This window comes from Musa acuminata, chromosome BXJ2-10 (genome assembly GCF_036884655.1).
Source record: "Musa acuminata AAA Group cultivar baxijiao chromosome BXJ2-10, Cavendish_Baxijiao_AAA, whole genome shotgun sequence".
NCBI classification, from domain to species: domain Eukaryota; kingdom Viridiplantae; phylum Streptophyta; class Magnoliopsida; order Zingiberales; family Musaceae; genus Musa; species Musa acuminata.
In genome coordinates this window covers 20,814,382-20,886,470 of record NC_088347.1, presented here as the reverse complement: position 1 = coordinate 20,886,470, position 72,089 = coordinate 20,814,382, and the positions used below count along the sequence as shown (strand labels likewise).

General features: G+C 39.9%; 4 protein-coding genes across 4 annotated transcripts in view; 2 read left to right on the top strand and 2 right to left on the bottom strand.

Moving 5' to 3' along the window:
- Positions 1 to 42,926: 42,926 nt before the first annotated feature.
- Positions 42,927 to 50,350, top strand: LOC135624433 (MA3 DOMAIN-CONTAINING TRANSLATION REGULATORY FACTOR 1-like). Its single transcript, XM_065128038.1, has 4 exons — positions 42,927 to 43,178; positions 43,256 to 43,508; positions 47,921 to 48,015; positions 48,235 to 50,350. Exons 2-4 carry the CDS (start codon positions 43,283 to 43,285, stop codon positions 50,008 to 50,010), a joined length of 2,097 nt encoding a protein of 698 aa, XP_064984110.1. The 5' UTR covers positions 42,927 to 43,178; positions 43,256 to 43,282; the 3' UTR covers positions 50,011 to 50,350.
- A 130-nt stretch (positions 50,351 to 50,480) lies between these two features.
- LOC135624432 (protein STICHEL-like 2) lies at positions 50,481 to 58,150 on the bottom strand. Its single transcript, XM_065128037.1, has 8 exons — positions 57,682 to 58,150; positions 55,755 to 57,342; positions 55,437 to 55,629; positions 54,640 to 54,831; positions 54,235 to 54,447; positions 52,330 to 53,068; positions 51,194 to 51,260; positions 50,481 to 50,809 (listed from the first exon to the last, which is right to left on the bottom strand). Exons 2-8 carry the CDS (start codon positions 57,264 to 57,266, stop codon positions 50,669 to 50,671), a joined length of 3,057 nt encoding a protein of 1,018 aa, XP_064984109.1. The 5' UTR covers positions 57,267 to 57,342; positions 57,682 to 58,150; the 3' UTR covers positions 50,481 to 50,668.
- Positions 58,151 to 65,574: 7,424 nt separating this feature from the next.
- LOC135625885 (zinc finger protein CONSTANS-LIKE 3-like) lies at positions 65,575 to 67,517 on the top strand. Its single transcript, XM_065131006.1, has 3 exons — positions 65,575 to 66,315; positions 66,402 to 66,611; positions 67,204 to 67,517. The coding sequence occupies exons 1-3, from the start codon at positions 65,650 to 65,652 to the stop codon at positions 67,255 to 67,257; spliced, it is 930 nt and encodes a 309-aa protein (XP_064987078.1). The 5' UTR covers positions 65,575 to 65,649; the 3' UTR covers positions 67,258 to 67,517.
- Positions 67,518 to 69,514: 1,997 nt separating this feature from the next.
- LOC135625994 (very-long-chain 3-oxoacyl-CoA reductase 1-like) overlaps positions 69,515 to 72,089 on the bottom strand; it is a 2,960-nt gene continuing 385 nt past the window's right edge. The window contains exons 1-3 of the mRNA XM_065131186.1: positions 71,792 to 72,089; positions 70,261 to 70,330; positions 69,515 to 69,924 (exon numbers count right to left, since the gene is read on the bottom strand). The exon at positions 71,792 to 72,089 is cut by the window's right edge and continues 385 nt beyond it. Coding sequence (XP_064987258.1) covers positions 69,679 to 69,924; positions 70,261 to 70,330; positions 71,792 to 72,089 — 614 coding nt within the window. The 3' untranslated portion in view covers positions 69,515 to 69,678. The remainder of the gene's footprint in view (positions 69,925 to 70,260; positions 70,331 to 71,791) is intronic.

Genomic DNA, 72,089 nt, shown 5'->3' with positions numbered 1-72,089 from the left:
GACCGCCGAAAGTTCGTCGGAAGCTCGCCGGAAGAAGTCTTGACTTTTGGATTTTGTAATAGCTTATAAAATGTCTTTAAATTCGTAGTTAGCATGTTAATTAGGGTTAGGATTAGGTATTAATCCTATAACCCAAGTATGGGCCAATTGGGCTTGAGTTCGGACTAGTTTGGGCCAAGATTGAAGCCCAACTAGTGGGCTGAAAACACTGTAGTTAGGCTGAAAACACTGTAGGCGGTAGCACCGCTTGGGCTGGGCGGTGGCACCGCCTAGCACTGTCAACGTCTGACAGTAGCAGGCGGTGGCACCGCCACTGACAGGCGGTGGCACCGCCAGCATCGGGAACTCCACGAGAATTCAAATTTAGAGCTCAAATTTGAATCCTCTTGAGGCCTATAAATATCCCTCAAATCTCAGCTGAGATCACAACTTTTTGAGCAGCAAGTGTTTGAGAGAAAGGCCCTAGAAAAGTCTTAGATAGTCTTTCTTTCAATTTGCTAGTGTTCACCTCATTCATTCTCGAAAATATGTAAGAGAGTGAACCGCTTGTAAAGAGTTGTAAGAGGGGTATTTACCCTTCCATTTCAAGAGATTTGCTAGTGGAAGGTGGGAGCCTCAACTAAGAGGGGCCTCGCAAGTGGATGTAGGTCATTTGACCGAACCACTGTAAAATCGGCGTAATCTCTGGTTTGCATTTACTTATTGTCATTTATATTAATGCAAACCATTTGCACTTTAATGCTATATTGCTTTGTCTCCATCTTACGTATCTCTTCAAGTTAAAACGCAATCGAAACGGTTTTAAACGAAAACGTTGCTTTTATCGAACGAAGTGTCCGAAAAGTGTTTAAATCGTGAAAAGTTTATCGCACTTCACCGCTGCACTAATTCACCCCCCCCCCTCTTAGTGTTGCTCCGATCCTAACAACTGGAAGAGTTCCAAGCAAGATACCACTGCTGACTCGACCATAGAGGCGGAGTACATTGCTGCATTAGATGTAGCAAAGGAGGGAGTCTGGGTGAAGAAGTTCATCATAGATTTGAGAGTCGTGCCGGGTAGCGAGGAGCCGATCTCCTTATATTGCGATAATAACGGGGCGATTACTCAAATAAGGGAACCCGGGTCTCATCAGAAATGTTCTGAGGAGGTTCCAACTTATCAGAGAGATCGTAACCCGAGGATATGTAGCAGTGGAAAGAGTTTCATCCGAAGATAACATTGCAGATCCACTCACAAAGCCGTTGTCTCATTTTGTCTTTGAGCGTCACAAGGGTCTGATGGGGATCAGACACATAGGTGATTGGCTTTAGGTCAAGTGGGAGATTGCTAGTCATAGGTGCCCAGCAAGCCAATCACGTGAGTGATGGCACGTGTGACTTGATACAGAATCTTTTTGCTTATTATATTTTGGCGTATATCACTTTATAACTATTGCATAAATGCATACATATATTGTGATGTCCTTGGATTTGTGCAATGTGAATCAGATCGTGATGATATAACGATAATGAGATCGATTCACCTTTAAACACATATCCTAAATAATCCCGGTCATAGGTTACTCGAGAGGGACATCGTGATAACCGGATAGACTGGTGTGGTGTATACTCATCCATATGATGGATGCAGCTGGTCTCATAGCTGCTCGTGTAGGGACATTAGAGATACAGTACAAGTGCTCATTAGAGAATGAGTTCACTGATTGATCCGTTTATGGAATGCTGGATGGTTGATGATGCCTTATTGTCAGACAGTGATTCCGTAGTCCTAGTGGTGTATCTGATCCTTAGACTTGAGACACCAAGGATGTCCTGTATAAGTGCTCCACTCTTTGATACCAGACTTATAGGTTTGGCTGTCCCAGATCTAGTACTGCTGGTCATTGGGAGTGGTAGTCGACCTTACGAGGGCTATTGAGTGTTGATAGAGGATCATCCACTCTCGGCGTCATGAGAGGAATATCCTATGTGTTCTTGCTCAGACAAATCCCTAGCCAGGGTCATTCGGGTTGAGAGAGAAAGATTTCTCCGGGAGAATCTGATTAGAGTGAGACTCGAGTAGAAACCGTATGGGTCTGACAACACCATGCTCGATATACAATCTCTGGGATATTAGATGGATGAGGGATTATAGGTACACAGTAACTGAGGATAGATAGGTCCAATGGATTGGATTCCCCTGTATCGTCTGGGGACTACGGCGTAGTGGCCTAGTACTTCCGTAGTCGATGAGTTAAGTGAATTATTACAGAGATAATAATTCACTGAGTTAGAAGGAGTTCTGACGGGTATGACTCACGATCAGCTCGATATTGGGCCTAGAGGGTCACACACATATGATAGGTATTGCGATGAGTAGAGGTTCGGATATGAGATATCCGACGGAGCCCTTGTCTTATTGGATGCAGATCCAATACCCACTAGGGGAGGACCCATTAGGGTTTAACAGGGGACCTCTATAAATAGGAGGGATTCAGAGCCTCATAGGCTAGAGTCTTTGCTTGCCTTTCCTATTCTCCTCTCCCTCTCCACCTCAGAGCAGGCCTGGAGTTTTGAGGAGCGTCGTCGCAACCCTACTGTGTGGATCACTGCTAGAGAGGAGGAGCTTGACCTCCTTTACCCTCTCCTAAGGATCTGCAAGGAAACAGGGATATATGATCTCCCTAGGTAACACAATCTACTCTATACGCAGTTTTAAGTTTCACGGATTTTGCGCACCAATCTTCGTACGACGACGAACATCTTTTTGGGAATCGGGGATTTTGTTTTCTTGTTCTTCCGCTGCGCATATGATGTCGCCCCCATGATTTCCCAACATGATCCCCATCAGACCCCTGTGACGCTCAAAGACAATCTAAGACAACGGCTTTGTCAGTGGATCTGCAATGTTATCTTCGGATGGAACTCTTTCCACTGCTACATCTCCTCGGGTTACGATCTCTCTGATAAGCTGGAACCTCCTCAGAACACTTCTGATAAGACCAGGGTTCCCTTATTTGAGTAATCGTCTCATAGTTGTCGCAATATAAGGAAATCGGCTCATCGCTACCCGGCACGACTCCCAAATCTGTAATGAATTTCTTCACCCAAACTCCCTCCTTTGCTACATCTAATGCAGCAATGTACTCCGCCTCTGTGGTCGAGTCAACAGTGGTATCTTGCTTAGAACTCTTCCAACATACTGCTCCTCAATTCAAGATGTACACATACCTTAAATTCGACTTGCTATCATCAACATCAGACTGAAAACTTGAGTTTGTGTAGCCTTCAACCTTAAGGCTATTACCTCCATATATTAGTAAAAGATCCTTAGTCCTTCTCAAGTACTTAAGGATACACTTTACTGCTTTCCAGTGCTCCAAGCCTGGATCCGCCTGATACCTGCTCGTGACACTCAGACCATGCGCTATATCAGGCCTAGTACATAGCATGACATACATGATAGACCCTATTGCTGAGGCATAAGGTATCATATTCATGTTTGCCCTTTCTTCTGGAGTCTTTGGGGACATACTCGTAGAAAGCGATATCCCATGTCTCATCGGTATGAGACCTCTCTTGGAATTTTCCATGCCAAACCTTTTGACAATGGTTTCTATGTACCTGGACTGGGACAAGCCAAGTATCCTTTTGGATCTATCTCTATAGATTCTAATCCCCAAGATATAGGATGCTTCCCCTAAGTCCTTCAAGGAGAAGTGTCTAGATAACCAAGCCTTTATTGTGGATAGCATTTCTACATCATTCCCAATGATGAGGATGTCATCCATATATAACACCAAAAAGGTGATAGCGCTCCCACTTACCTTTCTGTATACACAAAGCTCATCTTCGTTCTTAACGAAGTCATAAGATCTGATTGCCTCATCAAATCTTATGTTCCAACTTCGGGAAGCTTGCTTTAGTCCATAAATGAATCTAAGCAACCTACACTCCTTATCTGGGCAGTTCTTGGACACGTATCCCTCAGGTTGCATCATATACACCTCATCCTCGAGGTTCCCATTAAGGAATGCAGTTTTCGCATCCATCTGTCATATCTCATAATCATAGTGTGCTGCAATAGCCAATAGAATTATGATGGATTTTAGCATTGCTACGGGTGAGAAGGTTTCGTCGTAGTCAATACATTGCATTTGACGATACCCCTTAGCCACTAGCCTTGCTTTGTAGGTCTCTACCTTTCCATCTACTCCGATCTTTTTCTTAAAGATCCATTTGCAACCGATGGATACAATACCTTCGGGCGCATCAACTAGGTTCCAAACCTTATTGGAGTACATAGAATCCATCTCAGAATTCATGGCTTCTTGCCACTTCCTGGAGTCTATACTCATAATAGCCTCCTCGTAGGTCTGAGGATCAATATCCTCAACATCCTCTCCTCTAATATGTCCCACATATCTCTCAGGACGATGAGATACTCTATCAGACCTGCGTAAAGTTAAAAATTGTGTATTAGGTATCTGAACAGACTCAGGCTGTAGAGTGGTGCTTGAGCTTGGTTCTCCAACCTCGCTCAATTCTATCATTCTCCCACTGTCTCCGCCAAGAATGTGTTCCTTCTCAAGGAACACTGCTCTCTTAGCTACAAAGATCTTTTGGTCCTCGAGATGATATAAATAATACCCACAAGTTTCCTTGGGGTATCCCACAAATTTGCATCGTTCTGTCCTTGATTCTAACTTATCGGGGTTGTGTCTTTTAATGTGGGCAGGGCAACCCCAAATCTTAACAACCTTAAGATCATGCTTCTTCCCTTTCCATATCTCATATGGTGTAGACACTACCGACTTAGTTGGAACTCTGTTCAGAAGGTAAGCTGCGGTTTCTAGGGCATATCCCCAGAATGAGATGGGTAGGTCAGGGAAACTCATCATGGACCGTACCATATCTAATAACGTACAATTTCTCTTTTCAGAGACACCATTGAGCTGAGGTGTGTAAGGAGGTGTCCATTGGGATAATATCCCATGGTCCTTGAGGAACTAGGTAAACTCTGTACTTAAGTACTCACCTCCTCGATCTGATCGAAGAGTTTTGATACTCTTTTCAGTCTGGTTCTCCACCTCATTCTTATACTCTCTGAATTTCTCAAAAGCCTCGGACTTGTACTTCATTAAGTACACATATCCATACCTTGAGAAATCATCAGTAAATGTAATGAAGTAGGAGTAACCTCCAATGACATGAGTTGACATGGGTCCACATACATCACTATGTATGAGTTCCAACAACTCAGTGGCTCTCTCTCCAATTCCACTAAACGGAGAGTTGGTCAATTTTCCACGAATGCAAAGTTCACAAGTTGCATATGACCTAGCCTACAATGCCATAGGTATGCACTGTTCACTTCATCTCGTTTCCTCTTAGACACATTTACATTCATGATATGTGGAGTAGTGTCTTGCATAAACAAACCTTTATGCAATATTCCTCTCGTCAATCTCCTATTGGCTTTGCTAGAATTTACAATAAATTGTAGATATGATAAGCAATATTGGTATCCAATACCAATGCATTATCACAAAAATCTGCCAATTGGAGATTGATCATGAATATACCTGAAGCTTCTCCAAGCTTCTATTTCGCCCTTTCTACAAGGTACTCTTTGTAGTTTCTCTTCCAGTACCCATCTTTACCATAGTGGAAACATTGGCCTTTGTCCTTTAGTGGGTCTTTCTTAGCAACTTTTGCTTTACCTAGTCTGCCCTTGCCCTTTCCCTTCTTAAGGGACCTTTCTACTTTCCTTTTCTTTCTGGTCTCACCAGTGTAGAGAACTGGCTTCTCTTTCTTACTAGTACTCTCTGTCTCCCTCAACATATTGAGGAGCTTTGGGAGAGTCACCTCAAGCTTGTTCATATTAAAATTCATTATGAACTGTGAAAAGGAATCTGGTAGGGACTGAAGCACAATGTCCACACACAAGTTATCCTCTATGACTATTCCTAGACCTGTGAGTTTCTCTATCCACTCAATCATCTTTAGGACATGGTTCTGAACCGGTGTCCCCTAAGTCATCCTAGCGCGGAAAAGGCTCTTGGATATCTCATATCGTTGAGTTCTTCCCTGTTCCTCAAACAATTTGTGAACATGTAGGTGAATGGATTTGGCATCCATCTTTTCATGTTGTCTCTGTAACTCAGGAGTCATAGAGCCCAACATATAGCACTGAGCAAGAGTGGAGTCATCAATGTACTTCATATAGTGAGCGATCTCATCCTCGTTTGCTCCTTCTTCGGGCGTAGGAATCACTGTATCAAGGACGTACACGATTTTCTCCGCTGTGAGAACAATTCTCAAGTTACGGAGCCAATCCGTATAATTTGGACCAGTGAGGCGGTTGACATCAAGTATGCCACGTAAGGGATTTGAAAGCGACATTTTCCGAAAATAAAGATGCAGCAAAAATGAATAACATGCAGATTTTGCAAGAAATAAACTATCAAGATATGGAGTTCTATCTTAATATGCTCCTACTATTTTATTAACGAGTCATGCGACACCCTCAGCACGTGAAACGGAAGTCTCCGGTAGACTTCTAGTGGGGATCAGGATCCAATCAGCGTCTTAGTGTAACCTCGAGGGACTCGACCAATCACACTAAGCCTAAAAGGTAGACAACTCTTGCCGATCACAACTCCTTGTGATTTCCGTCCTGTTCGGCCTCCGAATCACTATGGCCTCGAGGGACTCGACCAACCATGATGCTCGGTTAAGTCAACACATTCGTTACAAGATGAGTCTGATTTGATGATATACCCTCGAGGGACTCGACCAAGTATACCATGCCCTCAGGTCACCGGTGACATCTCTATGTCATAAGCAAGATAGCGAATTACGATATAGGTGAGTCTCGAGGGACTCGACCAACTCAACCTACACTGGAAATCGGTTCCTACTTATAACGATGGAAGGCCACGTGGGTCAATCTAATTGCCTCACGTTTACCGACTTACTATTATCGAGAGATGTTTCTAAGATTTGGTCTCCTAATATGACATGTCACACATATACATATTTAATATATATCTACATCGTATGCAAATATATATACTTATCTAGTATGTGTATAAGCAATCACACCAAATGATCATGGACCACAACCTAATATGATTAGGCCCGAGCCAGTAGGCCTAATCACTCACATCAAGATCTATGTGTGCAACGGTGCATCTCCATGCCCTGTGATCGTCCATCTCGTCCTCATCGGTTCCGTCGACATCTTGATGCATCTTCATACATCGCAATCGTCCGTCTCGTGGGTCCCGTTATCGCATCCACGCTCCCGCTACGCCTCCTCATGTGATTACAACTTAATCATAGGCACGCAGGCCCGATAATAAACGAGAAATATAATGGAGGCTCGCAAACCTCAATAATAATAATCACAAGTACATACATCACACGGTCCATGATCATCTGTCCACACATTATACATCACATGTATAAATAATCATCATAATGTAGGACTACTAGATAATAATAAAAATAATAATCAACTAAACCTTTTAATTAATTAATATTTTCTGAAATCAGGGACATGTAGGGAATTTCTAAATTTATAGGGGTATTTTCATAATTTGGACAAAAGACAAAAAATTGGAATTTCTCAAATTCTGAGGGGTAAAATTGTCTTTTGCCCAGAAAACCCTAATGCCCTTTCCCCCTTACGCTACTGCCGCCGCCGCCACCCTGCCGGCGGCTGCCTGTGCGGCGAGGCGAGGGCACTGCCCTCACTTGCTGGCGGCGCTGCCGCTGCGGGTGGGTGCCGCTACCTCCGAAGGAGGTGCTGTCCCGCCGGTCGGCCGCCCCTGTGGGGGGGGTTTCGCCCGCGGGAGCAGCGGCGGCAGGCGTCGCTGCCCTGCGGTGGCAGGCGCCGCTTCCTTGCGGCGGCAGACGCCGTTGCCCTGCGGCGGCAGGCGCCGCTTCCTTGCGGTGGTAAGCGCCGCTGCCCTACGGCGCCTCTGCCCGTGGGCTGCCAGCCCCGCCGGCAGCAAGCCTGCTGCAAGCAGGCCGCCTGCCGGCTGCTGCAGGCACAGCGCTTGCGCATGCGCCGACGCTGTGCTGCCTGCCTTCGGTTGCGCTGCACGCACGCAGATCGAGGGTAGCAACTGTTGTTGCCCTTGTTTTTGCGTCAACGATTTTGACGTCAAAATTCTTCCTAAACACAACACACGCAGTTCAAAACCAATCATTCGCACAAACAACCTGGCTCTGATACCACTGTTGGGAAATCATGTGGGGGCGACATCACATGCGCAGCGGAAGAACAAGAAAACAAAATCCCCGATTCCCAAAAAGATGTTGGTCGTCGTGCGAAGATTGGTGCGCAAAAGTCCGCGAAACATGAAACTGCGTATAGAGTAGATTGTGTTACCTAGGGAGATCGTATATCCCTATTTCCTTGTAGATCCTTAGGAGAGGGTAAAGGAGGTCAAGCGTCCTCCTCTCTAGCGGTGATCCACACAGCAGGGTTGCGACGATGCTCCTCAAAAACTCCAGGTGGAGAGGAAGAGGAGAATAGGAAAAGCAAGCAAAGGCTCTAGCCTATGAGGCTCTAAATCCCTCTTATTTATATAGGTCCCCTGTCAAACCCTAATGGGTCCTCCCCTAGTGGGTATTGGATCTGCATCCAATAAGACAAGGGCTCCATCGGATATCTCATATCTGAACCTCTACTCATCGCAATGCCTACCATATGTGTGTGACCCTCTAGGCCCAATATCGAGCTGGCCGTGAGTCATACTTGTCAGAACTCCTTCTAACTCAGTGAATTATTATCTCTGTAATAATTCACTTGACTCATCGACTACGGACGTACTAGGCCACTACGCCGTAGTCCCCAGACGATACAAGGGAATCCAATCCATTGGACCTGTCTGTCCTCAGTTACCGTGTACCTATAGTCCCTCATCCATCTAATATCCCAGATACCGTATATCGAGCATGGTGCTGTCAGACCCATACGGTTTCTACTCGAGTCTCTCTCTAATCGGATTCTCTCGGAAAACTCTTTCTCTCTCAACCCGAATGACCCTGGCCAGGGATTTGTCTAAGCAAGAACACATGGGATATTCCTCTCATGACGCCGAGAGTGGATGATCCTCTATCGACACTCAATAGCCCTCGTAAGGTCGACTACCACTCCCAATGACCAGTTGTACTAGATCTGGGACAGCCAAACCTATAAGTCTGGTATCAAAGAGTAGAGCACTCATACAGGACATCCTTGGTGTCTCAAGTCTAAGGACCAGATACACCACTAGGACTACGGAATCGCTGTCTAACAATAAGGCATCATTAACCATCCAGCATTCCGTAAGCGGATCAATCAGTGAACTCATTCTCCAATGAGCACTTGTACTGTATCCCTAGTGTCCCTACACAAGCAGCTATGAGATCGGCTGCATCCATCATATGGATGGGTATACAGCACACCAGTCTATCCGGTTATCACGATGTCTCTCTCGAGTAACCTATGACCGGGATCATTTAGGATATGTGTTTAAAGGTGAATCGATCTCATTATCGTGATCTCATCACGATCCGATTCCCATTGCACAAATCCAAGGACATCACAATATATGTATGCATTTATGCAATAGTTATAAAGTGATATACGCCAAAATATAATAAGCAAAAAGATTCTGTATCAAGTCACACGTGCCATCACTCACGTGATTGGCTTGCTTGGCACCTATGACTAGCAGTTTGGAGAGGGTGGTGAATTAGTACAGCGATAAAAACGTCGGTTTAAAAAACCTTCGTACGATAAAATCTGATTTCGATAAAAACCATTTCGATTCAATCCGTTTCATGAGAAATTGAATTTGAAAGCTTTCGTAAAAGTGCAAAGAGAAGATTAAGGAGGTTTACAATTATGTAAATTGCACAAATAAAAAGCAAACCGATTTATAATAGTTTGGTCGTCGTGACCTACATCCACTCTACCGATTCCTCTTCCATCGAGGCCACTAGCATTCACTAACGGTCTTCCTTCAATAAGCGAAGACTAACCTTCTTCTTACAACTCTATTCTCCTTTTACAGGCTTAGGAGAGAACCCTTACAAGTCTCACACCTCTCTTGAATGATCTCAAAACTTAGAAAGGGAGGAGGACTCTTAACACTTTTATAATCCTATAACTCAAGATTATATTTATCCTTTTTTGTTCCCTTTCATGTAGAAAAGGGTGGGGTTTTTATAGGCCCCAATGGCTTCAAAATTGGAGCCAAAAGTGTCACATCCCCAGATTTCAGGATATTGGCGGTACTATCATTGTTACTGGGCGGTACTACCACTGTTGGTCTGACACTGGGTGCTACCACCGCCTAACGATGGGGTACCACCATTGGCAGCATTCACTACCGGTGGTACCACCGCTCAGACAACCCAAGACTCTGTCTCCTAGGCGGTGCCACCACCGGTTGGGCTTTCAGGTGCTGAATAGGCTATTCAATCCTGCCCAATTCAGTTCTATTAAGGGCCTAGTTAGCCCTTGATTAAGTTAGTGAGTTACTTCCCAATCCTAACTCCAATTATGTGCTAATTATGAAATTTAAGATATTTACTAAGCTAAATAAGTCCGTAATTCTAGGTTTCTTCCGGCGAACTTCTGATGATCTCTCAGTAATGTTCTGGTGGACTCCCGACAAGCTTTTGGACTTCATGACAATATACTTGGCAAGTTCCGATGAGCTTCTTTGGCAAGCTCCAGAACTTCTCGATCAATTCCGACAGAACTTCTAAGGAACTCTCGAACTCCCAACGAAATCGCGTCCTCGACTTTGGGACTTCATTTTGCTTTATACCTTGCTATCGTAGTTAATCTTATAACATAAAAACCAACTTTGATCCAGAAAATTATTACAAAGCTTGAATTATGTTGTCCAGCATATCATTGGTTCATCGATGCTTCGTCCAATTCTTCGGCGCAGCGTCCTCTCTTGCGGCCTATTGCCCAATCGGCCAATTGACCTCTGCAACTCTAATATCCTTAGCGCAATATCCACTCTTGTTGGTCCGATGCTCGAATTCAAGGCCCGAAGCCTTCTGTCGATACATCGACTAATCCTCCGACCCGACGTCTAATCTCTTAACATGTTTGCTCCGACCCAACATGATTCTTCTTACTTCAATTGTCTCTCTTTGATCGAAGCTTCCTATGTCGCTCAAAACACATGTCAAATCATAAACACTTGTTAGGATCGAGAGCACTAAGAGGGGGGGGGTGAATTAGTGCAGCGGAAATCTTATAATAATTTAAAAACCAAAAGCTGCGTTCGTTCAAAAACTATTGTGATGCAAAAGCAAATTCTCAGTTTGTATCTAAGTGCAGTTTGCGTCTAAGTGCAGATTGCGTTTAAGCGCAGTTTTGCGTCTAAGCGCAGTTTTGCGTTTAAACTCAGATTTACGTCTAAATGCAGATTTACGTCTAAACACAGATTTACGTCTAAACGCAGTTTTATGTCTAAACGCAGTTTTACGTCTAAACGCAGTTTTACGTCTAAACGTAGATTTACGTCCAAACGCAGTTTTACGTCTAAACGCAGATTTACGTCTAAACGCAGTTTTACGTCTAGACGCAGATTTACGTCTAAACTTTGAAACTCGTTTGTATACTCACAGAAGGCAGTATGCAGTTGAAATCAAGACGTAAACGTGAACTGAAATCTGATGATTGAGCGAGGAAAGCCGATTTACGTCTGAATGCAGTTTTACGTCTAAATGTTGAAACTCGTTCTTAAAATCGTAGAGGACAGATTGCAGTTATTAATAGGATTAAAATGTAAGCGTAAACTGCAAGGAAGCTCGTTCGTAAAAGCGCGGAAAACAGTTCTGCAGAATCAAACGTAAACGTAAGCTGTAATGTATGAAAATATGAAGTTACGTCTGAATGCAGATTTGGAAGAACAGCTCTTAGAACTTGTTCGTGAAAGCGCAGAGAGCAGTAGTGATGAGGGAGGTTTGCAGTAATGATAAAGTACTCGAAATTAAACGCAAACCAGAGATTTAGAGTGGTTCGGTCAGCCTTGACCTACTCCACTTTTGGCTTCCTCCACCGATGAGGTTGCCGACGTCAACTAGGTGCCTTCCTTCAATGGGCGAAGGCCAAACTTCCCTCTTACAATTTCTCTCCTTTTGACAGGCTTAGGAGACAACCTTTACAGACCTTTCTCTCCTCACTTTACAATTGAAAACTTGAAGAACAGAAGGAGGAGACTTAAAGGCTTTACAACACTTTTGAGCTCTTTAGAATCACAGAAAAGATCACGATTTTGGTATAGGTCTGTTATCTTTTCAGTGCTGAATGGGTGGGGTATTTATAGGCCCCAACCCAATTCAAAATTCGAGCTCAAAACGATCAAATCGATCAAATCCCAGAATTCTGGGATCAGGCGGTTGCACCTCTCGACTGGAGAGGTGGCACCGCCTGGCAGAGCTCGAAGACTGAGCTCTGCCGATTGCTTCTCTCTGCCAGAGCTCGAAGACTGAGCTCGATGGTTGCATCACCTGGCAGAGCTCGAAGACTGAGCTTGGTGGTTGCATCACCTGGCAGAGCTCGAAATCTGAGCTTGGTGGTTGCATCACTTGGCAGAGCTCCAAACTGAGCTCAAGCTGATGCACCATTCTGCCAGAGCTCGAAGACTGAGCTTGGTGAATGCATCACCTGGCAAAGCTCGAGACTGAGCTCAGGCTGATGCACCACTCTGCCAGAGCTCGAAGACTGAGCTCGGTGGTTGCATCGCCTGGCAGAGCTCGGAACTTGAGCTCTGGCGGTGCAACCTCTTGGCTGGAGCGGTTGCACCTCCCAGCCTTGCAACCCTGGCGGTTGCACCTCCTGGCTGGGGCGGTTGCACCTCCCAGCCTTGCAACCCTGGCGGTTGCACCTCCTGGCTGGGGCGGTTGCACCTCTCAACCCCACAGCCCAGGCGGTTGCACCTCCTGGCTGGGGCGGTTGCACCTCCTGGTGCAATCAGGGTCCGAATGGTTCACTCCATTCGACCCACTTTGAATCTTTTCAGGGGCCCAATTGCCCCAAGATTAAGCTAATGGGATCACCTCCCATTTTCATGCTTAATCATCGTGCTAACTACGAATATCTCTAAGACAACTTCTGCAGCTTTGCTCCGATGCGTCAATCGCTTCTTCCAGCGAGTTTCCGGCCAACTTCCGTCGATCAACCGATAACCTTTGGTGATCCTTCTGCGGACATCCGGCATACTCCTGGACTTTGCGACGATCCACTTGGCGAGTTCCGACGAGCTTCGCTTGGCAAGCTTCTGGACTTCTCGGATCTGTTCTCTCTGAACCTCCGACGACCGTCCGAACTTCCGTCGAACTCTCGAACTCCCAACGTGATCATGATCTTGACTCCGGCGCAACTCCTGCTGCTTGTCTTACTCTCATCGTAGTTAATCCTGCACACTTATCTCAACACATAGATTAGATAACAAATGACAATTGACTTCATCATCAAAATCCGAGATTCAACAATCTCCCCCTTTTTGATGATGACAATCAATTGATAAAGGAGTTGTCCTTAACTCCCCCTATCTATATGCCATAGTTGAGATAAGTCAACCTTGAATTCAAGACCTAAGAATTCAAGTGACGTATTGATAAGTTAGATCAGTTAAACTTATCAATGCTCCCATCATGATGCCTATCATGATGTATCTCTTCAAGAATTATGTCAAGGCATGACATACATCATCAAGTTTGTATGATTGTGTTTGTAACCATTCATCATGTAATCATATAAAGCAACGAAGGACTTTTTACATGATGCTCACATTTGAGATTTTCTAGTAAGTTTGCATTTTCTTTACAATATCAAATCAAGACATGATGCAAACTATAGTACATGTTCACATATCTCTTGGTGATGCAAGGATGGCATAACATTGTTTATAGCATCACTCAAGTATTTGCAACTATGACATAGATATGATTATGGCAGTTCAGCTATGACATAGTGTTTATCAATTCATATTTTTCTCCCCCTTTGTCATCAACAAAAAGCATGATAGCATTATCAAGCATATAAAGGAAGTCATGACACATATATTTTGCTTGACGAAGGAAAGTCATTTTCCAAAGAGTTTTCATAAGAGTGTACGGGAACATCCCATTTTTAGCATACAACCTGAAAAATGAACTTCTTACATGCATTTGGTTAAAAATATTTGTCACATAATTTGCAACATGTTATTTGATCAAGCGTTGTCAAGGCATGTAATAGCATTCGAATAATTTTGATGTAGTAACACAATTATTTTAAGTGCAGCATTATATCATATTGCATAGCAGGATTTTTATTTCAGCAAGTGTAGCATTGCATCACATGGTAAGATATCAGCTCGTATGATGCAAATTTTTGTTTGATACATGGCCTGATAGCAAACATATTAGCAATAGCTACCATATCAATGTCATGCTGCTGACTTATCAACTTACATTGGTATGTTGCTTCATATTTTCAAGGCATAGGCTTTTAAACCTTTTTAGTTTCAGTAAAAAAGACGAGATAAACAACAAGAGATGTTTGCAAATATGCTTACATAGATAAAGATAACCATATCAGGGTAACATATGTACAGCATATCAGGTAACCATAAAGACAAAGTCCTTCATGAATAACATAAGGAGTTTACAACATGTCATATCAAAAACATCAGATGTTTATACAAGCTTATTCATGAGGTGGAAGATTAAAGTGCCTAAATAAAGAGTCAAATTGTCGATGGATTTGTTGTAGCTCGGTTAGGATTTGATCTTGTCGAAGTTCAAGCCGTTCTTGTCGTTGCTCAAATCGGTCCATCCGAATCCCGATATCTTCGATGGATGATGTGTGAGTTTGCTCAACCGGATGTGTTTCCTCAAAGGGACAGATCGGAGGAGAGTGGGTACTCCTAAAGACTGGGGTTTCCGGCTCTGGTTCAGGTTCAAGCTGAGGGGGATCAGTTCTTCTAGGCATTCTAACCCAGTTACCGTTTCTATAGTGACATCTCAGTCGGTGAAGTAGATTTTTGTTTATTATGCTGTATCTATCTGATTTCATTACTTCTTCTTCTGGTGGTATTTGAATGTCGTAAGCTTTCATTATTCTAGTAATAATTCCACCATATGGGAGCATCATATCTTTCGTAGATAATTCCAACATGTTTTGTTGGATCAGATAGCCAAGACAAATGTCACGTTCTTTCATAATTAGGTACATAATTCCTAATTCCAATTGACTCACTTCATCATGATGGTATTGCTTAGGAAGAATTATACTAGTCATGATATGATGAAGTATCTTAGTGTTAAAGGGCATTAGATGTTCACAACTTTTAGGAATAGATTCTACGTTAGGATTGGCAAGGATTGTTCCTAAGGCTTCAACGTAGGATGTTTCAATAGTTTTTTCATCCCATGATCCTTTGAAGTAAAGTCCTATGCTTTTCATGGGAATACCTATCATATCACAAATGAATCTATCAGTGATTGAAATGTGTTGTCCTAAGAGATAGGTTGATATCCTTTCTTCATCATCTTTTTGCATGTTGTTATAAAACAATCTAACTAGTCTAGGATAAATGGGTTCGTTGATCTGCAAAATGGGAAGTAGATTAAGGTTTGCAAACCAATGGATAGTCTCTACATCTCTTAGTTCATTCAGATCTACGTATTTTCCTTTATTGATGCTTCTTAGTTCGAAGGAGAGAAATTTTTCAGCATGGTTTTTGGAATCAAAAAGAGTGAGATCAAATTCTTCTACTACTCTCCTCTTTCCCTTGTCCCTTGAGGATCTTCTAGATCCCATTACTACTGCTGTTTTAAAGGGATGATGATGAGCTTAAAGTAAATGAAGAACAAAACAGAATTTAAGAGCTTCTTAGAGAGTACCTTTGTGAAATCTTCAAGAGAAGGAAGGATTCTTGATGTTTTGCTCCGAAATGGGAGGTATTTGGAAGGCTTAGAGGAGTGAAGTGGGAATGGAGGAGACTTGGAAGAGTAGAAGAGGAAATGGGGGTGAGTTGGGGTCGGTTTCTTAGCCGGCCCTAGCGTGATTTTAAGGGGCAGAGCTGCTGGCGGTTGCACCTCTGGCTGGAGTGGTGCAACCTCTGGCAACCCGTGATGGCTGGAGGTGCAACCGCCAGCTGGAGAGGTGCCACCGCCTGCAGCAGGTGAGTACTTAGGATGATTTGATTTGGGAGAATTTGCCTTGAGGAGAGTTTCAGAGCAATTTATGTTTGTTACATGATTTCGTATGAGTTTTTATTTAAGGAAGAAGCTCTTTGTAGGATAGATCTTTTAACGTGCATACGAATGTTTGTTTGGTGTCCCTTTTAAGATCATGACATGTTTAGTTTCTACAAGAATTAATTCGTAGATGAACAGGTTTTGAAGATCAGGGGGGTATGTGAATTTGGATATCATAAGTTTCTAATCGTATCGTATTTGTGATTTCATAGTTTCCACTTGTTACTTAAGCGTTGCGAGTTCCTTTTTGATTCTTGGTTTATGATCATTGAGAGTTAAGGAGCAGAACATTATTTCTTGCTCCGGCCTAGACTTTTAATGTTTTTATAGGAACGGATGATCTTTAGGAACCCATTTGCTTTTGGGTGCCTCATAAACAGATCTATATTTTCTATCATGTTGCATAGAGTTTATCATGGTTCCTTTAGGAACCCAAACTAATTTGTTTGGACTTGTTTTCTTGAATGGACAACAATGTGTCTTGTGTCCAGATTTGCAACAAAAGTTGCACTTGGTTTGGTGTTGAACGTGTAAGATGGGGCCTCTTACAAAGGTAGTTGGATTTCGGTGAGGACTCCTCACAAATCCAATCCCACTTCTTTTGGGAGCATGACCCTTGTTTGTAAGGATCATGTTTAATGACTTGCTACCAACCTCGAATTTCTTCAAGGTGTCCTTAAGTAGCAAGTTTTCTTTTTGTAAAGTTTCTAAATCATGACATTTGATACATGAATTTAAATTATCATGATGTTCGACTTTTAACTTATCAAACTCACAAGTAAGATTATCATGTACCTTTTTTAGCAACTTGTATTTTCTATTTATAACTTTGCATTCATCAAATAAATCATGGAAGGCATTTAATAATTCATCGAAAGATAAATCAGCATCTAATAAATCCGTTACCTCCTCTTCGATGGCCATAAATGCGTAATGAGCAACTTGCTCGGTGTTGGATTCTTCTTCCTCAGATGCGCTCGAATCATCCCATGTTGCTTGGAGCGCCTTCTTCTTTGTTGTTCTTTTCTTGACTTGGGGACAATCACTTTTGTAATGTCCCGGCTTTTTACATTCATAGCAGATTACTTGGTCCTTCTTAGGTTCAAGTTTATTTTTCACATCGTTTTTAAACTTGTTTCTTTTGAAGAATTTTTTAAACTTTCTTGTCAAAAGTGCCAAGTCATCATCACAGTCCTCATCACTTGAGTTTTCTCTCAAGTGGCATTCAGAAGTTTTAAGTGCCATATCCTTCCTGTTCTTTGGAAGGATGTCTTCTTGCTCTTCATGAGCTTTGCATGTCATTTCGTAGGTCATTAATGACCCGATTAGTTCTTCAAGAGGGAAATTTCGCAGATCTTTTGCCTCTTGAATGGCGGTGACTTTAGGATCCCAACTCTTAGGAAGGGATCTTAGTATCTTATTAACAAGCTCAAAATCCGAAAAGCTCTTTCCGAGACCTTTTAAACCGTTGACGATATCCGTGAAACGGGTAAACATGTCGCCAATGGTTTCACTCGGTTTCATTCGAAAAAGTTCAAAAGAATGTAGCAACAAATTGATTTTTGACTCTTTCACTCTACTTGTGCCCTCGTGGGTCACTTCAAGTGTGTGCCAAATATCAAAAGCAGTTTCGCAAGTTGAAACACGATTAAATTCGTTTTTATCTAGTGCGCAAAATAAGGCATTCATAGCCTTTGCATTAAGAGCGAAAGCCTTCTTCTCCAAATCGTTCCAATCGATCATTGGAAGAGAAGATTTTGAAAATCCATTTTCAACAAGGTTCCATAGTTCAAAATCCATAGAAATAAGAAAGATCCTCATTCGGGTCTTCCAGTAAGTGTAGTCCGTTCCACTGAACATGGGTGGACGTGTAATCGAATGCCCCTCTTGGTTTCCGGCGTATGCCATCTCTCTTGGGTTTTAATCCTTTAGAGAGTTAACCTTGCTCTGATACCAATTGTTAGGATCGAGAGCACTAAGAGGGGGGGGGGGTGAATTAGTGCAGCGGAAATCTTATAATAATTTAAAAACCAAAAGCTGCGTTCGTTCAAAAACTATTGTGATGCAAAAGCAAATTCTCAGTTTGTATCTAAGTGCAGTTTGCGTCTAAGTGCAGATTGCGTTTAAGCGCAGTTTTGCGTCTAAGCGCAGTTTTGCGTTTAAACTCAGATTTACGTCTAAATGCAGATTTACGTCTAAACGCAGATTTACGTCTAAACGCAGTTTTACGTCTAAACGCAGTTTTACGTCTAAACGCAGTTTTACGTCTAAACGTAGATTTACGTCCAAACGCAGTTTTACGTCTAAACGCAGATTTACGTCTAAACGCAGTTTTACGTCTAGACGCAGATTTACGTCTAAACTTTGAAACTCGTTTGTATACTCACAGAAGGCAGTATGCAGTTGAAATCAAGACGTAAACGTGAACTGAAATCTGATGATTGAGCGAGGAAAGCCGATTTACGTCTGAATGCAGTTTTACGTCTAAATGTTGAAACTCGTTCTTAAAATCGTAGAGGACAGATTGCAGTTATTAATAGGATTAAAATGTAAGCGTAAACTGCAAGGAAGCTCGTTCGTAAAAGCGCGGAAAACAGTTCTGCAGAATCAAACGTAAACGTAAGCTGTAATGTATGAAAATATGAAGTTACGTCTGAATGCAGATTTGGAAGAACAGCTCTTAGAACTTGTTCGTGAAAGCGCAGAGAGCAGTAGTGATGAGGGAGGTTTGCAGTAATGATAAAGTACTCAAAATTAAACGCAAACCAGAGATTTAGAGTGGTTCGGTCAGCCTTGACCTACTCCACTTTTGGCTTCCTCCACCGATGAGGTTGCCGACGTCAACTAGGTGCCTTCCTTCAATGGGCGAAGGCCAAACTTCCCTCTTACAATTTCTCTCCTTTTGACAGGCTTAGGAGACAACCTTTACAGACCTTTCTCTCCTCACTTTACAATTGAAAACTTGAAGAACAGAAGGAGGAGACTTAAAGGCTTTACAACACTTTTGAGCTCTTTAGAATCACAGAAAAGATCACGATTTTGGTATAGGTCTGTTATCTTTTCAGTGCTGAATGGGTGGGGTATTTATAGGCCCCAACCCAATTCAAAATTCGAGCTCAAAACGATCAAATCGATCAAATCCCAGAATTCTGGGATCAGGCGGTTGCACCTCTCGACTGGAGAGGTGGCACCGCCTGGCAGAGCTCGAAGACTGAGCTCTGCCGATTGCTTCTCTCTGCCAGAGCTCGAAGACTGAGCTCGATGGTTGCATCACCTGGCAGAGCTCGAAGACTGAGCTTGGTGGTTGCATCACCTGGCAGAGCTCGAAATCTGAGCTTGGTGGTTGCATCACTTGGCAGAGCTCCAAACTGAGCTCAAGCTGATGCACCATTCTGCCAGAGCTCGAAGACTGAGCTTGGTGAATGCATCACCTGGCAAAGCTCGAGACTGAGCTCAGGCTGATGCACCACTCTGCCAGAGCTCGAAGACTGAGCTCGGTGGTTGCATCGCCTGGCAGAGCTCGGAACTTGAGCTCTGGCGGTGCAACCTCTTGGCTGGAGCGGTTGCACCTCCCAGCCTTGCAACCCTGGCGGTTGCACCTCCTGGCTGGGGCGGTTGCACCTCCCAGCCTTGCAACCCTGGCGGTTGCACCTCCTGGCTGGGGCGGTTGCACCTCTCAACCCCACAGCCCAGGCGGTTGCACCTCCTGGCTGGGGCGGTTGCACCTCCTGGTGCAATCAGGGTCCGAATGGTTCACTCCATTCGACCCACTTTGAATCTTTTCAGGGGCCCAATTGCCCCAAGATTAAGCTAATGGGATCACCTCCCATTTTCATGCTTAATCATCGTGCTAACTACGAATATCTCTAAGACAACTTCTGCAGCTTTGCTCCGATGCGTCAATCGCTTCTTCCAGCGAGTTTCCGGCCAACTTCCGTCGATCAACCGATAACCTTTGGTGATCCTTCTGCGGACATCCGGCATACTCCTGGACTTTGCGACGATCCACTTGGCGAGTTCCGACGAGCTTCGCTTGGCAAGCTTCTGGACTTCTCGGATCTGTTCTCTCTGAACCTCCGACGACCGTCCGAACTTCCGTCGAACTCTCGAACTCCCAACGTGATCATGATCTTGACTCCGGCGCAACTCCTGCTGCTTGTCTTACTCTCATCGTAGTTAATCCTGCACACTTATCTCAACACATAGATTAGATAACAAATGACAATTGACTTCATCATCAAAATCCGAGATTCAACAATCTCCCCCTTTTTGATGATGACAATCAATTGATAAAGGAGTTGTCCTTAACTCCCCCTATCTATATGCCATAGTTGAGATAAGTCAACCTTGAATTCAAGACCTAAGAATTCAAGTGACGTATTGATAAGTTAGATCAGTTAAACTTATCAATGCTCCCATCATGATGCCTATCATGATGTATCTCTTCAAGAATTATGTCAAGGCATGACATACATCATCAAGTTTGTATGATTGTGTTTGTAACCATTCATCATGTAATCATATAAAGCAACGAAGGACTTTTTACATGATGCTCACATTTGAGATTTTCTAGTAAGTTTGCATTTTCTTTACAATATCAAATCAAGACATGATGCAAACTATAGTACATGTTCACATATCTCTTGGTGATGCAAGGATGGCATAACATTGTTTATAGCATCACTCAAGTATTTGCAACTATGACATAGATATGATTATGGCAGTTCAGCTATGACATAGTGTTTATCAATTCATATTTTTCTCCCCCTTTGTCATCAACAAAAAGCATGATAGCATTATCAAGCATATAAAGGAAGTCATGACACATATATTTTGCTTGACGAAGGAAAGTCATTTTCCAAAGAGTTTTCATAAGAGTGTACGGGAACATCCCATTTTTAGCATACAACCTGAAAAATGAACTTCTTACATGCATTTGGTTAAAAATATTTGTCACATAATTTGCAACATGTTATTTGATCAAGCGTTGTCAAGGCATGTAATAGCATTCGAATAATTTTGATGTAGTAACACAATTATTTTAAGTGCAGCATTATATCATATTGCATAGCAGGATTTTTATTTCAGCAAGTGTAGCATTGCATCACATGGTAAGATATCAGCTCGTATGATGCAAATTTTTGTTTGATACATGGCCTGATAGCAAACATATTAGCAATAGCTACCATATCAATGTCATGCTGCTGACTTATCAACTTACATTGGTATGTTGCTTCATATTTTCAAGGCATAGGCTTTTAAACCTTTTTAGTTTCAGTAAAAAAGACGAGATAAACAACAAGAGATGTTTGCAAATATGCTTACATAGATAAAGATAACCATATCAGGGTAACATATGTACAGCATATCAGGTAACCATAAAGACAAAGTCCTTCATGAATAACATAAGGAGTTTACAACATGTCATATCAAAAACATCAGATGTTTATACAAGCTTATTCATGAGGTGGAAGATTAAAGTGCCTAAATAAAGAGTCAAATTGTCGATGGATTTGTTGTAGCTCGGTTAGGATTTGATCTTGTCGAAGTTCAAGCCGTTCTTGTCGTTGCTCAAATCGGTCCATCCGAATCCCGATATCTTCGATGGATGATGTGTGAGTTTGCTCAACCGGATGTGTTTCCTCAAAGGGACAGATCGGAGGAGAGTGGGTACTCCTAAAGACTGGGGTTTCCGGCTCTGGTTCAGGTTCAAGCTGAGGGGGATCAGTTCTTCTAGGCATTCTAACCCAGTTACCGTTTCTATAGTGACATCTCAGTCGGTGAAGTAGATTTTTGTTTATTATGCTGTATCTATCTGATTTCATTACTTCTTCTTCTGGTGGTATTTGAATGTCGTAAGCTTTCATTATTCTAGTAATAATTCCACCATATGGGAGCATCATATCTTTCGTAGATAATTCTAACATGTTTTGTTGGATCAGATAGCCAAGACAAATGTCACGTTCTTTCATAATTAGGTACATAATTCCTAATTCCAATTGACTCACTTCATCATGATGGTATTGCTTAGGAAGAATTATACTAGTCATGATATGATGAAGTATCTTAGTGTTAAAGGGCATTAGATGTTCACAACTTTTAGGAATAGATTCTACGTTAGGATTGGCAAGGATTGTTCCTAAGGCTTCAACGTAGGATGTTTCAATAGTTTTTTCATCCCATGATCCTTTGAAGTAAAGTCCTATGCTTTTCATGGGAATACCTATCATATCACAAATGAATCTATCAGTGATTGAAATGTGTTGTCCTAAGAGATAGGTTGATATCCTTTCTTCATCATCTTTTTGCATGTTGTTATAAAACAATCTAACTAGTCTAGGATAAATGGGTTCGTTGATCTGCAAAATGGGAAGTAGATTAAGGTTTGCAAACCAATGGATAGTCTCTACATCTCTTAGTTCATTCAGATCTACGTATTTTCCTTTATTGATGCTTCTTAGTTCGAAGGAGAGAAATTTTTCAGCATGGTTTTTGGAATCAAAAAGAGTGAGATCAAATTCTTCTACTACTCTCCTCTTTCCCTTGTCCCTTGAGGATCTTCTAGATCCCATTACTACTGCTGTTTTAAAGGGATGATGATGAGCTTAAAGTAAATGAAGAACAAAACAGAATTTAAGAGCTTCTTAGAGAGTACCTTTGTGAAATCTTCAAGAGAAGGAAGGATTCTTGATGTTTTGCTCCGAAATGGGAGGTATTTGGAAGGCTTAGAGGAGTGAAGTGGGAATGGAGGAGACTTGGAAGAGTAGAAGAGGAAATGGGGGTGAGTTGGGGTCGGTTTCTTAGCCGGCCCTAGCGTGATTTTAAGGGGCAGAGCTGCTGGCGGTTGCACCTCTGGCTGGAGTGGTGCAACCTCTGGCAACCCGTGATGGCTGGAGGTGCAACCGCCAGCTGGAGAGGTGCCACCGCCTGCAGCAGGTGAGTACTTAGGATGATTTGATTTGGGAGAATTTGCCTTGAGGAGAGTTTCAGAGCAATTTATGTTTGTTACATGATTTCGTATGAGTTTTTATTTAAGGAAGAAGCTCTTTGTAGGATAGATCTTTTAACGTGCATACGAATGTTTGTTTGGTGTCCCTTTTAAGATCATGACATGTTTAGTTTCTACAAGAATTAATTCGTAGATGAACAGGTTTTGAAGATCAGGGGGGTATGTGAATTTGGATATCATAAGTTTCTAATCGTATCGTATTTGTGATTTCATAGTTTCCACTTGTTACTTAAGCGTTGCGAGTTCCTTTTTGATTCTTGGTTTATGATCATTGAGAGTTAAGGAGCAGAACATTATTTCTTGCTCCGGCCTAGACTTTTAATGTTTTTATAGGAACGGATGATCTTTAGGAACCCATTTGCTTTTGGGTGCCTCATAAACAGATCTATATTTTCTATCATGTTGCATAGAGTTTATCATGGTTCCTTTAGGAACCCAAACTAATTTGTTTGGACTTGTTTTCTTGAATGGACAACAATGTGTCTTGTGTCCAGATTTGCAACAAAAGTTGCACTTGGTTTGGTGTTGAACGTGTAAGATGGGGCCTCTTACAAAGGTAGTTGGATTTCGGTGAGGACTCCTCACAAATCCAATCCCACTTCTTTTGGGAGCATGACCCTTGTTTGTAAGGATCATGTTTAATGACTTGCTACCAACCTCGAATTTCTTCAAGGTGTCCTTAAGTAGCAAGTTTTCTTTTTGTAAAGTTTCTAAATCATGACATTTGATACATGAATTTAAATTATCATGATGTTCGACTTTTAACTTATCAAACTCACAAGTAAGATTATCATGTACCTTTTTTAGCAACTTGTATTTTCTATTTATAACTTTGCATTCATCAAATAAATCATGGAAGGCATTTAATAATTCATCGAAAGATAAATCAGCATCTAATAAATCCGTTACCTCCTCTTCGATGGCCATAAATGCGTAATGAGCAACTTGCTCGGTGTTGGATTCTTCTTCCTCAGATGCGCTCGAATCATCCCATGTTGCTTGGAGCGCCTTCTTCTTTGTTGTTCTTTTCTTGACTTGGGGACAATCACTTTTGTAATGTCCCGGCTTTTTACATTCATAGCAGATTACTTGGTCCTTCTTAGGTTCAAGTTTATTTTTCACATCGTTTTTAAACTTGTTTCTTTTGAAGAATTTTTTAAACTTTCTTGTCAAAAGTGCCAAGTCATCATCACAGTCCTCATCACTTGAGTTTTCTCTCAAGTGGCATTCAGAAGTTTTAAGTGCCATATCCTTCCTGTTCTTTGGAAGGATGTCTTCTTGCTCTTCATGAGCTTTGCATGTCATTTCGTAGGTCATTAATGACCCGATTAGTTCTTCAAGAGGGAAATTTCGCAGATCTTTTGCCTCTTGAATGGCGGTGACTTTAGGATCCCAACTCTTAGGAAGGGATCTTAGTATCTTATTAACAAGCTCAAAATCCGAAAAGCTCTTTCCGAGACCTTTTAAACCGTTGACGATATCCGTGAAACGGGTAAACATGTCGCCAATGGTTTCACTCGGTTTCATTCGAAAAAGTTCAAAAGAATGTAGCAACAAATTGATTTTTGACTCTTTCACTCTACTTGTGCCCTCGTGGGTCACTTCAAGTGTGTGCCAAATATCAAAAGCAGTTTCGCAAGTTGAAACACGATTAAATTCGTTTTTATCTAGTGCGCAAAATAAGGCATTCATAGCCTTTGCATTAAGAGCGAAAGCCTTCTTCTCCAAATCGTTCCAATCGATCATTGGAAGAGAAGATTTTGAAAATCCATTTTCAACAAGGTTCCATAGTTCAAAATCCATAGAAATAAGAAAGATCCTCATTCGGGTCTTCCAGTAAGTGTAGTCCGTTCCACTGAACATGGGTGGACGTGTAATCGAATGCCCCTCTTGGTTTCCGGCGTATGCCATCTCTCTTGGGTTTTAATCCTTTAGAGAGTTAACCTTGCTCTGATACCAATTGTTAGGATCGAGAGCACTAAGAGGGGGGGGGTGAATTAGTGCAGCGGAAATCTTATAATAATTTAAAAACCAAAAGCTGCGTTCGTTCAAAAACTATTGTGATGCAAAAGCAAATTCTCAGTTTGTATCTAAGTGCAGTTTGCGTCTAAGTGCAGATTGCGTTTAAGCGCAGTTTTGCGTCTAAGCGCAGTTTTGCGTTTAAACTCAGATTTACGTCTAAATGCAGATTTACGTCTAAACGCAGATTTACGTCTAAACGCAGTTTTACGTCTAAACGCAGTTTTACGTCTAAACGCAGTTTTACGTCTAAACGTAGATTTACGTCCAAACGCAGTTTTACGTCTAAACGCAGATTTACGTCTAAACGCAGTTTTACGTCTAGACGCAGATTTACGTCTAAACTTTGAAACTCGTTTGTATACTCACAGAAGGCAGTATGCAGTTGAAATCAAGACGTAAACGTGAACTGAAATCTGATGATTGAGCGAGGAAAGCCGATTTACGTCTGAATGCAGTTTTACGTCTAAATGTTGAAACTCGTTCTTAAAATCGTAGAGGACAGATTGCAGTTATTAATAGGATTAAAATGTAAGCGTAAACTGCAAGGAAGCTCGTTCGTAAAAGCGCGGAAAACAGTTCTGCAGAATCAAACGTAAACGTAAGCTGTAATGTATGAAAATATGAAGTTACGTCTGAATGCAGATTTGGAAGAACAGCTCTTAGAACTTGTTCGTGAAAGCGCAGAGAGCAGTAGTGATGAGGGAGGTTTGCAGTAATGATAAAGTACTCAAAATTAAACGCAAACCAGAGATTTAGAGTGGTTCGGTCAGCCTTGACCTACTCCACTTTTGGCTTCCTCCACCGATGAGGTTGCCGACGTCAACTAGGTGCCTTCCTTCAATGGGCGAAGGCCAAACTTCCCTCTTACAATTTCTCTCCTTTTGACAGGCTTAGGAGACAACCTTTACAGACCTTTCTCTCCTCACTTTACAATTGAAAACTTGAAGAACAGAAGGAGGAGACTTAAAGGCTTTACAACACTTTTGAGCTCTTTAGAATCACAGAAAAGATCACGATTTTGGTATAGGTCTGTTATCTTTTCAGTGCTGAATGGGTGGGGTATTTATAGGCCCCAACCCAATTCAAAATTCGAGCTCAAAACGATCAAATCGATCAAATCCCAGAATTCTGGGATCAGGCGGTTGCACCTCTCGACTGGAGAGGTGGCACCGCCTGGCAGAGCTCGAAGACTGAGCTCTGCCGATTGCTTCTCTCTGCCAGAGCTCGAAGACTGAGCTCGATGGTTGCATCACCTGGCAGAGCTCGAAGACTGAGCTTGGTGGTTGCATCACCTGGCAGAGCTCGAAATCTGAGCTTGGTGGTTGCATCACTTGGCAGAGCTCCAAACTGAGCTCAAGCTGATGCACCATTCTGCCAGAGCTCGAAGACTGAGCTTGGTGAATGCATCACCTGGCAAAGCTCGAGACTGAGCTCAGGCTGATGCACCACTCTGCCAGAGCTTGAAGACTGAGCTCGGTGGTTGCATCGCCTGGCAGAGCTCGGAACTTGAGCTCTGGCGGTGCAACCTCTTGGCTGGAGCGGTTGCACCTCCCAGCCTTGCAACCCTGGCGGTTGCACCTCCTGGTTGGGGCGGTTGCACCTCCCAGCCTTGCAACCCTGGCGGTTGCACCTCCTGGCTGGGGCGGTTGCACCTCTCAACCCCACAGCCCAGGCGGTTGCACCTCCTGGCTGGGGCGGTTGCACCTCCTGGTGCAATCAGGGTCCGAATGGTTCACTCCATTCGACCCACTTTGAATCTTTTCAGGGGCCCAATTGCCCCAAGATTAAGCTAATGGGATCACCTCCCATTTTCATGCTTAATCATCGTGCTAACTACGAATATCTCTAAGACAACTTCTGCAGCTTTGCTCCGATGCGTCAATCGCTTCTTCCAGCGAGTTTCCGGCCAACTTCCGTCGATCAACCGATAACCTTCGGTGATCCTTCTGCGGACATCCGGCATACTCCTGGACTTTGCGACGATCCACTTGGCGAGTTCCGACGAGCTTCGCTTGGCAAGCTTCTGGACTTCTCGGATCTGTTCTCTCTGAACCTCCGACGACCGTCCGAACTTCCGTCGAACTCTCGAACTCCCAACGTGATCATGATCTTGACTCCGGCGCAACTCCTGCTGCTTGTCTTACTCTCATCGTAGTTAATCCTGCACACTTATCTCAACACATAGATTAGATAACAAATGACAATTGACTTCATCATCAAAATCCGAGATTCAACAACACTATCAATTGGTTTCATCATCAAAATCTGATATTCAACAATCTCCCCTTTTTTGATGATGACAACTAATTGATAACAGAGTTTAAGCAAACTCCCGGAGTTTAACCAAACTCCCCCTATCAATATATCATATTGATGGAACTCTTGGATTCAAAAATCCAAGTAATATGTTATCATAAACTTATGCATAATATTATACTTCTTTCCCTTTGTCATCAACAAAAAGGAGAAGTGCAACTTTCAAGTGTTTAAATATATAAGTTCAAATCATTGCATAATAAACATAATATCAAGTTTTATCATCATTATAAGTAAGCAACTATTTTGAGTTTTGCAAGTTTATAAATTTTGCTAGATGTGCAAGTTTAGCATGCTTTACATCTTCTTGAGATAGGCAAGATAGCACTTTTGCTTCTTTTGCAAGCTAGCAAGCCTTGGTGATGTTGAAGATAGCAAGTTCTACATTATGCAAGCTAACAAATTTTTTACATTATTTTAAAAAAATGTAAGCTAGCAATATTTTTGATGTTTAAGAAAATAACTTTTGCTTCTTGAAATATACAAGTTAGCAATCTTTGCTTCTAAGCTAGCAAGTTCTGCTCCTCCCTTGTCATTGTCCAAAAGAAAGGATAGTTACAATAGTGGAAAACTTTTTTCCATTACATCAATTTTCAAATTATGCCATAATTGAGATAAACCTTGAATTCAAATTGAATTCAAGTCAAAGCAATTTTAATCATGATTCTCATATGCAATACATCAAATACATCATCATAAAAAAATCATAAGTATTACATGCATCATTCCGAGTCATAAATATTTCACATCATGATGATATCAATTTGTCAAATTCAATCCTACCATGCATGATCATAACTTTTCTCCCTTTTGTCATTGTAAACAAGAAAGAAGAAGGGAAGAATATAACGGTGTAAAATATTTCAATCATTATAAGGCATACAAGTCATAAATACAAAGAAATCATGTCATAAAAGATAAGACCATTTGAATACTAAAAGACATGATTCATATAGTAAATCTCTTCTTTGAATAAAATATTAATAAAAAATCGTAGGAGTACAAAGAAGAGATCTTGAAAAAAAATCTTAATTAATTCCAAGAAACCAAGATCATGATTTTAATAAAACTCATTCAAATTCAAATCGTCAAAATCATCAAAATCTCAATATTACTTTTAATAGATTTAAAATGGCATAAATAATTTTATTGATCACTTAGTGAAAAATCGATAAGATAGGGATTGAGAATTTTTCAGAAAAATGCTTTCCTCTTTTTGTTTCAACTTATTGATTGATTTCATACATACATTTTTTTGTCTTTTATGCCAAATCCATGCATCGTTCATTAACACCGAAAAAAAACTTTCAAAAGATCGTAAAAACTATCATGCATAAGTTTGAAATATAAACTCGTTAAGCATGCTTTCAAATCATCATTATATTTTCATTAAGACTTCAAGCATGGTTTCGTTGAACATAATATTAAATGATTCTTAAAGATATCTAAACTTCTTTAGTTTCAATTTGTGTGATTAACTTTATATTAGAATGCCCAAATATTTGTTCTTATGTTAAAACCATGCATCATGTTTATGATCGAAAAGTAAATTTCGTCATAAAAACCATCAAGACAAAAAAAGTATAACATATTAAACATAAGACTTCTTTAAACAAGAGATTTGATTCATCATTTTAATTCCAATGATAATATATTTTTCTTTCATGTGTTTTATTTCAAGTGATTGATTTCGTATAAGCATGCTCAAGTTTTTTCGAATGAAAATCATACATCATCGAAAGAGCAAATCTCATCGTGAAAGTCATCAAGATCAATAAATCATAAATTACCCAAAAATTACTTTAAATCATCATACATAATTAAATATAAAATCGTCATATACTTACATTATTTCATTATTAAACCATTAAGCATGATTTCATTAAAAATGATGTATTTTTTAATCATATTTGGAAATCATCAATTTAGATACACATTATTTTTTTTAAAACATACATACGATTAGTCATTAGATTTACATTTTGTTATATTTTCATAAAATATGTAATTGTCATTATCATTTTCAAAATTACTAGAAAGATAAACATGACCCTAAAACTTTCAACATTAAACATGCAATTTAAAAAAAAAATTATATACTTTTTTTAAACTAAATTAAAAGTAATTCATGAAGAACATTAAGTAATTTCAAAGTAAACTAACTTTATCAATTGGTTTTATCATCAAAACATGAGATTCAACAATCTCCTCCTTTTTAATGATGACAACCAATTGATGATAGAGTTTAAATTAAACTCTCTCATATCAAAATGTCATATTGATAGAAATTTTGAATTAAAAAAATCATGACTATTTCATCATTGTATGCATCATAAATATTGAAAAAATTAATTAATCACATCATTGTATACATCTTAAAATTATGAGTATTTTATGTATAATCATAATTTTAAAATATCAAAGTACACTATGTATGATCATCATCATAACTTTTCCCTCTTTATCATCAACAAAAAGGAGAAGTGCAACTAGCAAGTTTTGCAGCTAGCAATTTAGCAAGATTTATATCATTTTAGAACATGCAAGCTAACAAATTGGTAAGTGTTACTTCTCTTTAAAGTATGGAGGCTAGCAAGTTTTGCTTCTCTTGAGATAGTAAGCTAACACTTTTCTCTTTAGATGTATAAGATAGCAAGTTTTTACTTCTTTGAAATGTGTAACTTAGCAATTCTACTTCCTTTTGTAATGTGCAAGTTAGTAATTTTTGCTTCATTTTATAAGCTAGTAATTTTTCTTTTCTTTGCAATGTGCAACCTAGCAAAACTTTCTCCTCATTTATTATTGTCAAAGAGAAGGAAAAATATAATAGTGTAATTTATTCTTTTTACATCAATGATTCAATCATGAGATATATAAATCATAAATACAAGATAATTATACATAATAAAATTCAAGTCATAAACATCAAGAAGTCAAGTGACATATCATGGTTAATTTGAATAAATCTCTTCTTTAGGAAATACTAAGAAGAATCATAGAAGGACAATTAATAAAAAATCTTGATTCATAGTAAATCCCAATTCATAAATATCAAGTGAAAAAAAATCAAGATTCGTTTGGATGAATCTCTTCTTTAGTGAAAGGAAAAATCTGGATTCATATAAAATAAATCTCAAGTTATAAATATCAAGATCCTAGTTTGTTTGTATAAATGTTAAAAAGAAGAAATCATAGAAAATAAAAAAAATCTCGATTCTCATAAAAGATATCTCAAGTTAGAAATTAAGAGATGGTTCCTGATTTTGTTGGAAAAATCTCATTAAAATTCAAATCATCAAATCATCAAAATCATTTTTAAGAGATTCAAAATAACATAAATAGATTTATCAATCTCTTATTGAAAAATTGATAAGATAGTGATTAAGAAATTTTTAAAAAATACATTCCTCTTTTAGTTTCAATTTATATGATTGATTTCATATAAGCATGCCCAAGTCTTTTATGTCAAAAACCATGCATTAATGTTTAAAACCAAAATCAAGTTTCATCTTGACAAAGATCAATAGTATAACACATTGAAAAATAAAACATCTTCAATCAAAGGATTTTTTACCAATAATTCTAATTATAATGACCTTTTCTTTATTGTTTCGGCTAGTTAGCTTTGAAAAGTGTGTTGGATATTCGGTCATAAGCCTTGAGCATCAATTATTAAGGTATCATTTTTTGCTCTTAGCTTTCATTTGTAGATATATTTACAAGAAAAATAGGTTTGTTCTAGGTTTCCATTTAACTTTAGGTCCCTCATGGTTAGATCTATCTATCTTGATTTTTGGCATAAGGTCATTTATAGTTCTTTTAGGAACCTAAACTAATTTATGTGAGTCATACTTTTTAAATAAATATTTATAAGTAAAATGACCACATCTACCATAAAATTACACTTAACCTTAAGGGCAACATGCAATGTGGGTCATTTAACAAAGGTAATTGGCTTTTATCGGCAAGAATCATATTTAAAGATTTGCTATCAACTTTAAATGTTTCTAATGTATCTTGTAGTAAAATATTTTCTTTCTTAAATGAGTCTAACTCTTTACACTAGTAAGGAGTTAACATACAATTATTAGGCTCATTTTTTAATTTTTTAAATTCATTAGCAAGAGAAGTATGATCCTTTTTTAACAACTTATATTTTTACTAACTAGCTTACATTCATTAAACAAATCATGAAAGACATTAAGTAATTCATTGTAAGGTAAATAAGATTCGTTTGAGTCACTTACCTCATCGTTGAGAGCCATTAAGGCATAGTTCACCATCTTACCTTTATTGGTTTGCTCCTCGTCTTTGAATGTACTTGATTCGTCCCATGTCATCTTAAATGCTTTCTTTTTCTTTGGCAACTTCTTTAATTTTGTACACTTATGTTTGGAATGGCCTAGCTTCTTACGTTCATACCAAGTGGTTGTGTCCAGATTTAGTTCATTTTTAGATTCTTGTTTTATGAATTTTTTGAATTTTCGTGTCAAATGTTCTATGTCATCATCACTTGAGCTTTTGCTCGAGTGGTCTTCTTTTGTTCTAAGTATCAAATCTTTCCTATTCTTTGGAAGGTTGTTCTCATGTTCATCATATGTAATACATGTCATTTTATAGGTCATTAAAGATCTGATAAGTTCTTCAAGTGAAAAATTGATCAAGTCCTTTATTTCTTGTATTCCTATTACTTTTGGATCCCAACTTTTTAGAATGGATCTTAGAATCTTGTTTACAAGTTCAAGATTAGAAAAATATTTGCTAAGAGCTTTTAAACTATTGATGATATCTGTAAAATGGGTGTACATGTCAATAATAGTTTCACTTGGCTTCATTCGAAACATTTCAAAACTATATATCAAAAGATTAATTTTAGAATCTTTAACTCTACTTATGCTGATTTTGAGTGTGTCAAATATCATGTGCAGTTTCACATATAGAAACATAATTAAATTTATTTTTATCTAAAGTATAAAACAAAGCGTTCATTGTTTTAGCACTTAAAGAAAAAAATCTTTTTCTCCAAATCATTACATTCGTTCATTGGCTTAGAAGATTTTTAAAAACTATTTTCAACGATATTCCATAAATTAAATTCCATAGAGAACAAGAAAACTCTCATTCGAGTTTTCCAATACGTGTAATCCGTCCCATTAAATATAGGAGGACGAATGATAGAGTGACCCTCTTGATTGTCAGTAAAAGCCATTATCTTGGGTGTTAAACTAATCGAGAAAAACTTGGCTCTAATACCAACTATTAGGATCGAAATCGACACTAAGAGGGGGAGGGTGAATTAATGCTATCGGAAAACTTTGACGATTTATAATTTTTATTTCGATAAAGTCTATATCGGAAATGATATCGAAAGTGTGCTTCAATTTAAGTAAGTGTAATAAGCAATTAAAATAGAGAACAATAGTAATAAAGAGCAGATGTACACCAAATTTATAATGGTTCGGTCATCATGACCTACGTCCACTCCCGATTCCTCCTTCGTCAAGGCCACCAGCTTCCACTATCGATCTTCTTTTAATAGGGGAAGATCAACTACCCTCTTACAACCCTTTTCTCTCATAGGTTTAGGAGATAATCTTTACAACCCACTCACCTCTCTCTTAAACTAAAATCAACATTTAAAGCTAGATGAGGGAAATTCTCATAAGATTATAATAGTACTTTCCTTAAATTTTATTCTTAATTCATGTGTTAACCGAGCAGGAATGAGTAAGGTATTTATAGGCTCCAAATAGATTCAAATTTGGAGCCAAAATAGTCTCATCTCGGGTTTTCGAGGTATTGGCGGTACCACCACCAATATTAGGCGGTACTATCGCATAGTATGGTAGTACCACCGCCTGACACTAGGTGGTACCACTGCCCAATTTTGGCGATACCACCGCTTGACAATCTCGGAGACTGGGCTCTTGGAGACTAAGCATCTTGTCACGAACGGTTTTTGCGCACTCGCAATAACTTCGTTCAATGAACCATTCGTCACTTTTGCATGCTTGAACAGAGATATTGTAGTCTGTTTTGCCTTGGTTTTGTGTGTTTTTGCCTGTAAAAATATATGTTTGAATATGTTACAGTGTATAGTACGATCGCTCACCGTGCCGGGCCAAAAAGCCCCAAAATGGCTTTGTTTTCGCGTGTCATGGGCTGTTTTCTATAGCGCATAAAATGTTAGCCATCTCAGCATCCTGGAAACCCCCAGGTGGCATAGGACTGGATGGGGCTTCGGTATATTATCAAGCATTGAACAATCCTGACAAGTTCGCATATTTTCTTGACGAGAACTTGCCTTCACGCCCGGCACCCGGTGAGTAGTTGTTTGTGGACTTACAACTGTTCGTTCAGCCTTCTAAAGTCTTTGTTTTCCTCCTTTTTCTGTTTTCTCTCATGCATGCAAAGTGCTTGCTGAATTGCTTGTAAAGCTTCCCTCTTCGCAAGACATCGAGACTTGTCCGTCGCTCATTCTTCGAACTAATCAACTTTCTTTAGAGACATGAGTGAGGTTGCAAATTGGTTGACCTTTGCAGATGCATATCGCAAAGGCATGTCAAGACTTAGGTAATCCCAACTAAGTCCGAGAAGTTGGCGCAAGGGTGCTTCGTGACTTAGGCAATGCAAGCTAAGTTTGCGTCTTCGCCGCAAGGGTGCCTCACGACTTAGGCAATTCTAGCTAAGTCCGTGATAATCTGGAGATTTCACTACTCAACCCAACCTTTGGATCATTGAATAGGCCTCCCAATGTGTAACGGACAAACTTCTAAACAAGATGTTGGATGTAATGCTGATGTCTGTCCATTGTCTTTTGGCATGTTCATGCCTTGTATAGCAGGTAGAGGGGCGGCCGAAGGCTTATAAGTCCCATTTTAGTTGGGTTGGTGGCCTCTTTAGGCTTGTAAATAAAGGTTGTGTCATGTGGACACGTGCGAGAGCTTTTCGGTCTGTAATGGACCATTTTACCCTTTGTTGTGCAACTATTCAGAGCTTGTAAAGTCTGTTTGTAATTTGCATTGTCTATGAAGTGTTTTTCGGACAGGTTTGCTTGTGGATCCCGATTGAGGCGTTCTCTTTAACCCGTTCTCTCTTTTGTTGGTCCTAAGGGACAATGGGAGGCTTTGGGGAGGCTGACCTTTGCGGACGGACGCGCGAGGGTGCCACACGCCTTAGGCAAAACCAGCTAAGGTCGTGACATTATGGTATCAGAGCGGGACAAGCACTCATAGAAACACTTGACATGCAAACGTGGGGGACCTAGCGGGGCTGCGTTGAGGGCAGTCAGCACACGCGCGACCGTTTGAGGGAAAACGGGCATGGAGATGTAGGGAAAAGAGTCGCTCAAAGGAGCGGGCATCTAACATTGGCATTCAGTGGAATGGCCAACCCTTCGCGCGAGAGGCACCACGAGAACAAGCAAGCTTGGAAGAATTTGGAGCGCACAAAGGTTGAGATGGCTGAGTTTGAGCTACGGCTCAATGTTGACAACTATACTTGATGGTGCTCTAGGCAGGCGAGGCACTTGGCAAGAATGAGACCATCCAAGGTGGAATGAGTTGCTCAACGACCAAAAGAGTTTTGCAAAGCTCACAGAGGTGAGGGGAATTGCTAACTCGAAGAATTTGGTACTCATGCATGGGCTTGTATGCGGACGATGGAATGTTCGTGGCCATCCCAAGGCGGCCGAGACTCGGCGCCAATGGAGCATTAAAACTTTCTCTTCGGCATGCAAAGGATACATCCGTAGAAGGCTGAAGTGTGCAACGAGTTCAGCATGTTGCTAGGCCTTGAGGGGTGCAGTGGTGGCTGTATTGACGTGGAGGCGCAATCTAGCAAGTGCGTTTGCAAGAGGCAGAACAATGCACAGTTTGTTCAGCAGATCAGAGTAGTCCAAGGGGATGGTGGTCTCCAAAACGAAGAGAGATGTTGCTCCAACGGGACAGTTATCCAGGAGGGATAAGTCTCGGCTCTCTAGAGGGAGAATCATGGGTGATGGAACTCACAAACAACAACTTCACGAAGCTCGATGGACCGAGCAAGCGGCGAGGAGTTGTCGCTTGATCTCGCTCGAGAGAAAGCATTGGTGGATGCATTGCGAGATCAAGTGGGGGAGCGACCTGAAGCAACTTAAATGAAGGCACACTTAGAGTCGATATGGAGATCGGACTCAAGGGAGGGCTGACCCGTGAAATGGTGGGCGCGAGGGCCACCATCGACTCAATGCAAAAACGAGGAGCGGAGCAACTTGGGGGTAACTTGGCGAAGTACCCAAGTCGCCCGAAGGGAGCCAGCAGAGAAGTTGGAACATGGAGCAGAAGCACAGTGCTTTCCTTAGACAGAGGTCAAAGACATGAACTCTTGCAGAGGCAAGGGTAGGATCATGTTGTTCCATGGGTCCTTCATCTTGACGGAGCGGACTCATCTTGCATGGTGCCAAAGACGAAGGGAGCTTCGCGGCACATGCACCTTAACTCGGAAGAGCATTTGATGGAGGAACTAAGGCGACTCAACTTGCGGAGGCGAAGTTGGGTTCAGAAGGCCTTAGCACGGGGCAAGAGGACGCAGAGGCGGGTACTCTTGAAGAATATGCCACAGTGTTGCCATTCAAGTTGCTATGAAGGAAGCAGTGCGCAGCGGTGATTGTGCTGGTAGGGGCAGAGGCCCAGGATCCAGACAATGGTGCACAGATTACAAGTGAAGTCGGTGGACTTCGAGAACTACTAGGCGACGGATTGTCCTAGAGCGGTGCTTCATCTAGGTGTGACCCAAGAGTGGGTGGATGAAGGTCGATTGCCAGAGGAGCGAACAAAATCGAAGGTGGAAGGGACCCTGCGATGTATTGGCAGAGGCCACACATGGAGGGTTCACAATTCGAGTTTATTCCACAAGGATCAGAATGCAATGGAGATGTCACCAGGAGGCGACATGGTGCAGCGGATCGTGGTGGAACAGTTCGTGGCAATGCGATACACACAATCTGTCCCGTGAGGGATGAGATCATATGGAGGTATGATCGGGAGCTACTGGGAGCTCCGCTTTGGTGAACAACACGACGGCAAGAAGGGCTATGGATTCAAGGAGTGAAGGCCATGGTACCGCAGAGGCGGGTCTTCCAGGCGTGCACCGAATTTTGCATCGGATGAAAACCTTGGTCATCAGCATATGGGGGCTGGGTTCCACCAAGGGAAAAGTTCGAATGCAAGTACCAGTGAGTTCCATGGAAGGGACTTGATCATGCAGAGGTATGATCGAAGCAGCTGGAGAGTTGGACTTCTCCAGAGCTTATATTCGCTTAAGGGAGCCCGACAAGTCAGAGGACAAGGTCGAGTAAGCGAACGTTGCTGCCAAGGAAGCTAAGGAGAACAGAATCGGTGCAAACTCTACAATGTGATGGCAGAGGCCATGCATGGGAGTTGCAGTCTGTCTTTCCATCGACCAAACGGACTGCTTGGAGAACACAGTGGTGTTGAAGCAGGGGGTCGAAAGGGGCGAGGAAGCGACGACGAGTCCAGAGGGACTTAGCTACCCAATATCAAGCATCAGTTAGAATGGAGGTGGACTCAGAGGAGTGCCACGGAGACATCTCTACTGATTGTGAAGAAAAGGGATACAGAGGCGAGGCGACGGATAGTAGGGCCATGGGCATGGCAGCGCCATGGTACCGCAGAGGCGGGACTTCCGTGCAAGTCATTGATCCCTTGCTCTCATGGAGGGAGAGCGCTTGGTCGTGAAAGGGGCCGAGGAGGTGGAGCATGCAGAGGCAATCTCCAAGTACCGAGACAAGGCTGAAGGGCAGAGGCCAAGAAACTTCGTAAGACCGGTGTCAACAAGTTTCTCATCAAGATAGCCGTAAGTGAAGGACTTCGGGTCATGCAAGAGTGCATGACCAAGGAACGAAGTAGGCAATACGCGGTGCTGTACCTTTGCTACTCAGTGGAGTAGGCGGCAGGGTTGATGGAGAAGACGGTACAATCCCAGAGGCGACCTCATCTATCAGAGAATTACTCCAAGTTGGGGTGAAAACTTCTTGCATTCCAGAAGTTCAATGGCTTTGAGAAGGTGAATCACAGTAGCTAACTCAACGCAAGGAGTGCAAACACTTCAAGTGCTTCAGAAGTGTGAGCAAAGAGCAGGCGAAGACCAGTAACCAGCTCGATGCATGAAGTACAACCTCGAGGAGGCGGGCGAAGTCAAAGTAACCTTTGCCTTCTCAACTCTTAAGAGAATGGGCGAAACCGAGTACCCCAGTTCTCTTATCTATCCAGCAGAGGAGCTCTGCACAAGTTCAAAGACCCTTCGAAGATAATGGAAGACAATAGTTGTCAAATCCTCACCAACGGTGATCAGTGCTACTGAGAGTAGATCGTCCGCTTCATTTCCCAACGAAATGCCAATCGAAAGCGGAAGTGATGCGAACCTACTTGGATGTGACAACTAACTGAAAGAAGAGTCAATGAGCAGATTTTGTGGAGGAAGGACCCAAAACTTCAGAAGTTTGCGAGGCGATGCTCGTTAAAGCTCCAACAAGCATCCACCCAGTTCAAGCAGCATGTGGAAATTTTTCAAGACTGGCGTAGAAAATATGGTCTTTTCCTTCATTTGGTGGATCCGCAAGAATCGACAAGGATCAACACAACTCAGTCAACCCCACACCAGAGTCAGAGTCATTGGCGAGTTGAAGCAGCATGGCGGATCAAAGGTTCGACTACTCAGAAACAGCAGCGGAGAGTAGCTGGGAGCCAGGAGGCGCATTGCAGCTGGAGCAGAAGATTGAAGACCCAGCAAAGGCGAAGAGTTGCAGTGTTTACAAAGGCTTCGACGAGGACGTCGAAGGGATAAGTGGGGGAGAATGTAACGGACAAACTTCTAAACAAGATGTTGGATGTAATGCTGATGTCTGTCCGTTGTCTTTTGGCATGTTCATGCCTTGTATAGCAGGTAGAGGGGCGGCCGAAGACTTATAAGTCTCATTTTAGTTGGGTTGGTGGCCTCTTTAGGCTTGTAAATAAAGGTTGTGTCATGTGGACACGTGCGAGAGCTTTTCGGTCTGTAATGGACCATTTTACCCTTTGTTGTGCAACTATTCAGAGTTTGTAAAGTCTGTTTGTAATTTGCATTGTCTATGAAGTGTTTTTCGGACAGGTTTGCTTGTGGATCCCGATTGAGGCGTTCTCTTTAACCCGTTCTCTCTTTTGTTGGTCCTAAGGGACAATTGGAGGCTTCGGGGAGGCTGACCTTTGCGAACGGACGCGCGAGGGTGCCGCACGCCTTAGGCAAAACCAGCTAAGGTCGTGACAAATGGGCCTAAATCAACTCTAGATCAAGCCCAATGGGTTCTTAATTGAGTTAGTCTAATTATGTTCAAAACCAACTAAATTATAACCTAGACTACTTTAATCAAAACATAATTAATTACAAGCATGAATCACATGTTGTCTGGCATGTCATTGGTTCATCCAGTATTTTGTTTGATCTTTCGATGCATTGTCCAACCTTTTGATACATCATTTTCTCTTTCAATGTATTGCCCAATCGATATGTTGGCCTCCACAATATTCGATCTTCTTGGCATATTTTTTTATTCTTCTAGCCTGATGCCCGAACTCATGGCACGAAGCTTTACGTCGACACGTCGACTAGTCCTCCAACCCGACGTCCAATCTTTTAACATGTTTTATTCCGACCCAACATTTGATTTCACTGCTTTAATTGATTTATCTTTCTCTAATTGAAGCTTATCTTGTGTCACTTAAACGCATATTAGATTATAATTTTATCAATTGGCTTCATCATCAAAATATGAGATTCAATAATTAGGGATCACGTTAATAATCATGATATATATTTAGATTTTGTTAACATAAAATATCAATTAGCAAATATTTTTACTAAACGATTGAACAAGGAACAATTCAATTTTATTAGAAGAGAATTAAACATATTGAATCTTCTAAACGTATGAATTTTTCTCATATGATTTTTTTTCAAATGGATCATTCTCTTTATTTCTCGTTATTCATGACTTCAGTTTTCTTTTATATGAATCAAGATCTTTTACTATTTGATCTCCTAAGATTTCTTTTTGCTATTTACTAAAAAAATAGATTCATTTTTTTTACTATTTACTAAAAAAGAGATTTATCAAAATGAATTGTGATCTTTTAGTATTCATTACTTGAAATTTATATGACTTCTTTATATTCATGACTTGTAATACCTCGTCATCAAATTGATCTCTCATGATTGAAATTTATCTTTGATATTAATATCTTTCATTTTGAATATTGATGTAAATTTTACACCATTGTATCCTTCCTTTCTTTTTGATAAAAATAAAAGGGGAAAAAGAAGTAGTAGCTTGCACATTTCAAAGAGAAAACTTGCTAACTTACACATCTTAAGAGAAGCAAAAACTTACTAACTTACACATTTCAAAGAGAAGTAAAAAGTTATACATTTTTTCTTTTTGTTGATGATAAAGGGGGAGAAGTTGAATGTACTTTGATGACTTGAAATTATGTATGCAATGATATCTTAACTCATGTTATGATGATTTAAAATTATGTATGCAATGATATCTTAACTCATGATTTGATGTTATGATGCATACGATGATATTTTAACTATGCATACAAAGTGTGCAATAATTATTTTGATACGACCTTCGAAAGACACTGTCATTAAAATTATTTCGACTTGAATTTAAAGACTAACATTAGAAGGTTATCATTTTCTGAATTTGGGTTTATTTCAATATAATATATAAACTAGGGGAGTTTAGTTAAAACTCCACCAATTGATTGCCAACATAAAAAATGGGGAGATTATTGAATATCAAATTTTAATGATAAAATCAATTTGTGAGTCTATGAACTAATAAGTGTATAAGAAAAGTGATGCGGGATAAATTTCGATCATATAAAAGTATATCGATTGAAGTAGGAAAATCAAACATTGAGCTAGAGTTCATCATGTCAAAGATCGGGCATTAGGCCAGAAGAATCAGGCATTGCGCCAAGTAGATTAGATGTTGCGGGAGGTCAACATACTAATGGATCGAGCAATACATCAAAAGAAAAGATGATGCGTTGAATATTTGGACGAAGTACCGGATGAACTAATGACATGTCGGATAGCGTAAGCTTTTATATATTGATCAAAATAGTTTAAGTATCTAATTGAGTTAGTTTTCGGTGTAACAATGTCAATTTGATTAGGAGCCCATTGGGCCTGAATCAAGATTGAATTAGGCTTATTGGAAGGCCAATTCAGCAACCTAAGGTTGGGCCAAGCGGTGGTATTACTTGTGAGCTAGAAAGTATAGAATGTATTTTTTCGAGAAAAAAAACCCAACAATGGTATCACTATGGTCAAGCAATAGTACTGCCTAGACTAACGGTGGTACCACCAGAACACAATCTCTCAAACTATCAGGCGATTGTACCACCGATGCTCAAGTTGTCAAGTGGTGGTACCGCCCAATGCAGGCAGTGGTACCACTAGTACACTGAAAACCCAAGGATTTAATTTTTTGACTCCTTTTCTGAAGCTATTAGGGGCTTATAAATACCCCTCTCATGCTTGCTTGCAAGAGTACAAAAGCTTGTGATTTTAAAGTATTATAAACTCTTGAGAATTGTTGATCTTCCTCCTTGAGTCTAGAAGTTATTCTACGGGAGGTGAGAAGTCTTTTATAAAAGAGGAGTGTAAAGGTTCTCTTCTAAACCTGTGAAAAGGAAAAATAGTTGTAACAAGGGTAGCTGATCTTCACCTATCGAAAGAAGATTGATAATGAAAGCCGGTGGATTTGAAGGAAGAGGAATCGAGAGTTGACATAGGTCGGGACGACCGAACCACTATAAATCAGTTTGCATTTCTTTTTTTTCTTGATTTACAATTGCATAGTGATTTACTTACTAAGCAATCCTTACTTACTTTTTGTTAACCATATTTTCATATGGGTTTCCTCGATCAAAACTTTCAAACCGAAATTTTTTGAAAGCACTAATTCACTCCCTCTTAGTGCCTTTACGATCCTAACACCTCATCTATCTAATATCACAGAGACCGTATACTAGGCATGATATTATTAGGCCCATATAGTTTCTACTCGAATCTTGCTTTAAACGGTTATAGACTACCCCCTTATCGCCCATGTGGGCAAGAGGCCAAGGGGATGTCATTGGAGATGATTAGATGCTACCTCCTATAGAATATTTCATGAAATATTATATCATTTAACGACCAAATATAAACAATCATCTTCAACATAATGAGAAGAGGCTTACCTTTTTTGATCACTCACGTCCGCTCTCATATATATCTCGAGTTACTAACTTGAGCGTCAAAAGGATCGGATTGAAAAATCTTTTTTAATCTTGATTTTCATGTAGCACATCGAGAGCTTTGCATTTCTATCTTGAAAATATCTCAAAACAATCATGTAGATGGATCTAGACCACATAGACTAGATTGACTACAATATCAATAACTTTTTCCGTTAGACCGAATCATTTAAGTTTTTAAATCTCAATCAATATCATAGTTGGTGTTCGAACATTTGCCATTGTTAAATGAAGCCAAGGTGATCTTTATATCAGATCAAGGAATCAATATTTTCACCATCACAATACCTTATGAAATGTTGGGAAGTGATTAAGGAGGACAACCATGCTTCATGTATCCAATTACACTACTAATATTTTATATGAAAATAAAAAATATTTTCTTGAATAATTAGATGTAACTCCAATAAATTACAGAATGATGGATAATCATTTATGACAAGAGATTTAAATGCTCTCGATTTAAATAAAAAATATTATCTTATATAATCAGACAAAATGGCCCCAAACCCAATATTTGACCCCAATCGTTTAGATATGCTGATGGCTACATTGAAATCCTGAATGGATTCGACCCGATAATGCTGTATAACCAGCATATCGGATCTGGATCCAACTTGGTATGACCGCATAATTAGCGCATCGAGTTCATAAGAGAAAAAGGGCACTCGACCGAATAGAAATAGATCCGACCCGATAAAATTGCAGATTTATCTTATTGGATTCGGAGTATACGTAGCCACCCGATAACATTGCAGATTTATCTTATTGGATTCGGAGTATACGTAGGGCGACCCGATAACACCGCATCGGCGTCCTTAAAGGGCCAGGGGCAGTCCACTCGGTCCGGGAACGGAATAGGCCACGTGTAAAGCGGATTGGGATATGCTTCAGGCGACTCTCTCTCTCTCTCTCCTCACCCCCTGACGTGTACTCGAAACCGAAACCGCCTCCCTATATATAACCACCTCTCTCTATCTCTCTCTCTCTCGCCTAAACTCCAAATCCACTTCGCCGGCGAGATCGGACGCCTGTCGAGATCCGAGCGGCAGGAAGAAGCGATTCCTTCCGCGAGGGCTTCCGATCCCATTCGCCGCCTCCACCTCCTCTTGGCTCGACATCTCCGACCCAAGTCTCGGTCGCGGTACTGCCGTTTGATCGATCGGTCGTTTTCTCTCCCGTTTGCCGGTACTTTTTTGGCGTCTCGTGCTTGAAGTTGCGGACTGGTACCTTTTTGGGGATTATTTTTTGGTTGCTTGGGTGGGTTTTGGAGAGAGGCGCTTGATGTGAGGGTTATTTGTAGGCTGGTGGAGCGATTGGGGGGAAGAGGATGGCGTCGCCGAAGAAGGAGGGGTTTTTGACGGAGGAGCAGAGGGAGATGTTGAAGATAGCGACACAGAACGCGGAGGTGTTATCCTCGTCGCCCAGATCGCCCAGCAAGATGGTGCTCCCCGAGCTCCATATTAAGGGGGGCGGCGGCGGCGGGAGGGCTACGGCTGTTGGCGTCAGGCATATCCGGCGCTCGCATTCAGGGAAGCTAGTACGAGTGAAGAAGGGTGGGTAACTCTTCTGTTTCGGCTTTCTCTGCATCTTTCTGGTACTTTTGGGATTTTTCTCCGTAGAAATGCTGAATGGTCCGAAATATGAACTATATGCAGAAAATTAGCATAGTTGTCACTTCTTGAACGTTCTGGTGATTTAGTATATGAATAAGAGAGATAATTTTTAAGCTGTCTACCGATCTATGACACCACGATTTACAGAGGCAATTCAAGGAAGCGAAACAATTAGTGAGGTGGGGTCAAGAATCTACTTGTTTTCAGCTTTTGAGGGACTGTATGACTCTCCTTTAAGGTGGTTTAGTTACTTACCAAATGACGAGGATTTGGTTGTGGATGGATGTGCCAACCTAATACATTTTTCCTTGGATTGGAATAACTCCACATGTCACGATATATGGCATGGCTAAGGTGCACTTGTTCAAAATCATAGAATTTGCTTTAGTTGCAGTTGAGTACTTGCTATTGGGTGCTTTTCTACCAGTGTCACTATCAAAGGGATGCATGAATGGTCAAAATTTTCTCATCAATTTCTCCAAAATGACCAAAACTTTGTACAACACATCCACATGTCAACATGTCTTACACATGTGAGATGGAATGAACCTTAAACATTGGTTTCATCAGTTAGTAGAGAGTCAAACTTTCTTGAAATTATGCCTCTTGACTGGATGCAATCAAAGAGAAATAGAGCACGCTTTTAGTGGGAGAGAATCTAAATAAGACTAGTGCTGTATACCTGTGCAGTTTCTAAATCCAAGCCTAATTCTGCAATTTTGGTTCTTACTCTTTGGTGATTTGCTTTCTGTCAGCATTTCTTTGTATGAATTGGAGTTCTGCTTGAACCCTCTTTAGAGAACATTAGAGAGTTTTAATTAATGCCTCAAGGATGGGGGGTTGAAGAAGGGTGAGAAGTATCATTGTAACAGAAGGGGTCGGTTGATATCAATCATTTTGACAGACTATTATAGAAGACCTCTGTGGTCTATCTATCAATAAAAGGAAGACAGCTCAGGGGGGTTGTGGTGTTCAATTTATGCATGCTTACCCTACAAGAGAATTGTTTCTGTGATGAACCATGGTCACCCTGGTTGGAGATGAGCAACCTTATCATGCCCAAGGCATTCATTATATGCAGCCTTACCCCTACAAGAGAGAGTTCCTTGAACCATGGTTATCCAGGTTGGCAAGAAGCAACCTTATCATGCCCTCAAGACTCACCCTCGTAGACTTATTATCAATTGTATATTAAATTGAGTGTCTGACTTCTAATGTAAACTCTACAGCAATGATGGGCTTGGTATATTATCATTGATTTTGTGAACGAGACAAAATACATACATCAACCTCTTGCTATCTATGTCTAGAATAGTTTCTACTTTCGATGCTGCTTTATTTGACAGGAATCTGTTTTCCTTTTGCTTCACCAAATTGCTCTGTAGGATGCTCAGGTGCACACCAGAAACCATTCTTGGGTCATTGCCATGCAGAATGATCAATCATTATTCTAAAGCACTCGTTTATTATTCTATAATCAATTAATGATACCAAGCATAACCTAATTAAGAATAGAACCCTTGATCATTGTGTTAAATTTTAACAAATTTTTGTTTATGCCCAGAATCTTGCTGATATAGAATAGCCTCTAATTAATACTTTAAAGTTTTAAGACCCTATTAATGATAGGTGATTCCTAATTGACACTTTCCTTTTTGATCATCCTGCCAATGTCAAACCGAGAAGCCAACCTAATCCATGTTTCCACAAGTAATCATCATGTCAGATGGGATGTCAGACTTCAAGGTTTGAGGTGTGTACCTATTGATTCCAACCTAATCAGCATGTGGAGTGGCAGGCAGCATAGGCTACATGCTACATACACTTTTCATAGTATGTCTAAAATGAGGGATGGCCTTTTTTTGCTGTCATGGTGGTACAGCAGTGGAATGAATTAATATTTATTACCAACATGGGTGACATGAGCTCTCATTTATGACCTACATCAGGTCGGGAAGGCATTTTGTGGCCAAAGGGGACCCATTATAATGCAACTCTATTAAAGCATTTTATAGATTTAAATCATTTGATTTAATTAAGCATATACGACATGAGGATAGCTTAGTTGAGAAGGTTCCTGCATTAAGGCTTTTGGGAGGTTAGAGTTAAGCAACTTTATCCCTATATATATTGTGGTTGTTGCAGTGATTTAAATTCATGATCACCAAATCTTAGTGAAACAACCTTGTGTATGTCACCATGTTTATCCTCTGTAACTTGACAAGGATAATATAATTTAAGTTCTAAATTATAGTGATAAAAATATTATGAAATATGCTATAAACTTAAAACCATTTTGGCAAATTTATCCAATACCATCCACCCAGGCCTGGTTTTGGGGAAAAAGTTTTAATTCACAAATTTGGTGCTCATTGAGTTGGACTGGATTGGTTGATTTATAAGATGAATAGTTACCGCCTTCTATTAGCTGATTCAGATTGGGCTACCTGTGTTTTTTGGTCATATTATCTGTGATACCTGTTATGTGCGATTGTTGCATAAGGAAATTTGTAAATTACTGTGTTCTGCCTTTTTTTCTGACTTAGGTTGTTTTGTTACTCTTATTGTCATTCATATGGATTGTTTATGCTCAAGTTCTTGAACTCTGCCATTTTCACACTTTCAGTAGCCTGCCATGTAATAAATCTTCTGTACTTGGAAGTGTGCATATCGTTTTTGGTTTATAATTTTCTCCTTGATGCTTCCTTGAAATTAAGTTGTGGAGTGAATTACATTTGAATTCTTTTAGGTTGCATGGAGTGGAATAAATCTTGCATTCTCAGTAAAGTAGTGACTAACTGGTTCCAGAGATTATATTTTACAGAATTAGAGGAGAACTGATTTGGTGCATATTCACCTTATTGCAAATTCAGGATATTAATATATGAGCAAGATTCACTACTATGATGACAAAAGTTCTGCCATCTTAGACAAAAGATGTCTGTCTTGAAACTGTAATTACACTTTCCTATGATTCCCCAAGTGATCATATTGCAGGTTTTAGATAAATAATTGTTGTACCTCTCAGATGATAAACCTGCCACATGTCTGTGTAACACTCAGAGCTATTGCCTTTTACTTTTTGGCTTCTGCATTTCAGATAATTTGAACAATCGTTAAGCAGATAACTATGTGCGAGAGACAATTGTAGCCTATTATTTTGTTGGTACTATCGTGACCAATAAAGTTTAAGTCAAAAAAGGTTGGATAATAATATGCATCTTTTTTTATTGGACTTCTTTATATCTGTTTTCATGTGCATTTTCAGTTTATGGTATATGCTGTTTTTTTAGATATATTCAAATGATATATATATATATATATATATATATATATATATATATATATATATATATTTGTCGCCTTTTATGTTACAATACTTATTTACTTTTAGCCTATAGTGTTAATTGTACTCTTTTGTTGACTTTGAAAAATCAATGTCATGTCATATCAGTGGGTACGATGTATGTTGGGCCCATATCTTTTGGTTTCAGTTCTAAGAGAAGGTTGCAAGGAATTAGGTATTGTAGTTCAACAATACAAGACAATTCTATGATAATAACTAATAGAGGTATTATGCCTTTATAGAAACTTAAAGTTACAAACTTTTAAAATTTAACTGGATAACATATCTGAGTGTAAAAAAATCGTAGTTCTTGATTGGAAACTCATGGTTTTTATTTCACTATTTTTTCCAGCTAAACTTATTTTCACTATTCTGGTCATACTTCTTTTATTGATTAATAAAACACACTTACACTTACCTTCTTTTTAAGAAGTATCTCTTTGCCTCTTATCCAATATTAAAAAAAAAACAAAGAATATAATCTCTGGCTTGATGTATACTTCTTTAATGTTCAGTTATATGACAGGTGAACTGGTTTTCTCTATTGCTTAACCAGTCTTGTTTTTTTAATTATTGTTTATCTGATAATATATCATCTGGTACTAACTTGGTCTTACTAACTTCTGTTAATATTTAGTGGTTGAAATTGTTTTAAAGAAACACAGGAATCAGTTAATTTTTGCTGAGAGATAGCCAATGACTCATTTTTCTTTTGCATTTTGGGACACTATAGAAATGATTGATCCAAGGAATGAACTAACAAATTCATGGACTTGATTAATCCTTTTTTATTAGTAATTTATACTTTAAAGAATAAGTAGTTCTTGGTCTTGTTCTATTCATTATATATGATAAATTTAACATCTATAGCATTGTGTTGCTATTATGTGCATGAGTAGTGATTTAAACTTTCCATTCAATGTAAAACAATTAATTGTTCTCATGGTTCTTTATTAGTTATATTGTCCTAACAAATTTATAATTCCTCACCACGATGTGGATTCAGATGGTGCTGGTGGCAAAGGAACATGGGGCAAGCTCTTGGATACTAATCCTGTTTCACGCATTGACCGAAATGATCCTAATTATGATAGTGGTGAGGTATGCACCTCTCTCATATTCACCATCTCTATGCACAAATACATATTTTTTCATATGCATAAGTAGAGGTATTTATGTATATTTGCATATTGCTGTGTTTTGCACATTCACTTTCTCCTCTTAGTTTGATATAACAAATTCCAATCTAGCAGAGTTCAGAAACAAACTTGTGATATGGGTCACACTTTCATTTATGTTGATTTTGCCTTGCAATTTCAGGAACCATATGAACTAGTGGGTGCCACCGTTACTGACCCTATTGATGACTATAAAAAATCTGCAGCGACAATCATTGAGGAATATTTTACCACTGGTGATGTAGAATTGGCTGCCACAGAACTTAGAGATCTTGGGAGTGATGAGTACCATCACTTGTTTGTTAAGAAACTTGTCTCCATGGCAATGGACCGGCATGACAAAGAGAAAGAGATGACATCTGTTTTGCTATCCGCTTTGTATGCTGATGTGATAAGTTCAGGTCAGATTAGCCAGGGATTCTTCATGTTACTTGAGTCTATTGATGACTTGGCTCTTGACATACTTGATGCAGTTGATGTGCTGGCTTTGTTTATAGCCCGTGCAGTTGTTGATGAAATCCTACCTCCCGCCTTTCTCAAGAAAGCAATGAGAACACTTTCTGAATCCTCTACGGGTCTTCAGGTTATTCAAACCGCTGAAAAAAGCTATCTCTCAGCTCCTCACCATGCAGAGTTAGTTGAGCGTCGATGGGGTGGTACCACTCATATCACTGTCGAAGAGGTTAAAAGGAAGATGACAGAATTGTTGAGGGAATATAACGAGCATGGAGACACTGTAGAAGCTTGTAGGTGCATAAGGGAGTTGGGAGTCTCTTTCTTCCATCATGAGGTTGTGAAACGGGCTCTGATTCTTGCAATGGAAATTCAAACATCTGAGCATCTTATATTAAAGCTTTTAAAGGAAGCTTCAGAAGAATGCTTAATTAGTCCTAGTCAGATGACCAGAGGTTTCTCTCGGCTTGCTGAGAGTCTTGATGACCTGTCTCTGGATATTCCCACTGCAAAATCCTTGTTTCAGACAATAGTTCCAAAAGCGATATCTGACGGATGGCTTGACCCTTCTTTCCTCAAGTCAAAAGTTTCAGATGAGGAACACAGAGATGAAGGTTATGAGAAGTTGAGGAAGTACAAGGAAGAAGCTGTTATCATCATACATGAATACTTTCTCTCTGATGACATACCAGAGCTTATTAGGAGCCTTGAAGATTTAGCTGCTCCAGAATACAACCCTATTTTTATCAAGAAACTAATAACACTTGCCATGGACCGGAAGCACAGGGAGAAGGAGATGGCATCTGTTCTGCTATCTGCACTTAGCATGGAACTATTCTCAGGAGATGACATTGTTAACGGGTTCATAATGCTGCTCGAGTCAGCTGAGGATACAACATTGGACATATTGGATGCCTCAGATGAGCTCGCACTATTTTTAGCTAGGGCTGTAATTGATGATGTCTTAGCACCGCTCAACTTGGAGGAGATAAGCAACAAGCTGCCCTGCATTTGCAGTGGGAGTGAAACTGTTCGCATAGCTCGCTCACTTGTATCTGCCCGACACTCGGGCGAGAGACTTCTGAGATGCTGGGGCGGTGGCACTGGCTGGGCGGTGGAGGATGCCAAGGACAAGATAATAAAGCTGCTGGAAGAATACGACAGTGGAGGTGATGTAGGAGAAGCATGCCAGTGCATCCGTGATCTGGGAATGCCTTTCTTCAACCATGAGGTGGTAAAGAAGGCTATAGTTATGGCCATGGAGAAGAAGAAGGACAGACTTTTGGAGTTGCTGCAGGAGTGTTTTGGTGAAGGGCTGATCACCATCAACCAAATGACTAAAGGGCTCTCTAGGGTTAGAGATGGTCTTGATGATTTGGCTCTGGACATCCCCGACGCAGAGCAAAAGTTCCTGCTGTATGTGGAGCATGCAAGGAGGCACGGTTGGCTCCTCGCATCCTTTTAGTCAATTCCTCCGTTGGTGGTTGAAGAAGGCGGCAAATTTGATTTTAGTCTGTAATATGTGGGATTGAAATCCGACGCTTCTATCCTCTTCGAATACTTAGCATCGTTGTTCAGAGTAGCATAAGGGTTGGTTTTTGGTTTCGGTTTAGCATTTTTATTCTTGATAGATATGTGTGTGCGTGTGTGTGTGTGTGTGGGATTAGTTGTGGACAATGTTATTACGGTGGTAGCGGTATTGCCATGGACGAGGAATGAGTCCTTCATATGTAAAATTTGGCACTAAGCTGATCTATTGGGTCGGGATAAGGAGGACAATGTTAGTCCTCCTTTATTCTTCTTTCTTTGTGCAGAGTTTTTGCTAATATTATCCTGTTATCTCGCAGGACCTGCGGGCGTGACTCCGATGGCTGCAGACAGGTCTTGACGCATCAAGATTCGTGCGTCTTCTGCACACAGACGAGCAGGGGATCGTGGAGGAAATGAAGGCACATTTTATATTGGCTGACTACACCTCTATCGAACAACATCATCAAGTGTCCGTCACCAAACAACATCATCGAGTCAATATCCGTCACGAGCAAACCATTTCCCCATCTTTCTTTCATCTACGAGCGAAATCCTGCATCATAACTCACCGTCCCTCCCTCCCTCGGTCGAGATTATGGCCTTCGCTTGGCCTTCTGCTTCAGAGCTGGAGAAAGTTGCTCTGCTGTAGCAGTCTCGGGTGATGCTTGCTCTGCACATGGCCATAGCGAGCCAACCAACCGAGGCCTACCGTCCTGTTGCCTCTTCGGCCCAGCCTGCAACAGCATTCATTGTCAAACATCAGCTGCGTGCTGAATAATCGTTGTCTGCTATCGTGGGTAAATAAATTAACAGGAATGTCAGCAAAACCTTCTAGCAAATGGATACACGAGTTCTATGATTCAAATCATGGGTTTTCCAGGTCGTAGTAAAGAAACAAGCTTACACTTGCAGGAATCAAGCAGGAAGCCATGTATGAAGCCAATTGGCCACTCTATATATTTCTATTGCTATTGCTACAAGCACTTTATAGAGTGCTTGCCCGAAAAAAAAAAGAAAACAAGGATGCCTTGCAGAAAGATCAAACACGAACTTGTCAAACTAAACTGGCCCTAAAACATCAAATTCATGTCCAACTTGTCAAGCAAACAAACAATTACCTTCTCCACAGGCATTGAAGCTCTGCAGCAATACAGTCTTGAACAGAGACTTGAACCCGTACTTGGTCTGCATAGGAACAAGATAGTTCAGAAGAAGCTCCAAAATCACCAGCCTTCTCTTTTGTTTTGAGAAAATAAAGGTTGTAAAAAAACACGCAAAGTGATGAAAGTGGCAGAGAGATGCATGCTGCCAGAAGACATGAGATTAGATTAATATATGATTCTATATGCAGAGTCCCTCCTATCTAGCCCTGGACCCTGACAAGAAAGGGCAAATGAATTTACTTTGCTGGGCATTAGTATCTTTTTATATGTCTTGAACTATACAACTGATTAGCTGGAATTTATGTCAACATCGAAATCAGATAAATTTGAACAATAATGAGGAACCCATGTATTAGATGCAAATGAATTTACTGACAAGGAACACATGGTTTAAATAAGATACGCACATCTAGAAACATAATAACAGGAACCGGATAGCTTTCTCAACCAACAAATACTGATGAAAACAAATTTGCATTTGATGGTACAAGAACACAGAATTGTGCATGACAAGTGTAATATAAATCAATGCAGGAAAAATTAGATAAGGACCATAGTCAGCTCCACTATTCTGAAGCCTCCTCCAAAACCAATATGAAACCACGTTTGTGAAATAGGAGACGAAGTTTTTGCATGTTAGCTTCACATCTCCAGCACTATATTGTAGAACTATGAAGAAGGTAGTTTGCTATTTGGAATCCTTAATCAACACAATATCAAAGGTCACATCAATTGTTACAGCCATAATTAATCCAAGTGTAGCTTCAACCCTAAAATTTCAAATGGACTTACTTTAGTTCATGCTTACTGATTGCTGTCCTTAATTTCCCCGAAAAAGGAAAGTTATCCTATTTGGCAGTTCTAGTCAAGACCTGAACAGTGGCATTTCCTCATTGAATATGTGGTCATGCATACTCCAGTAAATCAAATTATCCATGAAAAAATGAACCAATTTTCTCTTCTGTGCTCTAGTGGAATATACATCTGATCATACAGGCAAAAGGTAAATTTTTTGGTCAAAAGAGAGATTCCAAAATGGCGAATCATTCAGATCATTAGCAAATACGACAAAAGGAGATTCAGTCACTCACCCAATGTCCTCTTCTGTATTATAGGTATCTTGTTCATTTGTATCAGAGCAGAAAAGATAGGGATCATCTGTGCAAAAATTTTCTTCAGAAGATGATTTCTTGGAATTAAACAAGTTCAGCTTGTCAAGTTGTTTGATCCTCAGAGTAGTGGCATGAGCTGCATTAGCTGAAAAAGACCTCGAAAACTTTAGAGTGCAACAAAAGCAGCTAGGTTGATCTTCAGTTCCTTGGATGTTCACGTATTGACCCCCTTCACACACTTCCATTGATGGATCAGTTTCTTCTTTGCATTCTTTGGATAGACCGTCTTGTACTGTTCTACTGACCATGGTATTTCCAGTGACAAGAGCATAACCATTACTTGCATTTGTATTTACTACTTTTTGATCAAAGGAATTTGAACTATACATGGTATTAAAATGCAACTGCTGCTTAATACATAAGTCTTCTTTATGATGAGATGAACAAAATTCAATTGTCTCCTCTTTTGTTCCAGGCAGAAGGGAATCCTTTTTGTTTGTCACAGTTAAATCTGATGTTTGTTGCTTTCTACCAGTACAGCAAAACAAACTGATTGATGACTTCTTTTTGGCTGTCCTATTTATTGGGACAAGACTGATTTTAATATCCACCTTGCATCCAAGAACAGTTTGAAGAGAACCTATAATTAGTTCCCAGGATTCTTCCACCCTTGATACATGATCAGGATGACAAAATTTGAGTTCAGCAATAGCCAGACCTAAAAATTAAAATGTAACACCAAAATTGAAAACCTTTACATTAGCCAAAGAAAAATGAGGAGAAATGAATCAAAGACAAACATAACTTATAAGAGATGATAGCAGAAATTTCATACGTTATATGAAGTTACCTCATCTATTCTAATGACAACAGTTATATACTACAACCTTATGTGAAAGAATAACTAGACTTAGATTCTTGGTCCTTTGACATATTGATATTATTAGTTACATGGAAAGACTGATCAATGGAAAAATCTAGATCTTTGCTCAGCAGAAACCATTTGATCCATTACTTTAAATTTCAGCCAACCTAAATATGCTTTCTTGGAGCAGCTATCATCCATGATGCTCTAGAATCACCATTTAGCTACATCTGGAGTTGCACATGATTTCATACATTCCAAATCCTTTTCTTGAATAGTTAGTCTTCTCTGAAAATACAAAACCTACTTATGTCTTGTCGGATTCTTGAGTTAGAAAACTAACCAGATCAAACATAGGTAACCAATACCATCAAGAATCCTGGATGGACTCCATTTAGGGAAAACTCCAAATTAAGCTTCATCATTTCAAGAACAATCTTTGCTTTCAACATGAAAGACCAACTCTCAAGGCTTTGACTAACACACACAAGTTATATATAACAAGGCTTATTAACATATCCTTACTATTTTCCTTCCCTCTATTGCTCTGAGAGAGTTTACTCTGAAAAGAAAAATCAATTGTATTACACAATCTGCACCATCAAAATTTAGATATCTAAAAGAACAGTCCCAAACTATGCAAACTTCTGAGTTCCTTGTTTTAGTTGTCCAAGTTCTGCTAAAAAACACTCTTGAAATACTACTTGCTATTTCTTCCTGGAGTACGTGGCATCTAAGCATGAAAGAATTTCCAACAGTGGTGATTTAGCATTAAAAAGTACTGTTTAAACTTCAATTATAGAATAGAAATGCTTGTTGTTCACGTGAATTATACAAACCTAGTAGACACCATACCAGATATCATCTTTTACAAAATTATATAAGTAAAATTTAGGCAAGCAACACTGAACGATTAGTATATATGCTTAAACGATTAGGTAAGTAATTACAGAATTACCAATTAAATAGAACACTAAAGCAAGAGATGACAAAATTTAATGATACTGTAGCTAAGTTACCTTCACACACATGGACTGATGACAATCTTCCCTCCTTCCACAAGAACCTTTTAAGTGAACTTGACTGGCAATTTTCAATGGTTCTCCTCCATATGTCTTCTAGTTCTCTTGCCGCATCATAATGTGATTTAGAGCTAGAGATATGATGGTTGCATACAGTAATAGCACTTTTCAAACTCTCCTTTGGTGATGCTACAGTCGGTGGCCCATCATCTGGAGACAACCAACAATTGCTTGTTAGCAAAGCTAACAAACTCATCCACCAAAATTTTCAGAAATGTGGGGATCTTCAGAACTCTGAAATTGAATCCTGGTTATTATTCCATTCATGACAAACTACTATCAACAATGGAGAACAACAGTGAATTCGGTTAATAACAAATGACATCCAGAACATCCTCCTACCTCTTGAGTATGAAACTTTTTCAGGTGCCTCCAAAGGGTTCATGTTTGTTGGGGGAAGTGATTCTCCAGTATTAAACTGTAGAAGTGCAGCAGTAAGCCATGTGGATTGATCTTTTGATGTCCTTAACTGCTTTTCAGTTTCAACCAGTATTTTCAGCCCATGCTTCAATTTTTCTTTATCAGCTTCAGCAACTGCATTGCCAATACTTTTCAAGATAAAGATCAGACACAACTACGTAAAATATAACATGCTTTCAGTTTCTCTAACAGGTATAAAGTAATGGCTAGGTTGCATTTTATATATTTAATATTTGGATTTTTTGAAAGGTATAAAAACTCAGAAAAAACAAGAAACATGACTTAGTGTTCTTTGCTTCCGAAGAGTCCATTTGGTAAATTTTGTGTAAAATTTTGGAAACTACATTTGGTAAATTTTGTAATAGTATAAATAGTAGGTATTGCAAGCATAATACAATCACCTATACTGTATATCGCAGATTGTGATCTTAAATAATGTTCAGGTTTCTTTCTGTTTGCTAATACCGGATATTGTGTTCATTATAAGCATAGAGATAATCAAAACGTACTCAAGCGGATAGATAGTTAAGCATAGAAATATAGAGAAGCATGCATGATTGATGAATAATTAAGCTGAACTGTAAATTTGTTGATTGTTCTAATAAGATCCATACAATTATTAAAAAATTAACAAAATTTACATGCTGTTGGAGATAAAATATGAAGGACAACAATGAATATGACAATGGCAGATGCAAGCATGTATTCCAAAAGCTCACTGAATCTGGAAGGCTCTAATCGACATCCACCAGAAAGAATATCCATGATAAGCTTTGCAAGCTGAGATGTTAATTGCATGGGATCAATTCCAGAGCTGATAAGCTCCCTAGCCCTTCTAACAGTACCAGAAGTGTCTGATGAAAGTGCCAGATGTAACAGATCAAGCAATTCATCATTAGATATAATTCCCATCTGAACAACAAAGATAATGAAGTTTAGCTATTGTTTTACTGGTTACAAATGCATGAAACTAGTGCAGTAGAAAAAGAACTTCAACCACCCTCGCAGAGAAAAGCAATGCAATATTTATCACTCACTAGTTCATATGCAAGAGATGTGATTATCCCCTTTCCAAGCAAAGCCAGCTGATCAAGGGTGGTGATTGCATCACGAAGAGAACCATTGGATTCAGTAGCAAGAAAGATCAGTGCATCTTCTTCAAATTCCAATTTTTCTTCTAGGCATATTTTTTTCAACCTTCCAACTATATCATCACTCTTTACATTCAGGAAGTGATACCTTTGGCACCAAGATAGAGTGCCACTAGGCAGTTTATCCGGGTCAGACGTAATCATAATAAAGGCAACTTGTCGAGAACGGTCTTCGATACTCTTGTAAATGGCAGACCATATATTCCTTTGCAGAAGCTGGCACTCATCAATAATGAAGATTTTGTAGCATGAGGAAGTTGGAACAAGAGCACTTTCAGAAAGGACTTTCAACGCATCTTTATGATTTGTTTCTGAAGCATCTAATTCTGTGACATCCCTGCTCCTTCCAGAGAAGACAAGTACACATTCCTGGCAGCATCCACATGGCCATTGTTCCTTGCAAGACTGGCAATTCAAAGCAGCAGCAAAGATCCTTGCTGCCGAGGTCTTACCTGTACCCCTAGGACCATGGAAAAGATATATAGGTGCTATTTTTCCTTTCAAAATGGTATCTAGAAGAGACTGAGCTACCTCACTCTGTCCTACCAGCTCATGAAATGATTTCGGCCTATATTTCTCACTTAAATTCATCAAACTATCATGATATGAAGCACTTACATGGTGATCTAATTCTTTATTTATCTGAGAATTCAACTGAAATTCCTGACCTTCCACATCAGAAGGAAGTTTTAGATCATGGAACTTTGGTACCATAGACCAGCAACAACTGACTTGACATCCATTGTTGTTGGGAAGAACATGGTCAACATTTTTGGTTGCAGACCCTAATAATTTATGGCCTAAAGCACTTGTACAAGTTTCATTAGCACAAGCCCAAGGAATCCCAGGATTGCGCATAAAAACATCTCCTTTGCTTGTATATGATCTTCTCAAGGCATCATATCTAGTTTGTTTTAAAGATGAAAAACCTATCATCTCAAACTGTTCAAACTCCCTACCATGCTGTGAATCTAGTTCCTTTTCTAATTGACTAGTACAACGATGAACACACTTCGAGTCGTAAGACCTGTTCATATGGCCACCACAAGATTCTTGAACTCGTGTGTCATTAGCTGAGCGCTTTGCCAATCCGCTCTTAGCAATGTAACTATCAGGAGCCAAACAATTGTTATCAGACTCACTGTCAATTCCTAAATCTACCATTCTTCTTCGTTCCCAATGATAACTCCCCTTATAACTCAAATCGTGCTTGTTATTGCTAGATCCAAATGTTGCACTACTACCGCACGAGCTTGCTTCCAGATTCATATTGTCAACCAACGCAGCAATTTTGCTCAGCGAGCTCGTATCAGGATCTCTCAACGATCGGACCCTCCTGAGAGCCACCAGAGTTCTTGAAAGCGGGATATCTACAGAATGCCTTCTTGCCTCGGCCATCTTTTAAAGCGTTCGGAAACCCGCTTAGCTCACATTTCGTGCTCTTTAAGAAGCAAATGCACCACCTTTCCACATCCTGCGGAACGAGAACATTGCAACAAAAACAACATAAACAACAAACCGAGTTGAGCTTAACACAAATGTATAGAAAAAGAACTCCAAAATCACAACTTCGCATAAGAAAAGCATCATAAACAAAGAAGAAAAAGGGAAATTACGCGCCGCGAATGGTTTTAACTTGTTAAAATTATCGAAATAAAGGCCAACAATTTTAAAAATAGAAGAATCCACAACAAAAAGAATCTAAAAACACCTTCTGGTATCTTACATTCCTCACCAAATGACGCTTCAGACTTCAGTAGCAGGGCAGCGATCGGTCTTAAAGGAAATGTAGATGGTGTCTAAAGGAAATTACCTCAAAGGGCATGACGTTGCTCCCGAAAACTTGAATCTCTTAGCATACGAGAGCAGAGAAGCTGACCGCAGCAGTAATAAAGATGACACCTTTACGACTACCCCGTCGAAACCCTAAACCCGGGGTTCGGAAGAATCGAGGACGGGGGCCTGCCCCTGGGCACGGGGAGGCGCGGGGGAGCGGCACGAGGGTAAATAAGCGGGCGGGGGATGGGCGCCATCGGCGCTGTGAGGCGAGTGAGCGGCGGGCGTCACGGACTGGCGGAGAGGTCAGCACGGAGGCTCTGCCTCGGGAAGCGTGAAACGGGAGGGCAGTATCGTTATTTCGGAGGGCGAGTGGGGACAGCGGAGGGAAGAAGCGCCAGGAAAAGCTGCGAGCCTGCGACAGTTGTCGGAACCCGCGCCGGGGGAGAGGAGGTTGAGGTATTAATTCGTCCTCGTGTTGGGCGGTGGCAGCGGCGGTCGATTCGGCTGTCAGAAGGAAGAAGAGCAGTAGCGGGGCATTTGGATGCGTTGAAGTACCGCTTATTGCGGGGCCCACTGGGCCCAAGTCCTGTTACGTGGGCCAGAGTTGTTGAACATCGAAGTAAATGCTGACCTAATTAAATACGAAGAGAGAAAATAAATTGATTTCCTTTATTTATTTTCTTTGAAATGCTCACAAACATAAATACGAGAAAGAAAATATTTTATCATTATTTATGAAATAGCAGAAAGTCATTTAAATGTTGAACCCAGAAAAGGAAGACAGATTATACTTCAAATATCACTGATTTAAATGATAGAAAGCGATTTAACTGTAGACCCCACAAAGGAAAACAAATTATGTCTGAAATGATAGAAACAGATTGATTTCCTTTTTTTTATTTTCTCTGAAATATTTGGTGTCAAATCTCACTGGATTTGACCAAAAGTGTCTCCTGAATGCTGATAAATAGGAGCATGAAAACAATTTCTATTTTTCTCTTAAATGACTGGTGACTTGACAGAGTAAAAGAAAAAGTGATTTTTTATTTCAGGCCCAATGGGCCCAACTTTTTATGTGGTCCAGCGTTCTTATAACAGCGTTCTTATTTTCTAAGAAATAATTGTGTCAGATCACACAGTTTGGATGTGACAAAAAGTGCTTTTAGAATGCTGACAAACATAAACACAGGCAAAAAAAAAAACAATTTCCATTTTTCTCTGAAATGATTGGTGATTTGACTTATACTGTTTTAAAAAAGGAGCGATTTTTAATTTCTGAAATGATTTATTTGATTTGACCCCAACTTTTTCATCTGAAACACTCGCTGTCAACTCCAGCAGTTCGAATTTGACCAAAAATGTCCTCAACTTACTGACACGCATAATACAACCAATTCTTCGTTTTTTTCTTTTATCGAATGACCCGTATTTATTTTTTGAAATAATTAGAGACAAACAATAAATAATAATATATATTCTCACAAATTAAGATAATCAAGATGAAGAAATTAAATGGTTGAATTATTATATCAATTATCTTTGGTATTTTAATTTTCATATTTTAAAAGTTATATTAATTTTTTTTGTAATAAAATATTTAAATTTATTTTTTCTCATATCATCGATTCGGATGAAAATATTGTAGAATTTATAACTGAATATGTGTTAATTCTATCTTACTTCGATTTATTATCTATTAATATTTTTGTTAATAAAATAAATAGATAAACGAAATTAAATATGTTATTTTTATAAGTATAAAATTTTAATATAATTTTTAAAAATATACGGATCTATCCGTTAAAGATCCAATATATATAATTAATTCTGAATTTTGATTAAATATACTTTAATTATTTAATTAATTTAACAATGAAGGTCTGTCGGGCTCACCGTGTGGGCTCCACGGTGTGTCCGATCGACAGGCAGGTCGTAGAATGGGGGTAGACCGCGAGTAAATCACTTTTTTTGCTGGTGAAACGTTTGGGATCGAAAATTATTTTTATTGTACTTGGTAGTTGATCTTCCAATGATCGTATGCCACGTCGTGAAGCTTATTCGTGGGCCCATCATCTCCTACCCAATGTAACATCGCCTTTCTTTTTTCCATACTTTCCTCGCCATCGTGGCGTACCCGACGCAAGTACCTGTAGCGTTGTCAGCGGCAGAGCGGGGCCCACATCGTGGTTCCACGAGTATGTCCAATAAAAACCAGACGGGGAAATTGTCAAAGGTGTCTGTTGGTTCTCAGCGACAGACGTACCTTTATGCCGTGTACGAACCGGGCGGTGACCGTATCACACTATTCTTATTTTCCATTTTGCACTTTGTTTGTTCTCGGCGCTCACTAATCCAATCTCTAATGGCCGCCGCGAGGGTTCTGCTCCGCCTCCTCGAGGAGCAGCCCGATTCTCGAAGCCCAAGTTCAGCAAGTCCTTCTACGGTTGGACTCCCGAGGAGCCGCAGCTCCAGAGCACGAGATCCACCTCGAAGAGTGCGGGAACAATAACCACGTCGACCCCTCCCCCACCTTCCGCCGCTCCTGCCGCGATGGCATCTGCGGCTCCTGCGTCATGAACATCGACGGCGACAACGGCCTTGTCTCCTTCACCGAGATCCCGTCCTTCTGCCGCGCATGTACGTGATCAAGGATCTGGTGGTGGACATGAGTAACATATATGGCCGGTAGCCCAGTCCAAGAGCGTGGAGTCGTGGTTCAAGATAGCACGAAGGATCGGGCGAAGCTGGACGGGACGTGCGAGTCTATCCTCTGCGCCTGCTGCAGCACCTCCTATCCCAGCTATTGGTGGAATCCTGAAACCTATCCCGGGCCCGCGGCCCTCCTCCATTCCAACAGGTATGCCTTGGTATTTCATTCGATCTTGTCTGGGTCAGCTTTGTTTCTATTATGGCTTCTAGTAGCGTAAAGATGTTAGCTGGAAAGAACAAAAATTGATGCGAAATATATTCTTTCTACTTGATGTTCTTTCATGTATAATCTATCTTTTCTGCTTGCGTAATGATTTCTGGTGTAGTTGTGATATGGTTTACAGTTTGATGACAGATATCCAGAATTACATTGCCAGGTTGAGGGTATGATGATCAGTCTGAGTTTGATGGGCTTTGATTCTTGAACTAGGTTTATTATTCTAAAAATTCTCCATGATTTACCATGGATGTAGATATTAAAATCTGCCTAAATTCAAAAGAAAAATGTATGTTATTCATAAGGATATGTTAGCTAATCATGACTCTAATATGGAATGAGTGTCTGTCTATAGGAGCTCAATAGGTTTGCATCTTCTTGATGTGTTAAGCTAGGATAGTTCTCTATCTAATGCCTATCTTGTCTCTAATTAATTTCTGGATGATCATTGTGATGTTTTAATAGGCGATTGGCTTTAGAAATCATCTATCTTATCTTCTTTCTTTGTGAAGTGTTTGACCATATGTATCAGTAATTTAAATAAGTGGTATATACAGATGCTGTCATGTGACAACATCACATATGGCCATTGTTCCCTTAGTACTCTATATGATTGCATAAATATTGTACGCAGCTGCATATAAGCAACTGCTTGTACATGGTGCACATAAGTATGAAAAAAGTATGATCGCATATGAGTTTATGTTTCCTCGTTGTTGTTATTATCTCGAATGTAGTATTATTTTAACACTGTGAAACAGGATAGACAATCATGTAACTTCAGTTAAATACACTTTTGTATGCTTCTTATACCTGATCACTGGGATGGCTTTTGAAGAATGATACTCTCTGTTTCCTTGTGTTTTATGTAATATATTGCGAAGTTGCGTGAAAAAAGAAAAATTCATTCCTTATGTATTCGAATATAATGTATTACTCTATAGGGAGCTGGAGATGAACACATAACTCGCTTAACTTTGCCTTATGAGTTTGGGAAGTCTTTTATGAGAAAATGGTTTTTGAAATTAATTATTTTTCCTAATCAACTTAATATTAGGAGACGAAATAGTTTGAATGTGATTTTTTACCTTTCAATTGAGCAATTGTTCAAATTGCATGTCTTCAAGGTGTTTGTTGCTGTTAAATTAAGCATGCCTTTTCTCTCACACCAAGGCTGGTGTTATTCATCTTAGGCCAAATGACTTGGCAGAACTAGGAACTTGGTTCTGTTATTGCAGGTCTAAAAGTCATAAGCAGCATTAGTGTGAACTCTACATTTGCACTGGGCCAAAATGAAGGATCTTGTTGCAAGGAATTCCTTCAGGCATCCAGCTCGCAAGAGGAAAGTTAACTAGCTTATGATTTTAGTGTAGGATATGTAGGTTTTGGGATCTTATTGTTTGCATCTGCAGAGCTGTAGACTAGACAGTACCTTCATGAAAAGCTTTGGTAGAAGTATTTGGGTTTTCCATCTTAGCGGATCATATGGTACCCGTGATACATTGCTTTCATCGATGATTGCAGCATTAAAACTCAAAGAGACTAGGTTGATTGCTTCTTTGCCAGCTCTTGATTGTAAGAAATCCGATACATCTGCTTTTTGAGTTCCACTCTCCACATCTATGGTTTGTTATTTTGTTGGTCCTTGTTCCAATTAAAAGCTGAATTTTCTGGTGGAAGAAGTGGCACATAAGTGACTGGGTTGGATTGTATTCATTAAATTAATGGAGTTAACCTAGAAATCTTGTTCCATAAATTGTTCTGGATATGATTTACTGTTTAAATGTTTGTGCACCATTGTATTTGCTACAACATAGATGCAAGAACATACTGTTCCAAGTCTGCTGTCAATCTAACTGGAGCAATGTTTCAACCTTGAAACACAAAGCATGGTTTTTAATGCAATTGGTGTATGAATACATCCACTTTAGAACATCACCATCTTGAAAAATGCTTGATAGTTTAACATGGTGGTGTCTTTGTCGTTGCTTCTTCTACAGTACTGCATTTGGGATTTTTATGCCTACTTATAGGCTCTTAGTCTTGTTAATTGTTGTTTGATAAAGTATTATGTTAGTAATTGGACTTGATGTTGTTTAGTACATAGAATATGTTACGTTTAGTCATTTTTGTTTATTCATTTATGATGCTTTTAAAGGACCACTGGGGAGATGCTAGAGCTAAAAATGGGGGTACTTAATCACTGTCTCATGAATTGTTCTAATTTAATTAATATCATACCCTTCTCTTAAAATTGATGATTAAGATTACATTTGCAGTTAAAACCAATTGGTAGTAAAAGTTAGTAGCAATGGAAAATGAAGACATGGCACTGCATCATTTAATGAGGACAATTTCTTGGTGGATCTTCCATATCCAACGAAAAGATATGTCTGCCTTTATGTTTCTTTCAGCACCTGCACCACATCTGTCGATATTAATGTATGACAGGATATCAATTTGGATGAGATTGATGAGAATATATATATATATAGGTTGACATAATAGCCGTCCAAATTTTTTTATCATAAATATTCCTTTAAGTATTTAGATTTTACATGTACATCCTTTAAATATTAGAAAAATTCTCAAAAAATCATATTTGTAATTTTTTTTCTTTTTTGAAAAATGATATTATCAACATGGTTGTCACCTTCTATCACATCAATTGTTAAGTCTTTTTCTAATCGTTGACCTCGATCGATGGGAAGGAGATAGCCACGATAGGGATTTTCTTTTATCTTCTCTTGTGTGGCTCATCGTGTCGCTCATGTCAACTCACTCGTCATTTCATCTTTCCAAGCGACACCACCACCGTTTGGAAGGCCTTTTCTATGATCAACATCAAGCATCTTTTTGTCATTGTCAATTCAACCCTCGTCTTTAATAGATCCCATTGTTGTAACCTAGAAGAGCCACAAGAGTCTCGCTCTTCATCGATCTCAATGAGGTTTCTTTGTCACCTTGCGACACTCTTCTCATCGATCTCACAACCCATGACTTCTTACTCGAATATTATGTCTTTATTTTCATATTTTCATGCTTTTCTTACACTAATCCTTGACCTACCATTGAATTCCTTAGTAAGGTTGGTGTTAGGCGATTTCTACTCTCTATTTTATCTCTTTAAGTGTCATCACTATTGTTCTTGTGACTCTATCTTATCTCTTTTAAGTGTCATCACTATTGTTCTGTGGTCACCATTAAGTACCTCTCCGTCATTGTCAACCTGATCCTCGTCTTTGATGGATCTCATTGTCATCGCCCCGAAGAGCCATGAGAGCCTTGCTTTTCATTGGCCTCAATAAGGCTCCTTCATCATCATCGACTCTTCACCTCAAATCTTGTGTCTTTATTTTTATATTTTCATGTCTCCTTCACTAGCCCTAAGATCTATTGTTGAATTCTTTAGTAAAGTTGGCATTAGGTAACCCTCCTTGACAAGTACAAGAGCGAGCAAGCAAGTGACGATGGAGTGAAAGTTTATTGTCATCCCTCTCACCCAGTTTATAGAGATTGAGATAGCAAAAAGGGGGAAAGATAAGAGTAAAATAACAAAGATGGTCAAAAATAAAAATAAAATATTAAAGACAATCAAAATAAAGAATTTGGTAGAAATAAAATAAAAGGATATTTAGGATATTTTTTCAGAATTTGTTCAAAATTTTGTTCAAAAATATTTAAACCTTCTATGTATGTCAACCTTCTTAACACTCTCAAGTAATTTTTGATTAATTATTGTTAATCATGTTTATCATTGTGTTTGAAAAGTGCTAAAATTTTAAATACCAAGATGACACTTACAACATTCATTGACTATTTGGCTTTTTATTTCTTATAATTTAGTTTAAAGTGATAAATACAAAAATTATTGATTTAGAAAGTATGTCTAATATTTTTAAAGAATATTAATATCAATTATAAATACATATATACACACACATATATAAATATATTATATATATTATATATATTATATATATACATATACATATATATATATATATGTATATATACATATATATATATACATATATATGTATGTATATATCTATATATATAAATATGTATGTATATATATATATATATATTATATTCATATATGTACATATATACATATATATGTATATGTATATATATATGTATACATATATATGTATATGTATATATATATGTATACATATATATATGTATACATATATATATATATATGTATACATATATATATGTATACATATATATATGTATACATGTGTATATATGTGTATATACATGTGTATATATGTGTATATACATGTGTATATATGTGTATATACAAATATATATATATATGTATATATATATATGTATGTACGTATACATATACGTATGTACATATGTACATATACATATATGTATTGTAACAAATCAGAAATAGATTGAAAATTAAAAGAAACCATCAAATGAACAAACACCGGAATGATGAGATGATTTGCCAATTCCACACAATAACCACTTGCAAGAAAAAGAGGTGCGAACTTAGTCTTCATGATGGCATTACCATTCGCCATCTGGATCGTCAAGATTCGTGTTACAGAACAATTCATTTCCTTTCAGCTCAAGCATCCACGAAATTGAGGCCACATCCTCATGTTGATGTTGCGAGCCTTAAATCGGGTTATTGCACTGCTACTATGATACGATTTGCACTTGGAACGGGTTCGGGATGGGATTGATCGGATCGGAGCACATCAGACTCGACGAACCTGATGCGCTCCGAACCTCCTCCGCCCTTTGATCGTCATCGGACAGCTTAGATCTCTCAAAATCTCGCACCAACCTGAACTCTCGTGATGGGCATTTACACCTCGTGCGTCGTTCACACGCAACCGACAAAATCCGGATAACTTCTCGATCTGATCACCAGTTTCCCAATAAGGTATCTCCACGTGTTTAGATATCCTCCAGCTCAGCACTCCCGCCGCAATCCTTCTAGAAAAAGTGCGTGACCTTTTCCCGCAATGGAGCAAGAAAAAAACTGCTTTTTTCGTCCTCATCAGCAGAAGACTCGAGTCTTCTGATTATTAGTGACGGAGTATGCCGAGCTCCCGGCGAACCCGATCGAAGGCCCGCAAGCCCAAGTACGTCAGCCTCCGCCGCCATCTCGCCTCTTCCCCTCCTCCGCGGCCTCCCCCTGAGACGGCGGATCCCTCGGACATGTCCTCCGCCGCCGCTCCCGACGATTGCGTCTACCGCCGACACCAGCTCGACCTCCCACCCCTCCACCCGGAGCACCTCGACCGCGAACCCAACGTGGCCTGCCTGCTCGATGACCGCGGCGGCGGCGGAGAGCCGACGCTGGCCGCTCTCCTCGGCGTCGACGTCTCCTCGTCGTCCGGCTCGCCCTCACCGGCGTCCCTGGCGTCGCCATCTGTCAACTGGGAGGAGGATCAGGGCGGCGACGGGGACGGGCTAGCGAGGCGGGCGCTCCGGGGACGGGAACGCTGGGCGTACTGCCGCGCCTCCTCTGTCCCCGCCTCCTCGTCGGAGGAGGAGGTAGCGAGCTCCGCCATCGGGGGCGACGGCGGCGTGGATCTGTGGCGATGCTCGACTCCGCAGGCGCTGGCGCTCAAGCTAGACTACGAGGAGATCCTGGCGGCGTGGTCGAACCGAGGCCCACTCTACATGGACGGCGAGGGCCCCCAGGTCGTGCCGCAGCTCCACGACCGCGCCGCCGACCACTACGACTCCGGCGCCTTCCCGGTGAGTCAATAAAACGCCACTCCCAACCTTTCACTGTGGATCTGGCCGTCGGACACCGTGATCATCGATCGATGTGGGCAGAACAGGTACTGGTGGAGGTGGGGTGCGGCAGTAGCAATCCTATGAAGGTGCCGGAGCAGCGAGCGTGCGATGGAGATCGGACGGCGGAGGGGAGCGGCTTGAGCAGGGAAGCGAGGGTGATGAGGTACAAGGAGAAGAGAAGGAATAGGCTGTTCGCCAAGAGGATTCGGTACGAGGTGCGGAAGCTCAACGCAGAGAAGCGGCCACGAGTAAAGGTACGACCAAAGAAACTACAATCCAACAAGCAACGTTGATTGGATCTCGCCTCATGCTTCATTTTTCGTGAAAAGATCAGAATGATCATGTGACAAATCTAGACCAGTGAATCAAAATGCAAACAAAAAATCGACAATATTTCGATTTATATCATTCAGTGTGTATGAAGAAATTGACATATAGAAGAAGAAGAAGAATTCTAGTTTTTGGTTGTCATGCTTTGAGATATAGTATGAAGATCTAATCCAAGTTCTATAATGCAGAGTGGAAATTCGTCATAATTATTCAATCATCGATAAAAAGCATATAATTCGATCGAAAAGAACTGTGACACTTTCGATTTAGCAGCAATTGAGAGTCACTCTATGTTTGATACCAAATCATTTTGATCATGAAACAATGGAGATATGTCCTAGAAATTTTGGCATGCATTCAGGACATTGCAGTCCAGCTTAAGATTTCATCCTGCACTAGTTTTGCTCTTCACATGCTTCATTTTATGATCTGATGATGTACTCAAGTTGAAATCAATTGATTATTTTGTTGAAAGTTTTTCTGAGTGAAAATTTTCTCTTGTTTCGACTGCGGCAGGGCCGGTTTGTGCGAAGGAAAGATGATGATGAGGAGGAGGAGGATCATTTATAGATTTACATCATTGAGGTCAATTTTAGTCCATCATTGGTTGTAGATCCCTGATGTAATACTCCATCAGCTAATAAGAACAGCTAAAACAGAGCGTTTTGTCATCACTAGAAAGTTGCAAAGAGGCTGAAGTTGTCAGCTCATACTGCAAATTTGTGTGCAGTTGAATCTGTAAAAACACAACAATTCAAGATGTCGACTTGCTCAGTTCTCAAAAATTAATCAGAAGTTATGGAATAGATAAGATTGATTCTTGATTGGAAGGGGAAATTACTAGATTTTGGTATGTCTCTATTGCCTAAAACATTTTGAGCAGTTTGTTTACATTTTTTATTTTTGGAAGAAAATACACTGCTTCATAAACTTCAAATTTATTTGTTGAATGCTATTAAATTGTCATCGACAGCACATTAGCATTGGTCCTCACGGATTATTGAATCCAATAACCTGCATTAAGGAGTTTGTAACTTTAGAGACTGTAACTTCATTTTCTTTGATAATAACTCGTTATTAACGGCTTATTTTTTGGGTAAAATTTTCATGAATGCTCAGCTGAGGTCCTCATCCAAAATCTGAATCGACTAGTAATCTTCTTTGTAGCTCATGTGACAATGCTGAGTTTAGGCATCTTTCCTAGCTTGTCCGTGTTCTTAGTTTGGTGACTAAAATCTCTTCCAAGATTCAGCTTCTCTTGTCTTTTACTTTTGACCAATTTCAATCTTTGTATCACTGTGATCTGCTGCTAGAATCCGACTCATCTCATCTTGATCTTGCCCATCATTTATGAATCCATTTTGTCTTCATTAGATATTTCAGCACAAAAAGGTACATATTCCTTCACAGATTCAACCACTAGCTACAGGGAGAATGATGAAAGAGTAAACTTAGTCTACACTCCACAGTGAGATTAAAGAGTCTGGAAATGATGAAACAAAAAGGCAAATATCTTATATGCTATAGAACACTCTCTTTTTCTGCTATGAATGACAGTATATATAGAGTAATGGCCTTGCTGTATTGAATTGTAAGATGCAGTGTCAAAAGACTACAGAAATACTTCATTGGCAACATCATATACTGACTCAAGCTTGTCTGTTTTTATCATTTAAGCTCACTGAGTTCTTTTCTCATGCTTATTTTGATCTCACTGCTTGATTTGGTTGGTAATCCCAACATGTCAAAGCCAGAGATCAAGAACAAAATTTGGGATGAAACAAATGAAGCACCACTGCAATGACTGCGGACGGTAGGGAGTGCATTTTGGTTCATAGCCTATCCAATCCACAGAAGCTTTTGCATAATCATCTGGAGATGGTATAAATGTGGAAGATTGCTTCATTGCAATAAGAAGTCAACCATCAGTTGTGATCCATCGGCAACTCTGAAGTTATAACTACTGATGGAGGCATTTCTACAGTAAGTCACAGATCCTCCTACGATACACACATTGATAGAGTTCATGTTGAGAGCATTGTTTCTGCATTATAAATGTATCATACAGAAAATACAACACTTATGAGGATGATACCGATAATTTTTCGTTATAGTATAATTTGAATAAATCTATTTTGAGTACCTATTTTTCTATTTGAATGAATCTTAAATCTACTCGGAATATCCAAATCATATTTTAAGTTGGTTCATTAAATACGAGTATACAAAAAAAAATGAATAACTATAATTGTTATTTAATACACCAATTGTGTATTATCAATTTTCATCATATTTAAACCCAAATACAACTAACTAAGGTATTTACTCTTATTCTAAATCTTAGTCCTAATCCTAATTCAAATAAATAATATCTAAACCCGGTTTAATCAGATGGATGTATCTGAACATTCCCTCAACCAAAAGAAATCAAAAATCAAAATGGACTCCTAAATTTGGTTGCTGAGATCCTAACAATTGGAGCAAAGAATGGTTTCAAGACAGCAACTACAACTTTTTGCCATCGAAGATGATCCAAAGCAGCAGGCCTGCAATCCTGAAAGGAGCCACTCGAACAATTAATTTAGTGAGACTGCAGCATGAACAAGGACAACAGGAATCAATGGACATCTACTAGGTACGGTCAATCCATCCATACATCGGAATCAAGGTGGAGGTGATCAGAGGTGGGTGTGCTCCATTACTATGCTCATAAAGGAGTGAGCAGAGGTGATTAAATAAGACATGGCTTGAGACCACCAGAAGCAGCAGGCATGAATGCTCTGCAGACAGAGCATTCAAATATCATTCCCCAATTACCTTGAATTATACTGTTCTTCAGCAGGTGAACAGCTTAAGCTACCATGCACATCAAATATCATTCTCTCTCACATAAAAACTAACTGTAATGATCGTACGATGCACTGTCCAAAGACCACACAAAGTACTTCACTGGCAACATCATAAACCGACTCTAAACTTTAAATTCTGTTCTCATTCCTCTTTCGATCTTACTGCTTGATTTCGGTTGGTAATCCCAACATGTAAGCGCCAGAGATCAAGAACAAAATCTGGGATGAAGCAAGTGAAGCACCACTGCAATGAATGAGACCAGTAGGGAGTGCATCGTGGTCCGTAACCTATCCAATCCACAGCAGCTTTAGCATACTCATCTGGAGATGGTACAAATGTGGAAGATTGCTTCGTGGACACCATCTTTGTTGCTACATAGAAAGGTATCTGCAATAAGAAGCCAACCATAAGTTGTGATGTAGCAGCAACTCTGAACAAGTTTACTACACTCTATGCTGTTACTGATTTATTCTACTGGACTACATCTACCTCTGATCCAGTTCTCATCACGCTTCCTTTTTCTTAAAGTTTGTATTGGTCATGCATGGCCATTGTTGTAGATATTGACTTTATTACTCATAGATCATTAGCAAGGCATAAAGATAATTATCTCACTTGGTAGAAATGAATGACACAAACTGAACTGTGCTATTCAAATCTTTCCTACAAATATAAAGTAAAATTGAATGCAGAAACTTCATAGGAAGAGAATATTCGGTGAACCTGACACTGCACATCAATGCCCATCCTTTGGTACTCCACAAACAAGCTCCTTGACAACTGATCAATGTATCTGGGAACACATTTAGTATTCAATTATTCTTTTTAGAACAATTGATTTCCATAAAATGGATGAATGTGAATATACTTGCCTATAGATTAGGAGTTCAAGGTGATGATATCTTGCAAATTAACTCACTGGAAAAAAAGGTATATGTACAATAATTCTAAAGATTTTTGTTTCTTTTTTTGCAGGTAAGTCAAAAATTCATTCCAACAATATATATATATTTCAGCCATCATGGAGTACTACAGAAATGGCCAGGCAAAATCAATTCTTTATGCAGAAGAGCCAAAAGATATCATTGTGCAGCTATCAATGTCCATTTAATGAGCAAAAAAAAAAAGAAAAAAAAACACTGAACTGAACCCTACTCCCTGCATGAAACACAGCAGTACAGCACCTATCTAAACACAGAATTGGCATTTACACATATGGTGACAGAAGGAGCAAATCTAAAAGATGGCTTTAATATTGTCTTTAATTTATGCAAGTATGAAGGTAATGTGAAAAAAAGTTTGAAAGTTATATATGCAAGAATGTCTACTTAGTTGCAGTGTGATGGACTCCCAACATTCTAAACCAATCATAAATTAAAAAGAAAAGAAAAGAGAACAATTTCAATCTTTGTTTTTCAGAAATTGTGTATTAAACTGAGTACAAATAGCAAATATTACAACAAATAGTATTTCATCTTTTAAGAGTAAAATTGAGGTCCAGCTGTTACTAGTAATCTAACTTCTTAATGTACATGAAGTTTTACAAGTACTAGAGATGTGTCGGAAAATGTAAGAATATCTTCTTTTATTAGTGTTGACTTTTTCTTTTTTGGATAAATTGTGCAAGTGTCTTTGCCGGAAGAAAACACTAAAAACAGTCGCACGTCATCTCTTTATGTTTCACTGTGTGATTCATTGGACAGTGGGAGACAGAGGCATTTCTCATCCAATAAATGCAATCATAAATTCCAAATACTCCCATCAGCATAGGAGTTATCTGATGTACTTTGGGCACCTACGAATCAGCCTGTCTTTACTCCAAAAATTAATGAGGAAAAATCTTGCAAGTGGTGCTTTGCATGCTGTGCGAGCTCTCACTGAGAAGGTAAACAAAGCCAACTTAGCCTTACTACCTGCTCAACCTACCATGCACCTAAAACATGCATACTCAACATGTAAATATATCCAATGATGTACGCCACGATTCTTATGCATGTGACTCTGCTATCAGAATCCCGACTGTCCCGCCGCCGAAAAGTTTCAGGGCTGATGTCACCAACACGTAGAATAGGAAGGAAGAGGAAAAAGGTGCTGATGATGATGATGACAAGGATAAGTATGAGACTACAGACATGATCAGCCAGGTCACCCCTGATGTTCATCCGCGATTCCATGGTTTTGCTACCGATGAAAAAGGTAATGATGATGATGATGATGATGGAGGAGGAGGAGGAGGAGGAGGAAGCAGACTTACGCCTTGGTAGCAGCGTACACGGCAGAGAAAGGGAAAGAAGGCAGTACCGCCGAGGCTGCCGATCCGAGATTAACCACCGCGCCTTTCCGCCGCCTGAGCATCCCTGGTAGGACGGCACGCGTGACCCTAGTCGTCGCCTCCACGTTGACCCTCACGATGCTCCGCCACAGCTCCTCCTCCACCTCGTGGAAGAACATGGCGTGGGGGTACGTCGTCCCCGCGCTGTTCACCAGGACCCCGACGTCCAGCCCCTCGATCTCCGCCTCGAGCCGGTCGATCCAATCCGCCGCGTCAGTGG

Excerpts from the sequence above, each read along its gene's own strand:
- LOC135624432 (XM_065128037.1), bottom strand. The coding sequence starts at position 57,266 with ATGGCCGAGGCAAGAAGGCATTCTGTAGATATCCCGCTTTCAAGAACT. Across the intron at positions 54,448-54,639 it reads AAAAGTTTCATACTCAAGAG|ATGATGGGCCACCGACTGTA; the intron begins GTAGGAGGATGT and ends GGTTGTCTCCAG. Across the intron at positions 51,261-52,329 it reads AATACAGAAGAGGACATTGG|ACCAAGTACGGGTTCAAGTC; the intron begins GTGAGTGACTGA and ends GTTCCTATGCAG.
- LOC135625885 (XM_065131006.1), top strand. The coding sequence starts at position 65,650 with ATGCCGAGCTCCCGGCGAACCCGATCGAAGGCCCGCAAGCCCAAGTAC. Across the intron at positions 66,316-66,401 it reads ACGACTCCGGCGCCTTCCCG|GTACTGGTGGAGGTGGGGTG; the intron begins GTGAGTCAATAA and ends TGGGCAGAACAG. Across the intron at positions 66,612-67,203 it reads AGAAGCGGCCACGAGTAAAG|GGCCGGTTTGTGCGAAGGAA; the intron begins GTACGACCAAAG and ends CGACTGCGGCAG.
- LOC135624433 (XM_065128038.1), top strand. The coding sequence starts at position 43,283 with ATGGCGTCGCCGAAGAAGGAGGGGTTTTTGACGGAGGAGCAGAGGGAG. Across the intron at positions 43,509-47,920 it reads GCTAGTACGAGTGAAGAAGG|ATGGTGCTGGTGGCAAAGGA; the intron begins GTGGGTAACTCT and ends ATGTGGATTCAG. Across the intron at positions 48,016-48,234 it reads CTAATTATGATAGTGGTGAG|GAACCATATGAACTAGTGGG; the intron begins GTATGCACCTCT and ends TTGCAATTTCAG.